General features: G+C 49.2%; 1 long non-coding RNA gene across 1 annotated transcript; it reads right to left on the bottom strand.

The window, feature by feature from the left end:
• Positions 1-33,157: 33,157 nt before the first annotated feature.
• On the bottom strand, positions 33,158-59,315 carry LOC137570305 (uncharacterized). The gene is made up of 2 exons (XR_011030998.1): positions 59,104-59,315; positions 33,158-33,470 (listed from the first exon to the last, which is right to left on the bottom strand). It is a non-coding gene; the product is annotated as an uncharacterized lncRNA (long non-coding RNA).
• Between the last annotated feature and the right edge of the window lie 12,774 nt (positions 59,316-72,089).

Genomic DNA, 72,089 nt, shown 5'->3' with positions numbered 1-72,089 from the left:
GCCTAACACTGCTACTGCCTATAGAGTGCCCCCTAGTGGCTGCAGCTCCGGCCTAACACTGCTACTGCCTATAGAGCGCCCCCTAGTGACTGCAGCTCTGGCCTAACACTGCTACTGCCTATAGAGCACCCCTAGTGGCTGCAGCTCTGGCCTAACACTGCTACTGCCTATAGAGCGCGTCCTAGTGGCTGCAGCTCTGGCCTAACACTGCTACTGCCTACTGAGTGCCCCCTAGTGGCTGCAGCTCTGGTCTAACACTGCTACTGCCTATAGAGCGCCCCCTAGTGGCTGCAGCTCTGGTCTAACACTGCTACTGCCTATAGAGCGCCCCCTAGTGGCTGCAGCTCTGGTCTAACACTGCTACTGCCTATAGAGCATGTATCACCATATGAAACTGCAGTCTTACAAAAGGGCCTTTCTTTCTCTCCAACAAAGACTCTGGACAAATTTGAGTTGGTTAAGGATTTATACCTGTTTTGCAGAAAGCTTTCTTTTAAGAAACATTTTGAATCTACTACACTTATGGAAGAAAATTTGAATGAAATGGATCGTCAGGCACTTAATGACCTCTTGGAACTACTTAACGAGTCAATTGAAGATCAAGATGTGATGAGTCAAAGATCTCGCTTATTTCGAAATCCATCTAAATTCCTGCCTTGTTTTGGCAATTTTCCAGCTATTCAAATATTTTTTGATGTGATGCTCAAGTCTATTACAAAGATGAGTCCTCGACCCCAATATGATGCTAATCTTAATCAGAATGAAATAAGAGCTATTGACAAGTTGAAGTCAAATTCCCAGCTAATTAATAAAGAGGCTGATAAAGGAGGAAATATCGTGATCTGGTCAAGAGAGATGTATTTGAAGGAGGCGTACAGACAACTACAGAACTGTAAAAATTATGTGGTTCTACCGGGTGACCCCACTATGTATTACATGGATCAATTGGAGCTATTGCTACTAGATGCTAAGCAAGGCGGGGTTATTTCCTCCAAAGAATATGAATTTTTATTTCCAAGAACTCCAACAGTGCCCACCTTCTATATGTTACCAAAAGTGCATAAGACCATTCAAAATCCACCAGGGAGGCCTATAGTGGCAGGTATAAATAGCTTAACAGCACTGGCCTGTACTTTTATTGACTTTTTTCTGCAGAAGCACGTTATATCATTAGACTCTTACCTTCGTGACAGTATGGATTTACTCCGGACCCTTGATGAGATCAGATTACCCTCACATGGTTAGTTACTTGTGATGTCGAATCCTTATATACCAATATTTCCCATCAGTGGGCTATGCACTCAGTCAAATATTTCTTAAATATGGAAGATCATACAAATACTGACCTTCATGTGTTTCTGTTACAGCTGCTGAACTTTATTTTGGGCCATAACTGCTTCATCTTTAACGGGAAATTCTACAAGCAGGTATGTGGCGTGGCCATGGGTGCCAAATGTGCACCGGCCATAGCTAACTTATTCCTGGGTTACTGGGAACGCGAGATAGTATTTGGAGATCCCTATGTAGCGTACCATCCCTACATTTTGGCATGGTTTCGCTACATAGATGACCTGCTCATTATGTGGAACGGCCCTGAAGATCTATGTAAACAATTCATTTTAGAGCTTCACAAAAATAATATGAATATTTTCCTCACCATGCAGATGTCCCAACTACAAACAGAGTTTTTAGACGTGACACTGAAAATTGAAGAGAATGGATCTATTACATCAGACCTATATCGTAAGCCTACCGCTGTGAACAGTTTTTTACATTACCAAAGTAGTGTTGGGCGAACAGTGTTCGCCACTGTTCGGGTTCTGCAGAACATCACCCTGTTCGGGTGATGTTCGCGTTCGGCCGAACACCTGGTGGTGTTCGGCCAAACTGTTCGGGTTCGCCCGAACGGCTCATTGCCTGGCCGAACAGGGCCCCTGTTCGGCACGAACAGGGCCCTGTTCGCCCGAATACTGGCCCCCTATGGGGTCGCAGGCATAAGGGGGGAGCATGCCCCGATCGCGGGGGGGGGTCGGAAATTCCCCCCACCCCCTCCGCTAGCGCTCCCCCCTCTGCCCGCTTCCCCATTCAAAAGTTAGGAAGTGAAACTGTACCTGTGCGGCCGGTAGTGGGTGACTGGCAGTGGGCGGCACTATGGAGAGACTGAGGAGGAGGAGGAGTCCGGAGAGTGGTACGGTACTACTGCTGATCCGCCCACTGCCCGGCCTCCCTCAACGCGTTACTCTCCGGACTCCTCCTCCTCCTCAGTCTCTCCATAGTGCCGCCCACTGCCAGTCACCCACTACCGGCCGCACAGGTACAGTTTCACTTCCTAACTTTTGAATGGGGAAGCGGGCAGAGGGGGGAGCGCTAGCGGAGGGGGTGGGGGGAATTTCCGACCCCCCCCCGCGATCGGGGCATGCTCCCCCCTTATGCCTGCGACCCCATAGGGCCCCCAAAAGCGGGATGTTCGGGGAGTTCGGGGTTCGGCCCGAACATGCCGAACATTGCGGCCATGTTCGGCGAACTTTCCCGAACCCGAACATCCAGGTGTTCGCCCAACACTATACCAAAGTGCACATAATCGTTCATTAAAAAACAATATCCCTGTTAGCCAATTTTTGAGATTGCGCAGATTATGTTCTAAGGATGCTAATATTTTTAGACAAGCACAGGACCTACAGAATAGATTCTTGGATCGTGGATATCCAAAAAAAGGCATCAAGAAGGCCTTTCAGACTGCCAGAGCAAAGAATCGAACGGATTTGATTAACAGCAGACCACAACTACAACCTAACCTGGTGAGACTAAGCACAACTTACAATAATGGCTGGCGGGATATTTACCAGGCATTAGAGAATGCATGGCCTATCTTACAAGCAGATCCTGATCTTGTTAAATGTATTACCCCACATCCTTCTATTACTGCCAAGAAATGTCCTACTTTAAAAGATAAATTATATTCTAGCCATTTGAGCACTGCTATAGGCCATACACAGGGGAGTCGTTTCCGTGGCAGTTACCCATGTGGTTCCTGCAACATATGTCCCTTTATGAGTAGACAATCCTCTATTATGGATTCAACACAATCCAGACAGTTTAAAATCAAACAATATGTGAACTGTAAATCTCATGGTGTTATATATGCTTTAATATGCAGCTGTCCCAAGATTTATGTCGGGCAGACGAAGAACGCACTGAAAAAGAGAATTCAACAACATTTTTCTAAGATCAGGTTAGCTGAAAGGGATTTTAGGGAGGGCAAAACTTTGACGTCAGTAGCCTCTCATTTTTTGCATGCTCACATGGGTAGTTATTCGAGTATCCAGATTTATGGACTTGAACAAGTTAAATCTACGGTTAGACGAGGTGATTTGGTTAGGCTTCTACTGCAAAAAGAGTCCAGATGGATCTATATGCTCAATACTAAATCCCCACATGGGCTTAATGAGGAGATTGATTTTACTGGTTTTCTGTAATGAATATATTTCAAGTACATATTGTCTTCTGATGGTTGTTTTGTTTATTCTGCAGATTGAGAATTATGGATTTCTATATACATTCCTGTTTGTTATCATGCTCCTGTTGAAATACTTGTGGTCATGTGAACTTGGACTCTGTTGGACTATTTGTGGACTGAGATCCCTGCCTGGACTTCCTTTAGGCTTGATTTGTGGGTCTCATGAGTTACACATATATGGACATTTGGATCCCCCTGAACTTGTTTTCCGGATATGATGTACTGGGGGTACCCGAATGGTGGCCCCCGATACACATAAATTGTGCTCAGCAATTCTAACAAGACTCATATTGGACTTGATTACTGGAGCCTCTACTAATTATACTGCTGTAATTAATATGTATAAGTTATTGTAATGTGGTGGTCATATTGTAATCCTGTAGGTATATATAACATTGGATGATGCTAATTGAGGTACTTTGGTTATTATTGACAGGTTGATATATTTAGATGTGGTATACTTTATTTTGAAGATACTTACTTCCTGTTTGCGCTCCAGCGTGGCTTTCATGGCCGCTTCCCTCTGCTCCGCCTGTTGTCGCTATGACATATACCCACTTCCTGAATGCGCTCCAGCGTGGCTTCTGCGTCCTCTCCTCTCCATCCTCTCAGCCTCCTGCAGCGCTATTGGTTAGGCGAGGCACGTGATTCGCATGCGTCACGCGATCACGTGATCTCCGCCTCCTCTCACCATAAAACTCGGCGTCTCTCGCCATTACTACACACGAGTCCCCCTTGCTCTTGATAAAGCGGCGTTGCTGCCGCGGAACCGATGGAGACTTCCGCCGGGGGCTCCCTCATTGCTCTGCTGCCCTTCCCATTGCGCTGTCCGGATAAGTATATTGCTAACTTTACTGTGTCCACTCTGGAGTATGCAGTATCATAGTCACTTTATTGAGTGTCACAATTTCACCTCAGGATTTTCTTTCACTAATTTTGATCATATTGCATCATATTGATGGTTGCTCTTTACACTGTGTGTTCACTATATGTATGACAATGTAGTATCACTGTACTGGTTTTGAACTATATACTGAACCCGGGTTCAATCACTGTGAGTAGTTCTGCATTGAGCACTCTACAGTGTTTTTTGCTGATTATAATCAGTCTTATCATTATATATCAGGCGCATAGGAATTATTTAATACAATCATTTATATACAATATTGTATTTGTACCTGCACAATTATTGTTATCATGTTGGGCAGCATGACCGATTTTAAGTGTTTTTATCATGGTTCTTTAGTGAGAAATATTATTGTTATATATAAGTAAACTGATTTATTTAACGATATTATTGTGTGGTGCTGGTTTAAAGGACTAGTTCTCTTTCTTAATTTGCTACTGACTATAGAGCGACCCCTAGGGCTGCAGCACTGGCCTAACACTGCTACTGCCTATAGAGCGTGCCCTAGTGGCTGCAGCTCTGGCCTAACACCGCTACTGCCTATAGAGCGACCCCTAGGGCTGCAGCACTGGCCTAACACTGCTACTGCCTATAGAGCGTGCCCTAGTGGCTGCAGCTCTGGCCTAACACTGCTACTGCCTATAGAGCGCCCCCTAGTGCCTGCAGCTCTGGCCTAACACTGCTACTGCCTATAGAGCGCTCCCTAGTGGCTGCAGCTCTGGCCTAACACTGCTACTGCCTATAGAGCGCCCCCTAGTGGCTGCAGCTCTGGCCTAACACTGCTACTGCCTATAGAGCGCCCCCTAGTGGCTGCAGCTCTGGCCTAACACTGCTACTGCCTATAGAGCGCCCCCTAGTGGCTGCAGCTCTGGCCTAACACTGCTACTGCCTATAGAGCGCCCCCTAGTGGCTGCAGCTCTGGCCTAACACTGCTACTGCCTATAGAGCGCCCCCTAGTGGCTGCAGCTCTGACCTAACACTGCTACTGCCTATAGAGCGCCTCCTAGTGGCTGCAGCTCTGGCCTAACACTGCTACTGCCTATAGAGCGCGTCCTAGTGGCTGCAGCTCTGGTCTAACACTGCTACTGCCTATAGAGCGCCCCCTAGTGGCTGCAGCTCTGGTCTAACACTGCTACTGCCTATACAGCGCCCCTAGTGGCTGCAGCTCTGGCCTAACACTGCTACTGCCTATAGAGCGCCCCCTAGTGGCTGCAGCTCTGGCCTAACACTGCTACTGCCTATAGAGCGCCCCCTAGTGGCTGCAGCTCTGGCCTAGCACTGCTACTGCCTATAGAGCACCCCTAGTGGCTGCAGCTCTGGCCTAACACTGCTACTGCCTATAGAGCACCCCCTAGTGGCTGCAGCTCTGGCCTAACACTGCTACTGCCTATAGAGCGCCCCCTAGTGGCTGCAGCTCTGGCCTAACACTGCTACTGCCTATAGAGCACCTCCTAGTGGCTGCAGCTCTGGCCTAACACTGCTACTGCCTATAGAGCGCCCCCTAGTGGCTGCAGCTCTGGCCTAACACTGCTACTGCCTATAGAGCACCTCCTAGTGGCTGCAGCTCTGGCCTAACACTGCTACTGCCTATAGAGCGCCCCCTAGTGGCTGCAGCTCTGGCCTAACACTGCTACTGCCTATAGAGTGCCCCCTAGTGGCTGCAGCTCTGGCCTAGCACTGCTACTGCCTATAGAGCGCCCCCTAGTGGCTGCAGCTCTGGCCTAACACTGCTACTGCCTATAGAGCGCCCCCTAGTGGCTGCAGCTCTGGCCTAACACTGCTACTGCCTATAGAGCGCATCCTAGTGGCTGCAGCTCTGGCCTAACACTGCTACTGCCTATAGAGTGTTACTGTTACTCTTCCACACTGCCCTCTCCGAGGCTAAACAAAGGTACTTTGCAGCACTGATTGTAACCCAAGCTTCCAACCCTCGACAGCTTTTTGCTACCTTCAATTCCCTCCTCAACCCCACTCCTCCCCCTCCCAGCTCCTCCCTCTCAGCCAATGACCTTGCCAACCACTTCACCACTAAAATTGCAACAATACGCAATGAAATTTCCCTCCTCCATCCCTCCCTTACCAATGCGTCTCAGGTTGTCCCCTTGCCTTCCCTCCCAGCGGCTCCCTTGTCTCATCAACCCCTCGCCTCTTTTGCTCCTGCCACCATTGACGAAGTCAGCCTGCTGCTAGTGGCTTCCCCCCCCCACATCCTCTCCCTGTGATCCGGTACCCGCGAATACTCTTCGTCCCCACTTCTCTGACCTGGCCCCAGTCCTCACCTCCTTGTTCAATCTCTCCCTTTCCACAGGCATCTTCCCCAAAGCATTCAAACAGGCCACTGTGCTTCCCCTGCTAAAAAAACCCTCACTCGACCCATCCCTACCCTCAAACTACCGCCCAATCTCCCTCCTTCCCTATGCTTCTAAACTCCTCGAACGCCTAGTCCACCAGCGCATTACCCAATACATCAACACCAATGCCCTACTTGACCCCCTACAGTCTGGATTCCGACCTGCGCACTCAACTGAAACAGCCCTCGCCAAGGTGGTCAACGACCTTACCCTTGCCAAGGCCAAAGGCAGTTATTCCATCCTGCTCCTCCTTGACCTCTCTGCAGCATTTGACACTGTTGACCACTCCCTCCTCCTCCAATCACTACAGTCCATGGGCATCCATGGGCTTGCCTTGGCCTGGATCTCCTCCTACCTATCCAATCGCTCCTTCACCACTTCCTTCAATGGCTCCTCCTCAACTCCTGCCCCCCTTTCAGTTGGGGTCCCCCAGGGCTCTGTTCTAGGCCCCCTTCTTTTCTCCATATACACTTCCTCAATTGGCAAGCTTATCTCCTCCCTGGGCTTCAATTACCACCTTTATGCAGATGACACTCAGATTTACCTCCATACCCCCGATCTCTCAGCCACCACCATAAACAAGGTCTCCTCGTGTCTCTCAGCAATTTCCTCCTGGATGTCAGCTAGGTTCCTAAAGCTTAACCTAGACAAAACTGAGCTCCTGATCCTTCCACCCCATGCTGCTGCACCTATCCCAGGTTTCCACCTCACAATCGACAACACAACCATTCTCCCTACCTCCCAGGCCCGCTGCCTGGGTGTCACCTTGGACTCTGACCTCTCCTTCATCCCACACATCCAAAACATCACAAGAGCCTGCAATTTCCACCTCCGTAATATCTCCAAGATCCGCCCATTCTTAACCCCGGACACGACCAAACTGCTCATCCATGCCCTCATCATCTCCCGCCTTGATTACTGTAACTCACTCCTTTCTGGCCTCCCCCTGAAACGCACTGCCCCCCTTCAATCAGTGATGAACGCGGCTGCAAGACTCATCCATTCTTCGCACCGCTCTGCATCCACATCTCCCCTTTGTGAATCCCTGCACTGGCTCCCTATCCATCTCAGGATAAGTTTCAAGATTCTATGCCTGGCGTATAAATCTGTGCACAAAACATGCCCTACCTACATCTCGCAGCTTGTTCACAAGTATACACCAGGTCGCCCCCTCCGTTCCTCCAACGACCTTCGCCTCACCACCCCGCGCATTTCACACTCCCATGCCCGCCTCCAGGATTTCTCAAGAGCTGCCCCCACCCTCTGGAATGCCCTTCCACCACCCATCAGACTTGCTCCCTCTTTCAACACATTCAAGCAAGCCCTCAAAACCCACCTCTTTATGATGGCCTACCCACCTCCTACCACACAGTAACTCTCTAAGGAATATTTAACAGCCCCCCCTAGTGTTTCCACCCCTCCCTTTAGATTGTAAGCCTCTGGCAGAGTCCTCCACTCCCTAGTGTAATCTACAGGATCATGTGCTCCTGTCCTATGACAGCCTGTACTTGTATTACTGGGCCTACCTAACCAGCCCATATTGCATGATCATGTATTTTGTACAATTTGTATGTATAACTTTGTTCTATGTGTATAACCCTATGTATGTCATCCTTGTATCATTGTATATATTTATTGTCCAGCGCTGCGTAATATGTTGGCGCTTTATAAATACAATAAATAATAAATAATAATAATAATAGAGTGCCCCCTAGTGGCTGCAGCTCCGGCCTAACACTGCTACTGCCTATAGAGCGCCCCCTAGTGACTGCAGCTCTGGCCTAACACTGCTACTGCCTATAGAGCACCCCTAGTGGCTGCAGCTCTGGCCTAACACTGCTACTGCCTATAGAGCGCGTCCTAGTGGCTGCAGCTCTGGCCTAACACTGCTACTGCCTACTGAGTGCCCCCTAGTGGCTGCAGCTCTGGTCTAACACTGCTACTGCCTATAGAGCGCCCCCTAGTGGCTGCAGCTCTGGTCTAACACTGCTACTGCCTATAGAGCGCCCCCTAGTGGCTGCAGCTCTGGTCTAACACTGCTACTGCCTATAGAGCATGTATCACCATATGAAACTGCAGTCTTACAAAAGGGCCTTTCTTTCTCTCCAACAAAGACTCTGGACAAATTTGAGTTGGTTAAGGATTTATACCTGTTTTGCAGAAAGCTTTCTTTTAAGAAACATTTTGAATCTACTACACTTATGGAAGAAAATTTGAATGAAATGGATCGTCAGGCACTTAATGACCTCTTGGAACTACTTAACGAGTCAATTGAAGATCAAGATGTGATGAGTCAAAGATCTCGCTTATTTCGAAATCCATCTAAATTCCTGCCTTGTTTTGGCAATTTTCCAGCTATTCAAATATTTTTTGATGTGATGCTCAAGTCTATTACAAAGATGAGTCCTCGACCCCAATATGATGCTAATCTTAATCAGAATGAAATAAGAGCTATTGACAAGTTGAAGTCAAATTCCCAGCTAATTAATAAAGAGGCTGATAAAGGAGGAAATATCGTGATCTGGTCAAGAGAGATGTATTTGAAGGAGGCGTACAGACAACTACAGAACTGTAAAAATTATGTGGTTCTACCGGGTGACCCCACTATGTATTACATGGATCAATTGGAGCTATTGCTACTAGATGCTAAGCAAGGCGGGGTTATTTCCTCCAAAGAATATGAATTTTTATTTCCAAGAACTCCAACAGTGCCCACCTTCTATATGTTACCAAAAGTGCATAAGACCATTCAAAATCCACCAGGGAGGCCTATAGTGGCAGGTATAAATAGCTTAACAGCACTGGCCTGTACTTTTATTGACTTTTTTCTGCAGAAGCACGTTATATCATTAGACTCTTACCTTCGTGACAGTATGGATTTACTCCGGACCCTTGATGAGATCAGATTACCCTCACATGGTTAGTTACTTGTGATGTCGAATCCTTATATACCAATATTTCCCATCAGTGGGCTATGCACTCAGTCAAATATTTCTTAAATATGGAAGATCATACAAATACTGACCTTCATGTGTTTCTGTTACAGCTGCTGAACTTTATTTTGGGCCATAACTGCTTCATCTTTAACGGGAAATTCTACAAGCAGGTATGTGGCGTGGCCATGGGTGCCAAATGTGCACCGGCCATAGCTAACTTATTCCTGGGTTACTGGGAACGCGAGATAGTATTTGGAGATCCCTATGTAGCGTACCATCCCTACATTTTGGCATGGTTTCGCTACATAGATGACCTGCTCATTATGTGGAACGGCCCTGAAGATCTATGTAAACAATTCATTTTAGAGCTTCACAAAAATAATATGAATATTTTCCTCACCATGCAGATGTCCCAACTACAAACAGAGTTTTTAGACGTGACACTGAAAATTGAAGAGAATGGATCTATTACATCAGACCTATATCGTAAGCCTACCGCTGTGAACAGTTTTTTACATTACCAAAGTAGTGTTGGGCGAACAGTGTTCGCCACTGTTCGGGTTCTGCAGAACATCACCCTGTTCGGGTGATGTTCGCGTTCGGCCGAACACCTGGTGGTGTTCGGCCAAACTGTTCGGGTTCGCCCGAACGGCTCATTGCCTGGCCGAACAGGGCCCCTGTTCGGCACGAACAGGGCCCTGTTCGCCCGAATACTGGCCCCCTATGGGGTCGCAGGCATAAGGGGGGAGCATGCCCCGATCGCGGGGGGGGTCGGAAATTCCCCCCACCCCCTCCGCTAGCGCTCCCCCCTCTGCCCGCTTCCCCATTCAAAAGTTAGGAAGTGAAACTGTACCTGTGCGGCCGGTAGTGGGTGACTGGCAGTGGGCGGCACTATGGAGAGACTGAGGAGGAGGAGGAGTCCGGAGAGTGGTACGGTACTACTGCTGATCCGCCCACTGCCCGGCCTCCCTCAACGCGTCACTCTCCGGACTCCTCCTCCTCCTCAGTCTCTCCATAGTGCCGCCCACTGCCAGTCACCCACTACCGGCCGCACAGGTACAGTTTCACTTCCTAACTTTTGAATGGGGAAGCGGGCAGAGGGGGGAGCGCTAGCGGAGGGGGTGGGGGGAATTTCCGACCCCCCCCGCGATCGGGGCATGCTCCCCCCTTATGCCTGCGACCCCATAGGGCCCCCAAAAGCGGGATGTTCGGGGAGTTCGGGGTTCGGCCCGAACATGCCGAACATTGCGGCCATGTTCGGCGAACTTTCCCGAACCCGAACATCCAGGTGTTCGCCCAACACTATACCAAAGTGCACATAATCGTTCATTAAAAAACAATATCCCTGTTAGCCAATTTTTGAGATTGCGCAGATTATGTTCTAAGGATGCTGATTTTTTTAGACAAGCACAGGACCTACAGAATAGATTCTTGGATCGTGGATATCCAAAAAAAGGCATCAAGAAGGCCTTTCAGACTGCCAGAGCAAAGAATCGAACGGATTTGATTAACAGCAGACCACAACTACAACCTAACCTGGTGAGACTAAGCACAACTTACAATAATGGCTGGCGGGATATTTACCAGGCATTAGAGAATGCATGGCCTATCTTACAAGCAGATCCTGATCTTGTTAAATGTATTACCCCACATCCTTCTATTACTGCCAAGAAATGTCCTACTTTAAAAGATAAATTATATTCTAGCCATTTGAGCACTGCTATAGGCCATACACAGGGGAGTCGTTTCCGTGGCAGTTACCCATGTGGTTCCTGCAACATATGTCCCTTTATGAGTAGACAATCCTCTATTATGGATTCAACACAATCCAGACAGTTTAAAATCAAACAATATGTGAACTGTAAATCTCATGGTGTTATATATGCTTTAATATGCAGCTGTCCCAAGATTTATGTCGGGCAGACGAAGAACGCACTGAAAAAGAGAATTCAACAACATTTTTCTAAGATCAGGTTAGCTGAAAGGGATTTTAGGGAGGGCAAAACTTTGACGTCAGTAGCCTCTCATTTTTTGCATGCTCACATGGGTAGTTATTCGAGTATCCAGATTTATGGACTTGAACAAGTTAAATCTACGGTTAGACGAGGTGATTTGGTTAGGCTTCTACTGCAAAAAGAGTCCAGATGGATCTATATGCTCAATACTAAATCCCCACATGGGCTTAATGAGGAGATTGATTTTACTGGTTTTCTGTAATGAATATATTTCAAGTACATATTGTCTTCTGATGGTTGTTTTGTTTATTCTGCAGATTGAGAATTATGGATTTCTATATACATTCCTGTTTGTTATCATGCTCCTGTTGAAATACTTGTGGTCATGTGAACTTGGACTCTGTTGGACTATTTGTGGACTGAGATCCCTGCCTGGACTTCCTTTAGGCTTGATTTGTGGGTCTCATGAGTTACACATATATGGACATTTGGATCCCCCTGAACTTGTTTTCCGGATATGATGTACTGGGGGTACCCGAATGGTGGCCCCCGATACACATAAATTGTGCTCAGCAATTCTAACAAGACTCATATTGGACTTGATTACTGGAGCCTCTACTAATTATACTGCTGTAATTAATATGTATAAGTTATTGTAATGTGGTGGTCATATTGTAATCCTGTAGGTATATATAACATTGGATGATGCTAATTGAGGTACTTTGGTTATTATTGACAGGTTGATATATTTAGATGTGGTATACTTTATTTTGAAGATACTTACTTCCTGTTTGCGCTCCAGCGTGGCTTTCATGGCCGCTTCCCTCTGCTCCGCCTGTTGTCGCTATGACATATACCCACTTCCTGAATGCGCTCCAGCGTGGCTTCTGCGTCCTCTCCTCTCCATCCTCTCAGCCTCCTGCAGCGCTATTGGTTAGGCGAGGCACGTGATTCGCATGCGTCACGCGATCACGTGATCTCCGCCTCCTCTCACCATAAAACTCGGCGTCTCTCGCCATTACTACACACGAGTCCCCCTTGCTCTTGATAAAGCGGCGTTGCTGCCGCGGAACCGATGGAGACTTCCGCCGGGGGCTCCCTCATTGCTCTGCTGCCCTTCCCATTGCGCTGTCCGGATAAGTATATTGCTAAGTTTACTGTGTCCACTCTGGAGTATGCAGTATCATAGTCACTTTATTGAGTGTCACAATTTCACCTCAGGATTTTCTTTCACTAATTTTGATCATATTGCATCATATTGATGGTTGCTCTTTACACTGTGTGTTCACTATATGTATGACAATGTAGTATCACTGTACTGGTTTTGAACTATATACTGAACCCGGGTTCAATCACTGTGAGTAGTTCTGCATTGAGCACTCTACAGTGTTTTTTGCTGATTATAATCAGTCTTATCATTATATATCAGGCGCATAGGAATTATTTAATACAATCATTTATATACAATATTGTATTTGTACCTGCACAATTATTGTTATCATGTTGGGCAGCATGACCGATTTTAAGTGTTTTTATCATGGTTCTTTAGTGAGAAATATTATTGTTATATATAAATAAACTGATTTATTTAACGATATTATTGTGTGGTGCTGGTTTAAAGGACTAGTTCTCTTTCTTAATTTGCTACTGACTATAGAGCGACCCCTAGGGCTGCAGCACTGGCCTAACACTGCTACTGCCTATAGAGCGTGCCCTAGTGGCTGCAGCTCTGGCCTAACACCGCTACTGCCTATAGAGCGACCCCTAGGGCTGCAGCACTGGCCTAACACTGCTACTGCCTATAGAGCGTGCCCTAGTGGCTGCAGCTCTGGCCTAACACTGCTACTGCCTATAGAGCGCCCCCTAGTGCCTGCAGCTCTGGCCTAACACTGCTACTGCCAATAGAGCATCCCCTAGTGGCTGCAGCTCTGGCCTAATACTGCTACTGCCTATAGAGCGACCCCTAGTGGCTGCAGCTCTGGCCTAACACTGCTACTGCCTATAGAGCGTCCCCTAGTGGCTGCAGCTCTGGCCTAACACTGCTACTGCCTATAGAGTGCCCCCTAGTGGCTGCAGCACTGGCCTAACACTGCTACTGCCTAAAGAGAGCCCCCTAGTGGCTGCAGCTCTGGCCTAACACTGTATTGCCTATAGAGCGCTCCCTAGTGGCTGCAGCTCTGGCCTAACACTGCTACTGCCTATAGAGCGCCCCCTAGTGGCTGCAGCTATGGCCTAACACTGCTACTGCCTATAGAGCACCCCCTAGTGGCTGCAGCTCTGGCCTAACACTGCTACTGCCTATAGAGCGCCCCCTAGTGGCTTCAGCTCTGGCCTAACACTGCTACTGCCTATAGAGCGCCCCCTAGTGGCTGCAGCTCTGGCCTAACACTGCTACTGCCTATAGAGTGCCCCCTAGTGGCTGCAGCTCTGGTCTAACACTGCTACTGCCTATAGAGCGCCCCCTAGTGGCTGCAGCTCTGGCCTAACACTGCTACTGCCTATAGAGCGCCCCCTAGTGGCTGCAGCTCTGGCCTAACACTGCTACTGCCTATAGAGCACCCCTAGTGGCTGCAGCTCTGGCCTAACACTGCTACTGCCTATAGAGCGCCCCCTAGTGGCTGCAGCTCTGGCCTAACACTGCTACTGCCTATAGAGCGCCCCCTAGTGGCTGCAGCTCTGGCCTAACACTGCTACTGCCTATAGAGCTCCCCCTAGTGGCTGCAGCTCTTTCCTAACACTGCTACTGCCTATAGAGCGCCCTCTAGTGGCTGCAGCTCTGGCCTAACACTGCTACTGCCTATAGAGCGCCCCCTAGTGGCTGCAGCTCTGGCCTAACACTGCTACTGCCTATAGAGCGCTCCCTAGTGGCTGCAGCTCTTTCCTAACACTGCTACTGCCTATAGAGCGCCCCCTAGTGGCTGCAGCTCTGGCCTAACACTGCTACTGCCTATAGAGCGCCCCTAGTGGCTGCAGCTCTGGCCTAACACTGCTACTGCATATAGAGCCCCCTAGTGGCTGCAGCTCTGGCCTAACACTACTACTGCCTATAGAGCGCCCCCTAGTGGCTGCAGCTCTGGCCTAACACTGCTACTGCCTATAGAGCGCCCCCTAGTGGCTGCAGCTCTGGCCTAACACTGCTACTGCCAATAGAGCGCTCCCTAGTGGCTGCAGCTCTGGCCTAACACTGCTACTGCCTATAGAGCGCCCCCTAGTGGCTGCAGCTCTGGCCTAACACTGCTACTGCCTATAGAGTGCCCCCTAGTGGCTGCAGCTCTGGCCTAACACTGCTACAGCCTATAGAGCACTCCCTAGTGGCTGCAGCTCTGGCCTAACACTGCTACTGCCTATAGAGCGCCCACTAGTGGCTGCAGCTCTGGCCTAACACTGCTACTGCCAATAGAGCGCCCCCTAGTGGCTGCAGCTCTGGCCTAACACTGCTACTGCCTATAGAGCACCCCCTAGTGGCTGCAGCTCTGGCCTAACACTGCCACTGCCAATAGAGCTCCCGCTAGTGGCTGCAGCTCTAGCCTAACACTGCTACTGCCTATAGAGCACCCCCTAGTGGCTGCAGCTCTGGCCTAACACTGCTACTGCCTATAGCGCGCGCCCTAGTGGCTGCAGCTCTGGCCTAACACTGCTACTGCCTATAGAGTGCCCCATAGTGGCTGCAGCTCTGGCCTAACACTGCTACTGCCTATAGAGCGCCCCCTAGTGGCTGCAGCTCTGGCCTAACACTGCTACTACCTATAGAGCGCCCCCTAGTGGCTGCAGCTCTGGCCTAACACTGCTACTGCCTATAGAGTGTCCCCTAGTGGCTGCAGCTCTGGCCTAACACTGCTACTGCCTATAGAGCACCTCCTAGTGGCTGCAGCTCTGGCCTAACACTGCTACTGCCTATAGAGCACCCCCTAGTGGCTGCAGCTCTGGCCTAACACTGCCACTGCCTATAGAGTGCCCCCAGTGGCTGCAGCTCTGGCCTAACACTGCTACTGCCTATAGAGCCTCCCTAGTGGCTGCAGCTCTGGCCTAACACTGCTACTGCCTATAGAGCGCCCCCTAGTGGCTGCAGCTCTGGCCTAACACTGCTACTGCCTATAGAGCGCCTCCTAGTGGCTGCAGCTCTGGTCTAACACTGCTACTGCCTATAGAGCGTGCCCTAGTGGCTGCAGCTCTGGCCTAACACTGCTACTGCCTATAGAGCTCCCCCTAGTGGCTGCAGCACTGGCCTAACACTGCTACTGCCTATAGAGCGCCCCCTAGTGGCTGCAGCACTGGTCTAACACTGCTACTGCCTATAGAGCGCCCCCTAGTGGCTGCAGCTCTGGCCTAACACTGCTACCTCTTATAGAGCGCCCCCTAGTGGCTGCAGCTCTGGCCTAACACTGCCATATCTCCCAATTTTTTGAGATGAAAAAATGGGACACTTAAGCCACGCCCCTTCCACGCCCCCGTCACACTCCTAGTCACGCATACCATAAAGATTTCATAAGCCAAAAAATGATTTTAAACGGCAGCCGCGCAATGCAAAATGCTGGCCGGGTAATTCCTGCCTCTGGAAGGGACCTCCCAGGCCATTGCCCCCTTCGGATTTGCTACCAGAGTGTGCGCAGCGGAGCGGGCAGTTATCTCTTAGCTCTTGCCTAACACTGCTACTGCCTATACAGCGCCCCTAGTGGCTGCTGCTCCGGCCTAACACTGCTACTGCCTATAGAGCACCCCCTAATGGCTGCAGCTCTGGCCTAACACTGCTACTGCCTATAGAGCGCTCCCTAGTGGCTCCAGCTCTGGCCTAACACTGCTACTGCCTATAGAGCGCCCCCTAGTGGCTCCAGCTCTGGCCTAACACTGCTACTGCCTATAGAGCGCCCCCTAGTGGCTGCAGCTCTGGCCTAACACTGCTACTGCCTATAGAGCTCCCCCTAGTGGCTGCAGCTCTGGCCTAACACTGCTACTGCCTATAGAGCTCCCCCTAGTGGCTGCAGCTCTGGCCTAACACTGCTACCGCCTATAGAGCTCCCCCTAGTGGCTGCAGCTCTGGCCTAACACTGCTACTGCCTATAGAGTGTCCCCTAGTGGCTGCAGCTCTGGCCTAACACTGCTACGGCCTATAGAGCACCTCCTAGTGGCTGCAGCTCTGGCCTAACACTGCTACTGCCTATAGAGCGCCCCCTAGTGGCTGCAGCTCTGGCCTAACACTGCTACTACCTATAGAGCGCCCCCTAGTGGCTGCAGCTCTGGCCTAACACTGCTACTGCCTATAGAGCGCCCCCTAGTGGCTGCAGCTCAGACCTAACACTGCTACTGCCTATAGAGCACCTTCTAGTGGCTGCAGCTCTGGCCTAACACTGCTACTGCCTATAGAGTGCCCCCTAGTGGCTGCAGCTCAGGCTTAACACTGCTACTGCCTATAGAGCGCCCCCTAGTGGCTTCATCTCTGGTCTAACACTGCTATTGCCTATAGAGCGCCCCCTAGTGACTGCAGCTCTGGCCTAACACTACTACTGCCTATAGAGCGCCCCCTAGTGGCTGCAGCTCTGGCCTAACACTGCTACTGCCTATAGAACGCCCCCTAGTGGCTACAGCACTGGCCCAACACTGCTACTGCCTATAGAGCACCCCTAGTGGCTGCAGCTCTGGCCTAACACTGCTACTGCCTATAGAGCGCCCCCTAGTGGCTGCAGCTCTGGCCTAACACTGCTACTGCCTATAGAGCGCCCCCTAGTGGCTGCAGCTCTGGCCTAACACTGCTACTACCTATAGAGCGCCCCCTAGTGGCTGCAGCTCTGGCCTAACACTGCTACTGCCTATAGAGTGTCCCCTAGTGGCTGCAGCTCTGGCCTAACACTGCTACTGCCTATAGAGCACCTCCTAGTGGCTGCAGCTCTGGCCTAACACTGCTACTGCCTATAGAGCTCCCCCTAGTGGCTGCAGCTCTTTCCTAACACTGCTACTGCCTATAGAGCTCCCCTAGTGGCTGCAGCTCTGGCCTAACACTGCTACTGCCTATAGAGCTCCCCCTAGTGGCTGCAGCTCCGGCCTAACACTGCTACTGCCTATAGAGCGCCCCCTAGTGGCTGCAGCTCTGGCCTAACACTGCTACTGCCTATAGAGCGCTCCCTAGTGGCTGCAGCTCTGGCCTAACACTGCTACTGCCTATAGAGCGCCCCCTAGTGGCTGCAGCTCTGGCCTAACACTGCTACTCCCTATAGAGCGCCCCCCAGGGGCTGCAGCTCTGGCCTAACACTGCTACTGCCTATAGAGCACCCCCTAGTGGCTGCAGCTCTGGCCTAACACTGCTACTGCCTATAGAGAGCCCCCTAGTGGCTGCAGCTCTGGCCTAACACTGCTCCTGCCTATAGAGAGCCCCCTAGTGGCTGCAGCTCTGGTCTAACACTGCTACTGCCTATAGAGCGCTCCCTAGTGGCTGCAGCTCTGGCCTAACACTACTACTGCCTATAGAGCGCCCTCTAGTGGCTGCAGCTCTGGCCTAACACTGCTACTGCCTATAGAGTGCTGCCTAGTGGCTGCAGTACTGGCCTAACACTGCTACTGCCTATAGATCGCCCCCTAGTGGCTGCAGCTCTGGCCTAACACTGCTACTGCCTATAGAGCGCATCCTAGTGGCTGCAGCTCTGGTCTAGCACTGCTACTGCCTATAGATTGCCCCCTAGTGGCTGCAGCTCTGGCCTAACACTGCTACTGCCTATAGAGCGCATCCTAGTGGCTGCAGCTCTGGTCTAGCACTGCTACTGCCTATAGATTGCCCCCTAGTGGCTGCAGCTCTAGTCTAACACTGCTACTGCCTATAGAGCGCTCCCTAGTGGCTGCAGATCTGGCCTAACACTGCTACTGCCTATAGAGCGCCCCCTAGTGGCTGCAGCTCTGGCCTAACACTGCTACTGCCTATAGAGCGCCCCCTAGATGCTGCAGCTCTGGCCTAACACTGCTACTGCCTATAGAGTGCCCCCTAGTGGCTGCAGCTCTGGCCTAACACTAATACTGCCTATAGAGAGCCCCCTAGTGGCTGCAGCTCTGACCTAACACTGCTACTGCCTATAGAGCACCCCTGCCTAGTGGCTGCAGCTCTGGCCTAACACTGCCACTGCCTATAGAGCGCCCCCTAGTGGCTGCAGCTCTGGCCTAACACTGCTACTGCCTATAGAGCACCCCCTAGTGGCTGCAGCTCTGGCCTAACACTGCTACTGCCTATAGAGCGCCCCCCAGTGGCTGCAGCTCTGGCCTAACACTGCTACTGCCTATAGAGCGCCCCCTAGTGGCTGCAGCTCTGGCCTAACACTGCTACTGCCTATAGAGCGCCCCCTAGTGGCTGCAGCTCTGGCCTAACACTGCTACTGCCTATAGAGTGCCCCCTAGTGGCTGCAGCTCTGGCCTAACACTGCCACTGCCTATAGAGCGCCCCCTAGTGGCTGCAGCTCTGGCCTAACACTGCTACTGCCTAAAGAGCACCCCCTAGTGGCTGCAGCTCTGGCCTAACACTGCGACTGCCTATAGAGCGCCCCCCAGTGGCTGCAGCTCTTTCCTAACACTGCTACTGCCTATAGAGCGCTCCCTAGTGGCTGCAGCTCTGGCCTAACACTGCTACTGCCTATAGAGCGCCCCCTAGTGGCTGCAGCTCTGGCCTAACACTGCTACTGCCTATAGAGTGCCCCCTAGTGGCTGCAGCTCTGGCCTAACACTGCTACTGCCTATAGAGCTCCCCATAGTGGCTGCAGCTCTGGCCTAACACTGCTACTGCCAATAGAGCGCTCCCTAGTGGCTGCAGCTCTGGCCTAACACTGCTACTGCCTATAGAGCGCCCCCTAGTGGCTGCAGCTCTGGCCTAACACTGCTACTGCCTATAGAGTGCCCCCTAGTGGCTGCAGCTCTGGCCTAACACTGCTACTGCCTATAGAGCGCCCCCTAGTGGCTGCAGCTCTGGCCTAACACTGCTACTGCCAATAGAGCGCCCCCTAGTGGCTGCAGCTCTGGCCTAACACTGCTACTGCCTATAGAGCACCCCCTAGTGGCTGCAGCTCTGGCCTAACACTGCCACTGCCAATAGAGCTCCAGCTAGTGGCTGCAGCTCTAGCCTAACACTGCTACTGCCTATAGAGCACCCCCTAGTGGCTGCAGCTCTGGCCTAACACTGCTACTGCCTATAGAGCGCCCCCTAGTGGCTGCAGCTCTGGCCTAACACTGCTACTGCCTATAGAGCCTCCCTAGTGGCTGCAGCTCTGGCCTAACACTGCTACTGCCTATAGAGCGCCTCCTAGTGGCTGCAGCTCTGGTCTAACACTGCTACTGCCTATAGAGCGCTCCCTAGTGGCTGCAGCTCTGGCCTAACACTGCTACTGCCTATAGAGCGCCCCCTAGTGGCTGCAGCTCTGGTCTAACACTGCTACTGCCTATAGAGCTCCCCCTAGTGGCTGCAGCCCTGGCCTAACACTGCTACTGCCTATAGAGCGCCTCCTAGTGGCTGCAGCTCTGGTCTAACACTGCTACTGCCTATAGAGCGTGCCCTAGTGGCTGCAGCTCTGGCCTAACACTGCTACTGCCTATAGAGCTCCCCCTAGTGGCTGCAGCACTGGCCTAACACTGCTACTGCCTATAGAGCGCCCCCTAGTGGCTGCAGCACTGGTCTAACACTGCTCCTGCCTATAGAGCGCCCCCTAGTGGCTGCAGCTCTGGCCTAGCACTGCTACCTCTTATAGAGCGCCCCCTAGTGGCTGCAGCTCTGGCCTAACACTGCCATATCTCCCAATTTTTTGAGATGAAAAAATGGGACACTTAAGCCACGCCCCTTCCACGCCCCCATCACACTCCTAGTCACGCATACCATAAAGATTTCATAAGCCAAAAAATGATTTTAAACGGCAGCCGCGCAATGCAAAATGCTGGCCGGGTAATTCCTGCCTCTGGAAGGGACCTCCCAGGCCATTGTCCCCTTCGGATTTGCTACCAGAGTGTGCGCAGCGGAGCGGGCAGTTATCTCTTAGCTCTTGCCTAACACTGCTACTGCCTATACAGCGCCCCTAGTGGCTGCTGCTCTGGCCTAACACTGCTACTGCCTATAGAGCGCCCCCTAGTGGCTGCAGCTCAGACCTAACACTGCTACTGCCTATAGAGCACCTTCTAGTGGCTGCAGCTCTGGCCTAACACTGCTACTGCCTATAGAGTGCCCCCTAGTGGCTGCAGCTCAGGCTTAACACTGCTACTGCCTATAGAGCGCCCCCTAGTGGCTGCATCTCTGGTCTAACACTGCTATTGCCTATAGAGCGCCCCCTAGTGACTGCAGTTCTGGCCTAACACTACTACTGCCTATAGAGCGCCCCCTAGTGGCTGCAGCTCTGGCCTAACACTGCTACTGCCTATAGAACGCCCCCTAGTGGCTGCAGCACTGGCCCAACACTGCTACTGCCTATAGAGCACCCCTATTGGCTGCAGCTCTGGCCTAACACTGCTACTGCCTATAGAGCGCCCCCTAGTGGCTGCAGCTCTGGCCTAACACTGCTACTGCCTATAGAGCGCCCCCTAGTGGCTGCAGCTCTGGCCTAACACTGCTACTACCTATAGAGCGCCCCCTAGTGGCTGCAGCTCTGGCCTAACACTGCTACTGCCTATAGAGCGCCCCCTAGTGGCTGCAGCTCAGACCTAACACTGCTACTGCCTATAGAGCACCTTCTAGTGGCTGCAGCTCTGGCCTAACACTGCTACTGCCTATAGAGTGCCCCCTAGTGGCTGCAGCTCAGGCTTAACACTGCTACTGCCTATAGAGCGCCCCCTAGTGGCTGCATCTCTGGTCTAACACTGCTATTGCCTATAGAGCGCCCCCTAGTGACTGCAGTTCTGGCCTAACACTACTACTGCCTATAGAGCGCCCCCTAGTGGCTGCAGCTCTGGCCTAACACTGCTACTGCCTATAGAACGCCCCCTAGTGGCTGCAGCACTGGCCCAACACTGCTACTGCCTATAGAGCACCCCTATTGGCTGCAGCTCTGGCCTAACACTGCTACTGCCTATAGAGCGCCCCCTAGTGGCTGCAGCTCTGGCCTAACACTGCTACTGCCTATAGAGCGCCCCCTAGTGGCTGCAGCTCTGGCCTAACACTGCTACTACCTATAGAGCGCCCCCTAGTGGCTGCAGCTCTGGCCTAACACTGCTACTGCCTATAGAGCGCCCCCTAGTGGCTGCAGCTCTGGCCTAACACTGCTATTGCCTATAGAGCGCCCCCTAGTGGCTGCATCTCTGGCCTAACACTGCTAATGCCTATAGAGCACCCCCTAGTGGCTGCAGCTCTGGCCTAACACTGCTACTGCCTATAGAGCGCCCCCTAGTGGCTGCAGCTCTGGCCTAACACTGCTACTGCCTATAGAGCACCTCCTAGTGGCTGCAGCTCTGGCCTAACACTGCTACTGCCTATAGAGCGCCCCCTAGTGGCTGCAGCTCTGGCCTAACACTGCTATTGCCTATAGAGCGTCCCCTAGTGGCTGCAGCTCTGGCCTAACACTGCTACTGCCTATAGAGCGCCCCCTAGTGGCTGCATCTCTGGCCTAACACTGCTACTGCCTATAGAGCGCCCCCTAGTGGCTGCAGCTCTGGCCTAACACTGCTACTGCCTATAGAGCGCCCCCTAGTGGCTGCAGCTCTGGCCTAACACTGCTACTGCCTATAGAGCTCCCCCTAGTGGCTGCACCTTTTCCTAACACTGCTACTGCCTATAGAGCTCCCCTAGTGGCTGCAGCTCTGGCCTAACACTGCTACTGCCTATAGAGCTCCCCCTAGTGGCTGCAGCTCCGGCCTAACACTGCTACTGCCTATAGAGCGCCCCCTAGTGGCTGCAGCTCTGGCCTAACACTGCTACTGCCTATAGAGCGCTCCCTAGTGGCTGCAGCTCTGGCCTAACACTGCTACTGCCTATAGAGCGCCCCCTAGTGGCTGCAGCTCTGGCCTAACACTGCTACTCCCTATAGAGCGCCCCCCAGGGGCTGCAGCACTGGCCTAACACTGCTACTGCCTATAGAGCACCCCCTAGTGGCTGCAGCTCTGGCCTAACACTGCTACTGCCTATAGAGAGCCCCCTAGTGGCTGCAGCTCTGGCCTAACACTGCTACTGCCTATAGAGAGCCCCCTAGTGGCTGCAGCTCTGGTCTAACACTGCTACTGCCTATAGAGCGCTCCCTAGTGGCTGCAGCTCTGGCCTAACACTACTACTGCCTATAGAGTGCTGCCTAGTGGCTGCAGTACTGGCCTAACACTGCTACTGCCTATAGATCGCCCCCTAGTGGCTGCAGCTCTGGCCTAACACTGCTACTGCCTATAGAGCGCATCCTAGTGGCTGCAGCTCTGGTCTAACACTGCTACTGCCTATAGAGCGCCTCCTAGTGGCTGCAGCTCTGGTCTAACACTGCTACTGCCTATAGAGCGTGCCCTAGTGGCTGCAGCTCTGGCCTAACACTGCTACTGCCTATAGAGCTCCCCCTAGTGGCTGCAGCACTGGCCTAACACTGCTACTGCCTATAGAGCGCCCCCTAGTGGCTGCAGCACTGGTCTAACACTGCTCCTGCCTATAGAGCGCCCCCTAGTGGCTGCAGCTCTGGCCTAGCACTGCTACCTCTTATAGAGCGCCCCCTAGTGGCTGCAGCTCTGGCCTAACACTGCCATATCTCCCAATTTTTTGAGATGAAAAAATGGGACACTTAAGCCACGCCCCTTCCACGCCCCCATCACACTCCTAGTCACGCATACCATAAAGATTTCATAAGCCAAAAAATGATTTTAAACGGCAGCCGCGCAATGCAAAATGCTGGCCGGGTAATTCCTGCCTCTGGAAGGGACCTCCCAGGCCATTGTCCCCTTCGGATTTGCTACCAGAGTGTGCGCAGCGGAGCGGGCAGTTATCTCTTAGCTCTTGCCTAACACTGCTACTGCCTATACAGCGCCCCTAGTGGCTGCTGCTCTGGCCTAACACTGCTACTGCCTATAGAGCGCCCCCTAGTGGCTGCAGCTCAGACCTAACACTGCTACTGCCTATAGAGCACCTTCTAGTGGCTGCAGCTCTGGCCTAACACTGCTACTGCCTATAGAGTGCCCCCTAGTGGCTGCAGCTCAGGCTTAACACTGCTACTGCCTATAGAGCGCCCCCTAGTGGCTGCATCTCTGGTCTAACACTGCTATTGCCTATAGAGCGCCCCCTAGTGACTGCAGTTCTGGCCTAACACTACTACTGCCTATAGAGCGCCCCCTAGTGGCTGCAGCTCTGGCCTAACACTGCTACTGCCTATAGAACGCCCCCTAGTGGCTGCAGCACTGGCCCAACACTGCTACTGCCTATAGAGCACCCCTATTGGCTGCAGCTCTGGCCTAACACTGCTACTGCCTATAGAGCGCCCCCTAGTGGCTGCAGCTCTGGCCTAACACTGCTACTGCCTATAGAGCGCCCCCTAGTGGCTGCAGCTCTGGCCTAACACTGCTACTACCTATAGAGCGCCCCCTAGTGGCTGCAGCTCTGGCCTAACACTGCTACTGCCTATAGAGCGCCCCCTAGTGGCTGCAGCTCAGACCTAACACTGCTACTGCCTATAGAGCACCTTCTAGTGGCTGCAGCTCTGGCCTAACACTGCTACTGCCTATAGAGTGCCCCCTAGTGGCTGCAGCTCAGGCTTAACACTGCTACTGCCTATAGAGCGCCCCCTAGTGGCTGCATCTCTGGTCTAACACTGCTATTGCCTATAGAGCGCCCCCTAGTGACTGCAGTTCTGGCCTAACACTACTACTGCCTATAGAGCGCCCCCTAGTGGCTGCAGCTCTGGCCTAACACTGCTACTGCCTATAGAACGCCCCCTAGTGGCTGCAGCACTGGCCCAACACTGCTACTGCCTATAGAGCACCCCTATTGGCTGCAGCTCTGGCCTAACACTGCTACTGCCTATAGAGCGCCCCCTAGTGGCTGCAGCTCTGGCCTAACACTGCTACTACCTATAGAGCGCCCCCTAGTGGCTGCAGCTCTGGCCTAACACTGCTACTACCTATAGAGCGCCCCCTAGTGGCTGCAGCTCTGGCCTAACACTGCTACTGCCTATAGAGCGCCCCCTAGTGGCTGCAGCTCTGGCCTAACACTGCTATTGCCTATAGAGCGCCCCCTAGTGGCTGCATCTCTGGCCTAACACTGCTAATGCCTATAGAGCACCCCCTAGTGGCTGCAGCTCTGGCCTAACACTGCTACTGCCTATAGAGCGCCCCCTAGTGGCTGCAGCTCTGGCCTAACACTGCTACTGCCTATAGAGCACCTCCTAGTGGCTGCAGCTCTGGCCTAACACTGCTACTGCCTATAGAGCGCCCCCTAGTGGCTGCAGCTCTGGCCTAACACTGCTATTGCCTATAGAGCGTCCCCTAGTGGCTGCAGCTCTGGCCTAACACTGCTACTGCCTATAGAGCGCCCCCTAGTGGCTGCAGCTCTGGCCTAACACTGCTACTGCCTATAGAGCGCCCCCTAGTGGCTGCAGCTCTGGCCTAACACTGCTACTGCCTATAGAGCGCCCCCTAGTGGCTGCAGCTCTGGCCTAACACTGCTACTGCCTATAGAGCTCCCCCTAGTGGCTGCACCTTTTCCTAACACTGCTACTGCCTATAGAGCTCCCCTAGTGGCTGCAGCTCTGGCCTAACACTGCTACTGCCTATAGAGCTCCCCCTAGTGGCTGCAGCTCCGGCCTAACACTGCTACTGCCTATAGAGCGCCCCCTAGTGGCTGCAGCTCTGGCCTAACACTGCTACTGCCTATAGAGCGCTCCCTAGTGGCTGCAGCTCTGGCCTAACACTGCTACTGCCTATAGAGCGCCCCCTAGTGGCTGCAGCTCTGGCCTAACACTGCTACTCCCTATAGAGCGCCCCCCAGGGGCTGCAGCTCTGGCCTAACACTGCTACTGCCTATAGAGCACCCCCTAGTGGCTGCAGCTCTGGCCTAACACTGCTACTGCCTATAGAGAGCCCCCTAGTGGCTGCAGCTCTGGCCTAACACTGCTACTGCCTATAGAGAGCCCCCTAGTGGCTGCAGCTCTGGTCTAACACTGCTACTGCCTATAGAGCGCTCCCTAGTGGCTGCAGCTCTGGCCTAACACTACTACTGCCTATAGAGTGCTGCCTAGTGGCTGCAGTACTGGCCTAACACTGCTACTGCCTATAGATCGCCCCCTAGTGGCTGCAGCTCTGGCCTAACACTGCTACTGCCTATAGAGCGCATCCTAGTGGCTGCAGCTCTGGTCTAGCACTGCTACTGCCTATAGAGCGCTCCCTAGTGGCTGCAGCTCTGGCCTAACACTGCTACTGCCTATAGAGTGCCCCCTAGTGGCTGCAGCTCTGACCTAACAATGCTACTGCCTATAGAGAGCCCCCTAGTGGCTGCAGCTCTAGTCTAACACTGCTACTTCCTATAGAGCGCTCCCTAGTGGCTGCAGATCTGGCCTAACACTGCTACTGCCTATAGAGCGCCCCCTAGTGGCTGCAGCTCTGGCCTAACACTGCTACTGCCTATAGAGCGCCCCCTAGTGGCTGCAGCTCTGGCCTAACACTTTTACTGCCTATAGAGCGACCCCTAGTGGCTGCAGCTCTGGCCTAACACTAATACTGCCTATAGAGCGCCCCCTAGTGGCTGCAGCTCTGGCCTAACACTGCTACTGCCTATAGAGCGCCCCCTAGTGGCTGCAGCTCTGGCCTAACACTGCTACTGCATATAGAGTGCCCCCTAGTGGCTGCAGCTCTGGCCTAACACTAATACTGCCTATAGAGAGCCCCCTAGTGGCTGCAGCTCTGACCTAACACTGCTACTGCCTATAGAGCACCCCTGCCTAGTGGCTGCAGCTCTGGCCTAACACTGCCACTGCCTATAGAGCGCCCCCTAGTGGCTGCAGCTCTGGCCTAACACTGCTACTGCCTATAGAGCGCTCCCTAGTGGCTGCAGCTCTGGCCTAACACTGCTACTGCCTATAGAGCGCCCCCTAGTGTCTGCAGCTCTGGCCTAACACTGCTACTGCCTATAGAGCGCTCCCTAGTGGCTGCAGCTCTGGCCTAACACTGCTACTGCCTATAGAGCGCCCCCTAGTGGCTGCAGCTCTGGCCTAACACTGCTACTCCCTATAGAGCGCCCCCTAATGGCTGCAGCTCTGGCCTAACACTGCTACTGCCTATAGAGCGCCCCCTAGTGGCTGCAGCTCTGGCCTAACACTGCTACTGCCTATAGAGAGCCCCCTAGTGGCTGCAGCTCTGGCCTAACACTGCTACCGCCTATAGAGCTCCCCTAGTGGCTGCAGCTCTGGCCTAACACTACTACTGCCTATAGAGCGCCCTCTAGTGGCTGCAGCTCTGGCCTAACACTGCTACTGCCTATAGAGTGCTGCCTAGTGGCTGCAGTACTGGCCTAACACTGCTACTGCCTATAGATCGCCCCCTAGTGGCTGCAGCTCTGGTCTAGCACTGTTACTGCCTATAGATTGCCCCCTAGTGGCTGCAGCTCTAGTCTAACACTGCTACTGCCTATAGAGCGCTCCCTAGTGGCTGCAGCTCTGGCCTAACACTGCTACTGCCTATAGAGTGCCCCCTAGTGGCTGCAGCTCTGGCCTAACACTGCTACTGCCTATAGAGCGCCCCCTAGTGGCTGCAGCTCTGGCCTAACACTGCTACTGCCTATAGAGTGCCGCCTAGTGGCTGCAGCTCTGGTCTAACACTGCCTATAGAGTGCCCCCTAGTGGCTGCAGCTCTGGCCTAACACTGCTACTGCCTATACAGCGCTCCCTAGTGACTGCAGCTCTGGCCTAACACTGCTACTGCCTATAGAGCGCTCCCTAGTGGCTGCAGCTCTGGCCTAACACTACTACTGCCTATAGAGCGCCCTCTAGTGGCTGCTGCTCTTCCCTAACACTGCTCCTGCCTATAGATTGCCCCCTAGTGGCTGCAGCTCTTGCGCTTTGAGTCCACCAGGAACAAAGTACAATATAAATGTTATTTGTCTGGTCTCAGTCTCACTGTGTCACAGTACAAACATACATTATAGAAGGCCTGTAATAAAGACTCTCTTGTGTCTGATGGAAGCTGTTCCAAGTCGGTGAAGCAGCTATTCAGTGAGTGAGGAATGAGCGGGACAGCGGCCGCCTCCATCAGACATACATTCACCTTCAGCAGACTGTGAAATTAATGAACATAGAAACAGAGCAGCAGCCTGGCTCATCTCAGTGCATCAGCACAGCTGCCACATCAGACGTGTAACAGCTCTCCTGACTAATCTGCTGGTGTGTGGCTGAGGTTACTCCGATCTGTCACTTACCAGCAGGAGTCCGATTAGGTTTGGCGGGGTCAGCAGCATTCGCAGCCGCGCAGCACAGGAGGAGCAGCAGGAGAGCGCTGGTGGATGGAGACGACATGGTGGCTGTCCGGAGGGTGATGTGGGGTCACCCCGGCTGTTATATACAGCTCTGGAGGTGGGCGGGGCCGAGACACAACATAACAGGACAGATAATTATATATAAAACCAGTCGCACTGCTTTCTAATAATTACACACTTGCTGTTATAAAGCTGACTTTATTCTGCCGATTCGTCTCGATTTCCTCAGGTGTTATATAAAAGGCAGTCCTGAGCAGTGGTGCTCATCCTCATGATCACCAGCGGTTTTTTGCGATCATGAGTTTGTGATCGTCCCTAGTGATTGGCTCTCGATTACGAATGCCAATCATGAAACCACTTGTGATCCCGCTCATCACCAGTTACTCGGGATCACAAGTCGGTATTCGTGATTAAAAACCCACTGACTTTAGCGGTTAATAGCAAAGCCCCTTTACATACTAGAAACACCAAATTTGGAGGATATGTTAAGTAGAACAGTGGGAAAAAGGCTCCCCTTTGGTCTATATATAGACCAATGGGGAGCCTTGGAGCCAAATTCAAAGATGCATTTGGCTCTAGCTATACTAAGTATAGCTAGAGCTGCACGGGGACCGGCGATGTGTGGCGGCGGTTGCGCGGGTCTTCGGAGATCTTTAATCAAGGTCGCAAGATAGAGGATATTGGCGTGGGACCTTTTCCAAGGATATTGCCATTTATGTTAATTGAGAACAATAAAGGACTTTTCTCTTGTAGTTGTGTTTTTATTTCATTTAACCCTTTATAGAAATGATTAAGGGGTACTTTGTAACTCTATACTCATTTCTCCTGGTAGGGGGGCGGGCATCTGGACACTCAGATACCACCATGAACCCCCCCCCCCCGGGATCCATGAGGCATCATGGATTGGACAAGGGCTTCGTGGGGGGGGGGGGAGGTAAGGGAAAGGCTTGGCCACCCCTTTCCACCGGAGCCCTCCCATACCGTGGACCATGCGGGGCAAAGGTCCAGGTACAAGTGAGTAATTTTATAGGTACATTTACTGGGTGTGAACCTACATAGTCCAGCAGACAGCGGGGCAATTCCCAGCCACAGCGTGCATAATTATATTCTACGTGGTCATCAAGGACAGTAAAATAAACAACAGGGTTCTCCGATGTCTTTGCTGGACCAGTTCTCCAGCTAGGAGTCTGGAGAGGTTCTGGCTTGTTGTACTTTGCTGGTGAGTCAGATTAAAACGAACCTCCAGACTAAAAATCGACTTACCATAAATTTGAAGAAAAAATAGCACAGTACCTGGCACCAAAATGCAGCAGGGCAGACACACCGGACACAGGACCAAGGAGCGTGCACATCCACAAATAGGTTGTATCCAGTAGAGTTGAAGACAAGAGAAGGGGCACCGCTTCTTTAAAATTCCTTTATTCCGGTGGGGGAAATAGCAGGTACACAGCAGTGGGGGTGGAAAGAGCCTGACAGCTGTTTCGATGGTTTAAACCAGCTTCTTCAGAGGCAGAGTCTGAAGAAGCTGGTTTAAACCAGCGGAACAGCTGTCAGGCTCTTTCCACCCCCACTGCTGTGTACCTGCTATTTCCCCCACCGGAATAAAGGAATTTTAAAGAAGCGGTGCCCCTTCTCTTGTCTTCAACTCTACTAAAAATCGACTCAGCAGCACTGAAAAGGCTTGGTATTTCTTTAACAATTTCACAGCATCAGAACTTTGTTTTTCTTACCTAAGCCTCATTTTTAGCTGCACAGAAGAAAACTGCCCGGGCATTTTTCCCCTGATGCTGTGCAAAGCATGATTAGATTTCTGATGTTGTTCTCCTTCTGCTGTTTTGGTGCAATTTTTTTTATTTTGAATTTGAGATTTGAAGCCTGGCGTGTGCAGCTAGGAGGGGTTATCAGGACACGGGACAGTTGTGTCTCATACGTAGAGAGCGCACTTCTCTTGCGCAGGCTGGCCCTGACTGGCTGAAGTTACGGGACCTGGTACCGGCGATACAGAAGGCTGAGGAAGGCTGAAGACGCACCTAGGTTTAGAGGGCAAACACCAGGGAAATAAAAAATATACTAAACCTGGTGCGTCCATTGAGCAGGGGCATCTTGTGGATCTTCACTCCTACACCCAGGGCTGGGCCAAGGCAGAGGCGAGAGAGGCTCCAGCCTCAGTGCGCAGTGTAGGAGGGGGCACACAACCAGGGCGGGGCTGGGGCAGAGGCGAGAGAGGCTCCAGCCTCAGTGCGCAGTGTAGGAGGGGGCATGGCTACACCCCCCATTGTTTTTTCCCCTTGTGCCTCTTGTGTCCTTCCCTGTCACTCCTTTGTCCTCCTTTACCCCCTTGTGACCTAAAGTGTCCTTTAGCAGTGGGTTGGAAGGTATATAAAGGGGACTGATTGCACATAATCTTGCTTTTGGACTGTTTTGCATAAATTGGGATGGAACGGTATATGAATATCCTGTGTGGGTGTGCAATTAAACTATGGTAGATTGTATCAGATTTGTGAAGAGTGGCCAAACCCAGTGAGAGCGCACCCAAATAACTTAACATACAAGCAAATACTGAAAGGAGTTCTCTGGACTGTTTAAATAAACACAAGCCGATACTTACCTGGGGCTTCTATCAGCCCCCTGCAGTGGTCATATCCCGCGCTGTCCTCCTACGAGCCTCCGTTCCGCGCCGCCGGTCCCGGTCTAATCAGCCATCTGATTAGACTGCGGCTACGCATCCGTGGCGGTGCGTGGGAGCGAGCATTATTCGTGTTGTTAGATGAATATTACACCAGGACCGGCGTCTGGAAACGGAGGATCGTAGGAGGACTGTAACAACCCCTGGAGAAGCAGCTGCGGGCAGTCTGGATGCCTCCGCCGCTGCTTCGGTTTCCCTGTCAGGCATGTCTCCCGTCCCTCCGGCGTCTAGCACGCCAAGGAGGGGACTGTCAGTGGCTCACAGAGTAGCTTTGTCGAGTCCTTTATGCGGGAAGGAGAAGCGTCAGCTGACCGGCCGGTCGGCTGACGTCAGTGGAGACTCTCGGCGTCTCCGATTGGCTGATGAGCGGAGGCGTGGCCCAGGGGTCTCCTCTGCTTCTTAACCACTTGCCGACCGCACGCTTATACCGTGCGTCGGCAAAGTGGCAGCTGCAGGACCAGAAACGCAGTTCTGCGTCGCCGGCTGCAGGCTAATTAATCAGGAAGCAGCCGCTCGCGCGAGCGGCTGCTTCCTGTCAATTCACGGCGGGGGGCTCTGTGAATAGCCTGCGGGCCGCCGATCGCGGCTCGCAGGCTAAATGTAAACACAAGCGGAAATAATCCGCTTTGTTTACATTGTACGGCGCTGCTGCGCAGCAGCGCTGTAAGGCAGATCGGCGATCCCCGGCCAATCAGCGGCCGGGGATCGCCGCCATGTGACAGAGGACAGCCTGTCACTGGCTGCACAGGACGGATAGCGTCCTGTGCAGCGCGGATCACCGGGGGTGGACAGGTAGGAGAGGGAGGGGAGGAATCTCGCCGCGGAGGGGGGCTTTGAGGTGCCCCCCCCCCCGCAACACCCAGCAGGCAGGAGCGATCAGACCCCCCCAGCACATCATCCCCCTAATGGGGAAAAAAGGGGGGCGATCTGGTCGCTCTGCCTGCACCCTGATCTGTGCTGGGGGCTGCACAGCCCACCCAGCACAGATCAGCTAAAACAGAGCTGGTCCTTAAGGGGGGGTAAAGGGTGGGTCCTCAAGTGGTTAAGCAGCTTGGAGTCATTTGCAATGTGTCTGCTGTTGCGAATGCTACAAGTTAGCACTCAGACCTTAGATAGTTACGGTGTGCTTTGATCCGGGAGGAAACCGGGGATTTCACACAAGACTAGGATTTATTACTATTTGATATATATTGCTTGATATTCTGTGTATGACTCTGGCTCTCTTCTGACTTTGCTCTCGCCTTACGATTCTGTACTTTAGCCCATCTGATCCTGTTGCTAACCCTGCCTGATATTCTCATCCTTTTGCCTGCCGATTTTGTACTGTATCCTCCTGTCTGTTGCCAATCCGATCTGTCTGACCACTCTACTCACCAGTGAGCCCTCGTCACTGGTGAGGCTCATTACAGATAGTACCCATCAGCTCCTCTGGTGAGGTTCTGCCAAACTTACCAGTATTACTGTTACACCAAGCACGTTACACTTGTTACACCTTTTGTATTTGTTGTCACGGCAGCTTCTGATATACCAGCATTTTAGGTGATTCTGCAGATCACCTTATAATCAGGTATAACATCTGTATTATTGGTGATACTGCAGATCACCTAATAATCAGAAATCTGCCTCTTGCTGACACAAATCGTTACAAGGACGGTGCGGGACATGACCGCTGCAGGGGGCTGATAGAAGCCCCAGGTAAGTGTCGGTTTGTGTTTATTTAAACAGTCCAGAGAACTCCTTTAATGCAAGCGCTTTTTTATTCTGTAAACCTGTACTCCCATACCTGACATGTTACTTTGATTTTCGGTGGTAACTCTTTGTCTGTTTTTGGACCTTGCTTTTTTATGCTGATGTTGTGCTTTATTACTGGCTACCTTATGCTAGAGGTACACACGATATCCAACCTTTCCAAACTGATTTCGATCGATTTTTTGATCGATTTTCCATTCACTTCTGTGCAAAATTGATCGAAGAATCGATCAAAATCAGATTGGACAGGTTGGATATAATCGATCTGGCAGGAAATCTACCATAAAACCTGATTGTGTGTACCTAGCATTAGTCCTGAGCCAGCATGCTTGGCATGGTTTGCTGCTTCCTGTCTGTGCTGCATGCTCGGCTGTATTCAGGTGTTTGTATCGTGTGCTCACCTGGTCATGAGGTATATTCTACATACACATCTCACTCAAATAAATGTTATTGATGTATTTATTTGAATAGCTGTCTATTACCCGTGTCTGCTGTAGTTTAGACACAGGAATAGCAGAAGCATGGAGGAAGCCCCGCTCTCCTGGCAGAGGATGGAGGAAGCCCCGCTCTCCTGGAAGGAGCTGAAGGTAGCAGGGACATATACAGGTAGTCCTGAAAAGACCTCAAGGGCCCAGGCCTTGGGCAGCTGCTCAATAATTCAGGAGGAAAATAGTCAAATAATTACACTTTTTAGTAGATACATATCTTTATTTATAAAGGTCTGTGCATCAGGCCCAAAAGAGGAAAACTGAAGAGGGAAAGGAACAGGAGGCCCAGTTTCAGAATAGGGATTCTAAGCTGAAAGTCGTGTAACGTTAGAAGGTGTCCCCTCTGGTGACTCGGATGATCCTCACTCGGGTGGCCTCGGGTCATCCAAGGACAGGTCTGCAGCACAGTCCATTGCGACAGTTTCCACTTGGCCGTAGGTAGCGGCCACATTGTTCCCGACACATTCCTCCCGTCCTCCGACAGTGATTGTCCATCTCCTCACCAGTATCATCTAGAAACAAAGAGCAGCAATCAACACATACCAACCCCGGGGGAACAGACTGTGCCAGCACTGTGACCAGGGGACACTGGAGGATGACGCTCACTTCCTGCTGCACCGCCCCAAACATACCGCAACTAGTGTTGGGCGAACACCTAGATGTTCGGGTTCGCGAACGTTCGCCGAACATGGCCGCGATGTTCGGGTGTTCGACCCGAACTCCGAACATAATGGAAGTCAATGGGGACCCGAACTTTCGTGCTTTGTAAAGCCTCCTTACATGCTACATACCCCAAATTTACAGGGTATGTGCACCTTGGGAGTGGGTACAAGAGGAAAAAAAATTAGCAAAAAGAGCTTATAGTTTTTGAGAAAATCGATTTTAAAGTTTCAAAGGGAAAACTGTCTTCTAAATGCGTGAAATGTCTGTTTTCTTTGCACAGGTAACATGCTTTTTGTCGGCATGCAGTCATAAATGTAATACATATAAGAGGTTCCAGGAAAAGTGACCGGTAACGCTAACCCAGCAGCAGCACACGTGATGGAACAGGAGGAGGGTGGCGCAGGAGGAGAAGGCCACGCTTTGTGAGACACAACAACCCAGGCCTTGCATGAGGACAAGAAGCGTGCGGATAGCAATTTGCGTTTTGTCGCCATGCAGTCATAAATGTAATACAGATGAGAGGTTCAATAAACAGGGACCGGAAACGCTAACCCATCACAGATGTTCATTGTTCATGTTACTTGGTTGGGGTCCGGGAGTGTTGCGTAGTCGTTTCCAATCCAGGATTGATTCATTTTAATTTGAGTCAGACGGTCTTCATTTTCTGTGGAGAGGCGGATACGCCGATCTGTGACGATGCCTCCGGCAGCACTAAAACAGCGTTCCGACATAACGCTGGCTGCCGGGCAAGCCAGCACCTCTATTGCGTACATTGCCAGTTTGTGCCAGGTGTCTAGCTTCGATACCCAACAGTTGAAGGGTGCAGATGGATTGTTCAACACAGCTATGCCATCTGACATGTAGTCCTTGACCATCTTCTCCAGGCGATCGGTGTTGGAGGTGGATCTGCACGCTTGCTGTTCTGTGTGCTGCTGCATGGGTGTCAGAAAATTTTCCCACTCCAAGGACACTGCCGATACCATTCCCTTTTGGGCACTAGCTGCGGCTTGTGTTGTTTGCTGCCCTCCTGGTCGTCCTGGGTTTGCGGAAGTCAGTCTGTCGGCGTACAACTGGCTAGAGGAGGGGGAGGATGTCAATCTCCTCTTTAAAGTCTCCACAAGGGCCTGCTGGTATTCTTCCATTTTGACCTGTCGGACTCTTTCTTCAAGCAGTTTTGGAACATTGTGTTTGTACCGTGGATCCAGAAGGGTATAAACCCAGTAATTGGTGTTGTCCAGAATGCGCACAATGCGTGGGTCACGTTCAATGCAGTCCTAGGCCGAAGAGGTCATAGCCTAGGGTCACAAAAACCTGTTTATTTGGGCTATTTCAATGGTAGTGATGGTGACGTACATAAATCTCAGCCATGGCCGTTAGCAACGTCTGAATTTCACGAAATGTCTCATGCAGGTAGAAGACATATTGTTAGACTTGGATTCCAAAGATGGGGTCCCTACATCTCTGCAAACCAGAGTTACAGGGGTCCAAAATTGGTAAAATCCCCCATAGACTTTCATTGCCTCCCTATTTCACTTTCCAAAATCTCACATCTTTTCAAAGGGCAATGGCTCAGCAGTACCAAATTTTCTAGCATTGTAGGGACCCTTAGGGGGAACATGGCTGGTGAGTTTCGGGCCCCTAGGCCAAAGAGGTCATAGCCTAGGGTCACAAAAACCTGTTTATTTGGGCTATTTCAATAGTAGTGATGGTGACGTACATAAATCTCAGCTATGGCCGTTAGCAACGTCTGAATTTCACGAAATGTCTCATGCAGGTAGAAGACATATTGTTAGACTTGGATTCCAAAGATGGGGTCCCTACATCTCTGCAAACCATAGTTACAGGGGTCCAAAATTGGTAAAATCCCCCATAGGCTTTCATTGGGCCTACTATTTACCGTTCCAAAATCTCACACCATTTCAAAGGGCAATGGCTCAGCAGTGGCAAAACTCACCAGTCATGATCCCCTAAGGGTCCCTACAATGCTAGAAAATTTGGTACTGCTGAGCCATTGCCCTTTGAAAAGATGTGAGATTTTGGAAAGTGAAATAGGGAGGCAATTAAAGTCTATGGGGGATTTTACCAATTTTGGACCCCTGTAACTCTGGTTTGCAGAGATGTAGGGACCCCATCTTTGGAATCCAAGTCTAACAATATGTCTTCTACCTGCATGAGACATTTCGTGAAATTCAGACGTTGCTAACGGCCATAGCTGAGATTTATGTACGTCACCATCACTACCATTGAAATAGCCCAAATAAACAGGTTTTTGTGACCCTAGGCTATGACCTCTTTGGCCTAGGGGCCCGAAACTCACCAGTCATGTTCCCCCTAAGGGTCCCTACAATGCTAGAAAATTTGGTACTGCTGAGCCATTGCCCTTTGAAAAGATGTGAGATTTTGGAAAGTGAAATAGGGAGGCAATGAAAGTCTATGGGGGATTTTACCAATTTTGGACCCCTGTAACTCTGGTTTGCAGAGATGTAGGGACCCCATCTTTGGAATCCAAGTCTAACAATATGTCTTCTACCTGCATGAGACATTTCGTGAAATTCAGACGTTGCTAACGGCCATAACTGAGATTTATGTACGTCACCATCACTACCATTGAAATAGCCCAAATAAACAGGTTTTTGTGACCCTAGGCTATGACCTCTTTGGCCTAGGGGCCCGAAACTCACCAGTCATGTTCCCCCTAAGGGTCCCTACAATGCTAGAAAATTTGGTACTGCTGAGCCATTGCCCTTTGAAAAGATGTGAGATTTTGGAAAGTGAAATAGGGAGGCAATGAAAGTCTATGGGGGATTTTACCAATTTTGGACCCCTGTAACTCTGGTTTGCAGAGATGTAGGGACCCCATCTTTAGAATCCAAGTCTAACAATATGTCTTCTAACTGCATGAGACATTTCGTGAAATTCAGACGTTGCTAACGGCCATAGCTGAGATTTATGTACGTCACCATCACTACCATTGAAATAGCCCAAATAAACAGGTTTTTGTGACCCTAGGCTATAACCTCTTTGGCCTAGGGGCCCGAAACTCACCAGTCATGTTCCCCCTAAGAGTCCCTACAATGCTAGAAAATTTGGTACTGCTGAGCCATTGCCCTTTGAAAAGATGTGAGATTTTGGAAAGTGAAATAGGGAGGCAATGAAAGTCTATGGGGGATTTTACCAATTTTGGACCCCTGTAACTCTGGTTTGCAGAGATGTAGGGACCCCATCTGTGGAATCCAAGTCTAACAATATGTCTTCTACCTGCATGAGACATTTCGTGAAATTCAGACGTTGCTAACGGCCATAGCTGAGATTTATGTACGTCACCATCACTACCATTGAAATAGCCCAAATAAACAGGTTTTTGTGACCCTAGGCTATGACCTCTTTGGCCTAAGGGCCCGAAACTCACCAGTCATGTTCCCCCTAAGGGTCCCTACAATGCTAGAAAATTTGGTACCGCTGAGCCATTGCCCTTTGAAAAGATGTGAGATTTTGGAAAGTGAAATAGGGAGGCAATGAAAGCCTATGGGGGATTTTACCAATTTTGGACCCCTGTAACTCTGTTTGCAGAGATGTAGGGACCCCATCTTTGGAATCCAAGTCTAACAATATGTCTTCTACCTGCATGAGACATTTCGTGAAATTCAGACGTTGCTAACGGCCATGGCTGAGATTTATGTACGTCACCATCACTACCATTGAAATAGCCCAAATAAACAGGTTTTTGTGACCCTAGGCTATGACCTCTTCGGCCTAGGACTGCATTGAACGCGACCCACGCATTGTGCGCATTCTGGACAACACCAATTACTGGGTTTATACCCTTCTGGATCCACGGTACAAACACAATGTTCCAAAACTGCTTGAAGAAAGAGTCCGACAGGTCAAAATGGAAGAATACCAGCAGGCCCTTGCGGAGACTTTAAAGAGGAGATTGCCATCCTCCCCCTCCTCTAGCCAGTTGTTCGCCGACAGACTGACTTCCGCAAACCCAGGACGACCAGGAGGGCAGCAAACAACACAAGCCGCAGCTAGTGCCCAAAAGGGAATGGTATCGGCAGTGTCCTTGGAGTGGGAAAATTTTCTGACACCCATGCAGCAGCACACAGAACAGCAAGCGTGCAGATCCACCTCCAACACCGATCGCCTGGAGAAGATGGTGAAGGACTACATGTCAGATGGCATAGCTGTGTTGAACAATCCATCTGGACCCTTCAACTATTGGGTATCGAAGCTAGACACCTGGCACAAACTGGCAATGTACGCAATAGAGGTGCTGGCTTGCCCGGCAGCCAGCGTTATGTCGGAACGCTGTTTCAGTGCTGCCGGAGGCATTGTCACAGATCGGCGTATCCGCCTCTCCACAGATAATGCAGACCGTCTGACTCAAATTAAAATGAATCAATCCTGGATTGGAAACGACTACGCAACACTCCCGGACCCCAACCAAGTAACATGAACAATGAACATCTGTGATGGGTTAGCGTTTCCGGTCCCTGTTTATTGAACCTCTCATCTGTATTACATTTATGACTGCATGGCGACAAAACGCAAATTGCTATCCGCACGCTTCTTGTCCTCATGCAAGGCCTGGGTTGTTGTGTCTCAAAGCGTGGCCTTCTCCTCCTGCGCCACCCTCCTCCTGTTCCATCACGTGTGCTGCTGCTGGGTTAGCGTTACCGGTCCCTTTTCCTGGAACCTGTTATATGTATTACATTTATGACTGCATGCCGACAAAAAACATGTTACCTGTGCAAAGAAAACAGACATTTCCCGCATTTAGAAGACAGTTTTCCCTTTGAAACTTTAAAATCGATTTTCTCAAAAACTATAAGCTCTTTTTGCTAAAAAAAATTTCCTCTTGTACCCACTGTCAAGGTGCATATACCCTGTAAATTTGGGGTATGTAGCATATAAGGAGGCTTTACAAAGCACGAAAGTTCGGGTCCCCATTGACTTCCATTATGTTCGGAGTTCGGCTCGAACACCCGAACATCGCGGCCATGTTCGGCCCGAACATCTAGATGTTCGCCCAACACTACACGTGACCCGTTCGGCCAATCACAGTGCTAGCCGAACGTTCGGGTAACGTTCGGCCATGCGCTCTTAGTTCGGCCGTACGGCCGAACAGTTTGGCCGAACACCATCAGGTGTTCGGCCAAACTCGAACATCACCCGAACAGGGTGATGTTCTGCAGAACCCGAACAGTGGCGAACACTGTTCGCCCAACACTGACTGCAACCAGGGTGCTCTGCTTCAGCTGAGGTTCAATATATAACACTGTAATGCCGTTGTTATGTCTCTTGCATTTGTTCAGTTAAAGGGTACCTGAAATCAAGAAAAAGGGTATAGTTATACTTACCCAGGGCTTACTCCGTCCCCATGAGGTCCATGGTTTCCTCGCAGGCTGCTCCATTGTCTTCTAATCAGCCTTGGTAATCCAACCAGTTGTTGGCCCCACTCCTGTGCTCAGGAGCGTTCTGTGCCTGGGAAGTACTGCGGGAGCGCAGAGGCGGGTGCGTGTGCGGCTGATCTGCCAATGCACAGAGCAGCATGGCTGGCTCAATTACCTGGGCTAATTAAAAGATAACGGTGCGGCCGGAGAGAATGTCAAGGAAGCCCACGGACCTCATGAAGCCCCAGGTAAGTATAATTACCTTGTATACTCATGTATAAGCCTAATTTTTCAACATAAAAAAAATGTACTGAAAAGTTACCCCCTCGGCTTATATGCGAGTCAGTGGAGCAGAACGGATGGTGGAGCAGGTTTTTTTTTACTGGCAGAGGAGTGTAAGGATTGTGTACTATTGATCCTGCTCTTACCATCTTGCACATCTTGCACCCTGCTGTGTCTGTGCCCCCCAAGTCTACCTGTGTCCCTGGCTTGTGGAGCGGAGCATGCAGCAACGTGTCAGCGGTGCAATGATTGGGGATTCTTCCTGTGTGGCAATCGCTGTGTCTCGTATCTATGACGCCATCTAGTGGCTTCTTGAGACACAGTTGTATGATCCTGGGGCACATTTGGCTATGGGGAGGGGTCTGACTTGTACTGGGGCCACATCTGACTACTGTGGAGGGGGCTATACTGGGGAGGGGGCTTATATGTGAGTCAATCACGTTATCCTGGTTTATGAGGGAAATGGGGGCACCTCGGCTTATATGCGAGTATAAATACTTTTTTGTAATGCCTTTGTTTCCGTTATGTAAATGTTTCTCAGCCTACTTCCTGTTGACTGTTATTCTCCGCAGGGCATTTTGGGAAAGATATCTGAGGTAGAGTTGGGCCGAACGGTTCGCCTGCGAACGGTTCCAGGCGAACTTTGGGGGTTCGCGTTCGCCTGCATCAGGCGAACTTTTGCGGAAGTTCGATTCACCCCATAATGCTGTATTGAGCAACATTTTTAGCCTCCATTTCACTGTCAGCAGACATGTTATTGTCAAACACACTGCTTTCAGTGCTAGAGAACCCGCCCACCCTCCCTTCAAGCTAGGTCCTTTATACCATTTGACTCAGTTGTCTGCCTACACTAATTAACCACCCTGGCGTTCTATTAAGATCGCCAGGGCGGCTGCGGGAGGGTTTTTTTTAAATTAAAAAAAAACTATTTCATGCAGCCAACTGAAAGTTGGCTGCATGAAAGCCCACTAGAGGGCGCTCCGGAGGCGTTCTTCCGATCGCCTCCGGCGCCCAGAATAAACAAGGAAGGCCGCAATGAGCGGCCTTCCTTGTTTTGTTTAGATCGTCGCCATAGCGACGAGCGGAGTGACGTCATGGACGTCAGCCGACGTCCTGACGTCAGCCGCCTCCGATCCAGCCCTTAGCGCTGGCCGGAACTTTTTGTTCCGGCTACGCTGGGCTCAGGCGGCTGGGGGGACCCTCTTTCGCCGCTGCTCGCGGCGAATCGCCGCAGAGCGGCGGCGATCGGGCAGCACACGCGGCTGGCAAAGTGCCGGCTGCGTGTGCTGCTCTTTATTTGAACAAAATCGGCCCAGCAGGGCCTGAGCGGCAGCCATCGGCGGTGATGGACGAGCTGAGCTCGTCCATACCGCTAAGATGGTTAATTATGGGACAGCTGCTACACACTCTGCTAGGGAGATTTTAATTCCTTCCTCCCCTTCTACCCTTCTACCCTTTCTGCCAGGGAATTATACTATTTTAAAAACCAGTATACATCATACCATAGCTGGTACATCATACCATAGCTGGGAATACATACATGAGTATACATCATACCATAGCTGGGAATCGAACCCAGATCTCACTGTGTGGTGGACACATCACCCTAAGCACTGTACCACTACAGAAGTAAGTTAAACTAGCCTAAAATTTAACATTTATGCTCAATGCAATAGAACCATTAGGTTGCTTAAAGGAGAACTGTAGTGAGAGGTATATGGAGGCTGCCATATTGATTTCCTTTTAAGCTATACCAGTTGCCTGGCAGCCCTGCTGATCTATTTGGCTGCAGTAGTGTGAATCACACCAGAAACAAGCATACAGCTAATCTTGTCAGATCTTACAAAAATGTCAAACACCAGATCATACCATAGCTGGGAATCAAACCCAGATCTCACTGTGTGGTGGGCACGTCACCCTAAGCACTGTACCACTACAGAAGTAAGTGAAGCTAGCCTAAAATTTAACATTTATGCTCAATGCAATAGAACCATTAGGTTGCTTAAAGAAGAACTGTAGTGAGAGGTATATGGAGGCTGCCATATTGATTTCCTTTTAAGCTATACCAGTTGCCTGGCAGCCCTGCTGATCTATTTGGCTGCAGTAGTGTGAATCACACCAGAAACAAGCATGCAGCTAATCTTGTCAGATCTTACAAAAATGTCAAACACCAGATCTGCTGCATGCTTGTTCAGGGTCTAGGGCTAAAAGTATTGGAGGCAGAGGATCTGCAGGATAGCCAGGTAACTGGTATTGCTTAAAAGGAAATCAATATGGTAGCCTCCATATACCTTTCACTACAGTTCTCCTTTAAAGTGAACCTTAACTGAGAGTGATATGGCTGTTTCCTGTAAACAATACCAGTTGCCTGGCAGTCCAGCTGATCTTTGTGACTGCAATAGTGGCTGAATCACACCCTGAAACAAGCATGCAGCTAATCCAGTCTGACTTCAGTCAGAGCACCTGATCTGCATGCTTGTTCAGGGGCTGTGGCTAAAAGTATTAGAGACACAGGATCAGCAGGCAATTCAGGCAACTGGTATTAATTTAAAAGGAAAAATTAGCTGCATGCTTGTTTCTGGTGTGATTCACACTACTGCAGCCAAATAGATCAGCAGGGCTGCCAGGCAACTGGTATAGCTTAAAAGGAAATCAATATGGCAGCCTCCATATACCTCTCACTACAGTTCTCCTTTAAGCAACCTAATGGTTCTATTGCATTGAGCATAAATGTTAAATTTTAGGCTAGCTTCACTTACTTCTGTAGTGGTACAGTGCTTAGGGTGACGTGTCTGTGGAGATATATTGAGGTGCTGATAATATTAAGGATAACAGGAACATATTTCCTTCATTTTTTGACTGTAACATATGGGATTGTCTGTTAGCCAGTCTTCCTGGAATTCCGTATAAAGTGTAAATTACCTATCATTGTCTGCTTCTAATGAGGAAACCCTTAATTAGACAGTTGCTGTGAAGCCTATACAGGTGGTCAGACCATGTTGTCTGAATAATGCCTCAGATGTGTATTGGGCTTGGGAGTAATTGGTCACCTGGCCAGAGTAAACTGAAGTCTGTCTAATGTAATTCTGTATGTAGATGTCCATTACCTCTGCCCCATTGTCCAGCAGGGGAAACTGTGTCTACTGCTAATTACCTGCCAATTGAGGAAGAATAGGCTGGTCGGCATGGCTTTTGAGTCTGGTGTCAGCCATTGGGACAAGGCAAGCCTGCTAGAGTCTTGGGGGCAGGGGGAAGCTGACACCTGAATGTTTGAAATGTATTTGACAGCCTACTGGAAATTATTGAAGAGGTGAAGTCCTTTTGATACCATTTTCTACCTGTGGAAATTGAATTATTGGTGGAGTTGAAAAGCCTCATTTAACAATCTCTTGATGTAAAGACATTGTAACCTGGGGAAATTGGGCTAAGGAAGTCTTTTGTTGGGTGTGTGGACTATAGTGGATGTTGGATCTCTGGAAATCCAATTATGACTGAGGATGTAATTAAATCCAGCTTCCCCCCCGTCCACACAGGCTTACAGCCTCGAGGCGAATATTTCATTATAAAAACCAGGGGACAGCTACCTCAAAGCAGTTCTCTTCTGACGGTAGTGGCAGCCGGTCTCCTGGCCCAAGCTAGTGAACTCCTGGTCTAGCCAGACTGTGTCCGTCCACACCAAAGTCCACGATTCTTCTATCGGGATCCCTTTATTTTGGTAAGCAAAATCGCTTTGTGTGTTATCTTTGTACATTTTATCTTGTAACTATTTTTACTTGTTTTTTTTGTAATCTCTTTGTATATCTTCAGTTTTGCACTGTTCTATGTTTTTCTAGAATATTAAATTATTATTTAATAAGTTTGACTTCTGCCGTACTAAACTAACCCTCATAGCCTAGAAGAGACTGAAGTGTAACCGTGTATAAGTTCATGCCTAATTGTACGCTTGAGCAACACTACCGTAGGAAATTGTAATTGCATTGTGTGTGGGGGCGTTTGTCATACGTTGGCCTAAGCGCGCAGCTGACCCAACGTACGAACAACGCCAGTGCGAGTAGCTAACAGTATCGTTCGGAACGACTGTTAGTGGGTCTTTGCTTCACGACAGTGTAAGATTGCAACTGTGTGTGTGTGTGGGTGCGTGGCGTTCCCGTATTTGGCCTAAGCGCAAAGCTGACCCAAATACGAAAACGCGGAGTGCGCGCTGAGGACTCGACAGCAGAGTGGAAGTGTCTAGCAACGCTAGTGGTGGCAGTGAGAGGTGTTTTGAGGGGTTCCAGCCTTGTTTGTAGCTTAAATAAGGCTGTTCCCCGCTTAATCTGGTCAAACCCGCAGTCGGGAACCGTATACGCAGGCGTGCCGCGGGCCGGTTCCTGACAGTGTCCACCACACAGTGAGATCTGGGTTCGATTCCCAGCTATGGTATGATGTATACTCATGTATGTATTCCCAGCTATGGTATGATGTATACTGGTTTTTAAAATAGTATAATTCCCTGGCAGAAGAGACCCTCCTCCCTCTGGGAGGAGGGAACGGGTAGGAGGGAGGAGGGAGGTATTAAAATCTCCTTAGCAGAGAGTGTAGCAGCTGTCCCATAACTAATTAGTGTAGGTAGGCAAATGGTATAAAGGACCTTGCTTGGAGGAGAGAGAGAGGGTGGGCGGGTCCTCCAGCAGTGATGTGTATTTCACTCAATTAGGTGTGGCTCCAGGTATTAGAGCTTTTGAAACATGTTTTCTATCATTTTTCCAGTTGATAGAATTTTTTAAAACTTTGAAAGTTCGCCTCCCCATTGAAGTCTATGGCAGGGTTCGCGAACCTAAAATCGGAGGTTCGGCCCAACTCTAATCTGAGGTAGCTCTTTTGCAGAGGTCTTTTTTTTGACCTTCACCAATGTATGTATCTCCAAGCGTCACATCTGTATTGTTGCTCTAATAAAAGAGGATGTGATAATCAAGATACAGACGTCTGGCATGGTTCTGCTATACGCCTGAAGTGACCATATCAGTGAATCTCCGCTGTCCATGAGGTGTCATAACCAACCCCGGGGAGGAGGTTACCAAATGGAGAACTGAAGTCAGAATACCGGGAAACCCACTTCAACAAATTGTTGGACCTTATCCCAGATTTTAGCTCCATGTACGGTGAGAGGAAACTCTATTTTACTGGGAGAAGAAGAAACCATGTGACAATTGCTGCACAGTATGTCACGGTATGCCATAGACTGAGAGGAGGAAACCACAGTGACAATTGCTGCACAGTATGTCACGATATTCCACAGACTGAGAGGAGGAAACCACAGTGACAATTGCTGCACAGTATGTCACGATATTCCACAGACTGAGAGGAGGAAACCACAGTGACAATTGCTGCACAGTATGTCACGGTATGCCACAGACTGAGAGGAGAAAACCACAGTGACAATTGCTGCACAGTATGTCACGGTATGCCACTAGGGATGAGCGTAATGACCTAATTACGAATTTCCGAAATTTCGCGAAATTACTACAATTACGATTTTAGCAGTAATCGAAATTTCGTAATTTTCGCAAATTACGCAAATTTTCGTAATTACGATTACGAAATTTAGTATTTTAAAGTTTGCAAAGGTTTCTATCCCTCTAGATGCCTTCGTAATCGAAATTTCACTCCCGTAATGACGAATTTCGTGTCTCCAACCGAAATTTTACTGTTTCAGGTTTGTAAGGGTTTCTATCCCTCTAGATGCCTAAAATGAATAGCACAGCCAGCCAGCCAGTCCTCCTCCTCCTCCTCCTCCCTCTCTCCCTCTCTCCCTCTCTCCCTCTCTCTCTCTCTCTCTCCCCAGAGATCTGTAGTATTTCAAAACCATACTCACATTCATGACATGTCCAGGGATCAAACCCAGGCCAACCACATGGAAGACAGCTATGCTCACCACCATACCACCAAACACACACTAAATAGACTGCTAACCTAAATCTTACTTGTAGACAGTCATATGAGACACATGCTGGGTGCAGGGCTTTGTGATTGGACCATGGACCATGCGATAGAGTGAGGTGCAAAAATGAAATCATGCCTAGCAGAGGATGGTTTCACAATGCTAAATGCTAGGCTGGCTGTGGTGCAATTGGTTAGTGCGTCTGGCTGGTAACAGCAAGGTTACAGGTTCGATTCCATCCAGGCATGTCTTTTCCTTTTGCGTTCAACAGTTGTCCAAACAGAGCCAATTGCTGCACAGTATGTCACAGTATTCCATAGACTGAGAGGAGGAAACCACAGTGACAATTGCTGCACAGTATGTCACGGTATGCCATAGACTGAGAGGAGGAAACCACAGTGACAATTGCTGCACAGTATGTCACGGTATTCCATAGACTGAGAGGAGGAAACCACAGTGACAATTGCTGCACAGTATGTCACGGTATTCCATAGACTGAGAGGAGGAAACCACAGTGACAATTGCTGCACAGTATGTCACGGTATTTCATAGACTGAGAGGAGAAAACCACAGTGACAATTGCTGCACAGTATGTCACGGTATTCCATAGACTGAGAGGAGGAAACCACAGTGACAATTGCTGCACAGTATGTCACGGTATTCCACAGACTGAGAGGAGAAAACCACAGTGACAATTGCTGCACAGTATGTCACGGTATTCCATAGACTGAGAGGAGGAAACCACAGTGACAATTGCTGCACAGTATGTCACGGTATGCCATAGACTGAGAGGAGGAAACCACAGTGACAATTGCTGCACAGTATGTCACGGTATTCCATAGACTGAGAGGAAGAAACCACAGTGACAATTGCTGCACAGTATGTCACGGTATGCCATAGACTGAGAGGAGGAAACCACAGTGACAATTGCTGCACAGTATGTCACGGTATTCCATAGACTGAGAGGAGGAAACCACAGTGACAATTGCTGCACAGTATGTCACGGTATTCCATAGACTGAGAGGAGGAAACCACAGTGACAATTGCTGCACAGTATGTCACAGTATTCCATAGACTGAGAGGAGGAAACCACAGTGACAATTGCTGCACAGTATGTCACGGTATTCCACAGACTGAGAGGAGAAAACTACAGTGACAATTGCTGCACAGTATGTCACGGTATTCCATAGACTGAGAGGAGAAAACCACAGTGACAATTGCTGCACAGTATGTCACGGTATGCCATAGACTGAGAGGAGGACACCACAGTGACAATTGCTGCACAATATGTCACGGTATTCCATAGACTGAGAGGAGGAAACCACAGTGACAATTGCTGCACAGTATGTCACGGTATTCCATAGACTGAGAGGAGGAAACCACAGTGACAATTGCTGTACAGTATGTCACGGTATGCCATAGACTGAGAGGAGGAAACCACAGTGACAATTGCTGCACAGTATGTCACGGTATGCCATAGACTGAGAGGAGGAAACCACAGTGACAATTGCTGCACAGTATGTCACGGTATGCCATAGACTGAGAGGAGGAAACCACAGTGACAATTGCTGCACAGTATGTCACGATATTCCACAGACTGAGAGGAGGAAACCACAGTGACAATTGCTGCACAGTATGTCACGATATTCCACAGACTGAGAGGAGGAAACCACAGTGACAATTGCTGCACAGTATGTCACGGTATGCCACAGACTGAGAGGAGAAAACCACAGTGACAATTGCTGCACAGTATGTCACGGTATGCCACAGACTGAGAGGAGGAAACCACAGTGACAATTGCTGCACAGTATGTCACGGTATGCCACAGACTGAGAGGAGAAAACCACAGTGACAATTGCTGCACAGTATGTCACGGTATTCCATAGACTGAGAGGAGGAAACCACAGTGACAATTGCTGCACAGTATGTCACGGTATGCCATAGACTGAGAGGAGGAAACCACAGTGACAATTGCTGCACAGTATGTCACGGTATGCCACAGACTGAGAGGAGGAAACCACAGTGACAATTGCTGCACAGTATGTCACGGTATGCCATAGACTGAGAGGAGGAAACCACAGTGACAATTGCTGCACAGTATGTCACGATATTCCACAGACTGAGAGGAGGAAACCACAGTGACAATTGCTGCACAGTATGTCACGATATTCCACAGACTGAGAGGAGGAAACCACAGTGACAATTGCTGCACAGTATGTCACGATATGCCACAGACTGAGAGGAGAAAACCACAGTGACAATTGCTGCACAGTATGTCACGATATTCCACAGACTGAGAGGAGAAAACCACAGTGACAATTGCTGCACAGTATGTCACGGTATTCCATAGACTGAGAGGAGGAAACCACAGTGACAATTGCTGCACAGTATGTCACAGTATTCCATAGACTGAGAGGAGGAAACCACAGTGACAATTGCTGCACAGTATGTCACGGTATGCCATAGACTGAGAGGAGGAAACCACAGTGACAATTGATGCACAGTATGTCACGGTATGCCATAGACTGAGAGGAGGAAACCACAGTGACAATTGCTGCACAGTATGTCACGGTATTCCATAGACTGAGAGGAGGAAACCACAGTGACAATTGCTGCACAGTATGTCACGGTATTCCATAGACTGAGAGGAGGAAACCACAGTGACAATTGCTGCACAGTATGTCACGGTATTCCACAGACTGAGAGGAGAAAACCACAGTGACAATTGCTGCACAGTATGTCACGGTATGCCATAGACTGAGAGGAGGAAACCACAGTGACAATTGCTGCACAGTATGTCACGGTATTCCATAGACTGAGAGGAGAAAACCACAGTGACAATTGCTGCACAGTATGTCACGGTATTCCATAGACTGAGAGGAGGAAACCACAGTGACAATTGCTGCACAGTATGTCACGGTATTTCATAGACTGAGAGGAGAAAACCACAGTGACAATTGCTGCACAGTATGTCACGGTATTCCATAGACTGAGAGGAGGAAACCACAGTGACAATTGCTGCACAGTATGTCACGGTATTCCACAGACTGAGAGGAGAAAACCACAGTGACAATTGCTGCACAGTATGTCACGGTATTCCATAGACTGAGAGGAGGAAACCACAGTGACAATTGCTGCACAGTATGTCACGGTATGCCATAGACTGAGAGGAGGAAACCACAGTGACAATTGCTGCACAGTATGTCACGGTATTCCATAGACTGAGAGGAAGAAACCACAGTGACAATTGCTGCACAGTATGTCACGGTATGCCATAGACTGAGAGGAGGAAACCACAGTGACAATTGCTGCACAGTATGTCACGGTATTCCATAGACTGAGAGGAGGAAACCACAGTGACAATTGCTGCACAGTATGTCACGGTATGCCATAGACTGAGAGGAGGAAACCACAGTGACAATTGCTGCACAGTATGTCACAGTATTCCATAGACTGAGAGGAGGAAACCACAGTGACAATTGCTGCACAGTATGTCACGGTATTCCATAGACTGAGAGGAGGAAACCACAGTGACAATTGCTGCACAGTATGTCACGGTATTCCATAGACTGAGAGGAGGAAACCACAGTGACAATTTCTGCACAGTATGTCACGGTATGCCATAGACTGAGAGGAGGAAACCACAGTGACAATTGCTGCACAGTATGTCACGGTATGCCACAGACTGAGAGGAGGAAACCACAGTGACAATTGCTGCACAGTATGTCACGGTATGCCACAGACTGAGAGGAGGAAACCACAGTGACAATTGCTGCACAGTATGTCACGGTATGCCATAGACTGAGAGGAGGAAACCACAGTGACAATTGCTGCACAGTATGTCACGGTATGCCATAGACTGAGAGGAGGAAACCACAGTGACAATTGCTGCACAGTATGTCACGGTATGCCACAGACTGAGAGGAGGAAACCACAGTGACAATTGCTGCACAGTATGTCACGGTATTCCATAGACTGAGAGGAGGAAACCACAGTGACAATTGCTGCACAGTATGTCACCGTATGCCATAGACTGAGAGGAGGAAACCACAGTGACAATTGCTGCACAGTATGTCACCGTATGCCATAGACTGAGAGGAGGAAACCACAGTGACAATTGCTGCACAGTATGTCACGGTATTCCATAGACTGAGAGGAGGAAACCACAGTGACAATTGCTGCACAGTATGTCACGGTATGCCACAGACTGAGAGGAGGAAACCACAGTGACAATTGCTGCACAGTATGTCACGATATTCCACAGACTGAGAGGAGGAAACCACAGTGACAATTGCTGCACAGTATGTCACGATATTCCACAGACTGAGAGGAGGAAACCACAGTGACAATTGCTGCACAGTATGTCACGGTATGCCACAGACTGAGAGGAGAAAACCACAGTGACAATTGCTGCACAGTATGTCACGGTATGCCACAGTAGACTGAGAGGAGGAAACCACAGTGACAATTGCTGCACAGTATGTCACGGTATGCCACAGACTGAGAGGAGGAAACCACAGTGACAATTGCTGCACAGTATGTCACGGTATGCCATAGACTGAGAGGAGGAAACCACAGTGACAATTGCTGCACAGTATGTCACGGTATGCCACAGACTGAGAGGAGGAAACCACAGTGACAATTGCTGCACAGTATGTCACGGTATGCCATAGACTGAGAGGAGGAAACCACAGTGACAATTGCTGCACAGTATGTCACGGTATGCCATAGACTGAGAGGAGGAAACCACAGTGACAATTGCTGCACAGTATGTCACGGTATGCCATAGACTGAGAGGAGGAAACCACAGTGACAATTGCTGCACAGTATGTCACGGTATGCCATAGACTGAGAGGAGGAAACCACAGTGACAATTGCTGCACAGTATGTCACGGTATTCCATAGACTGAGAGGAGGAAACCACAGTGACAATTGCTGCACAGTATGTCACGGTATGCCAAAGACTGAGAGGAGGAAACCACAGTGACAATTGCTGCACAGTATGTCACGGTATGCCATAGACTGAGAGGAGGAAACCACAGTGACAATTGCTGCACAGTATGTCACGGTATTCCATAGACTGAGAGGAGGAAACCACAGTGACATTTGCTGCACAGTATGTCACGGTATGCCATAGACTGAGAGGAGGAAACCACAGTGACAATTGCTGCACAGTATGTCACGGTATTCCATAGACTGAGAGGAGGAAACCACAGTGACAATTGCTGCACAGTATGTCACGGTATTCCATAGACTGAGAGGAGGAAACCACAGTGACAATTGCTGCACAGTATGTCACGGTATTCCATAGACTGAGAGGAGAAAACCACAGTGACAATTGCTGCACAGTATGTCACGGTATGCCAAAGACTGAGAGGAGGAAACCACAGTGACAATTGCTGCACAGTATGTCACGGTATTCCATAGACTGAGAGGAGAAAACCACAGTGACAATTGCTGCACAGTATGTCACGGTATGCCACAGACTGAGAGGAGGAAACCACAGTGACAATTGCTGCACAGTATGTCACGGTATGCCAAAGACTGAGAGGAGGAAACCACAGTGACAATTGCTGCACAGTATGTCACAGTATGCCATAGACTGAGAGGAGAAAACCACAGTGACAATTGCTGCACAGTATGTCACGGTATTCCATAGACTGAGAGGAGGAAACCACAGTGACAATTGCTGCACAGTATGTCACGGTATGCCACAGACTGAGAGGAGAAAACCACAGTGACAATTGCTGCACAGTATGTCACGGTATGCCATAGACTGAGAGGAGGAAACCACAGTGACAATTGCTGCACAGTATGTCACGGGATGCCATAGACTGAGAGGAGGAAACCACAGTGACAATTGCTGCACAGTATGTCACGGTATGCCATAGACTGAGAGGAGGAAACCACAGTGACAATTGCTGCACAGTATGTCACGGTATTCCATAGACTGAGAGGAGGAAACCACAGTGACAATTGCTGCACAGTATGTCACGGTATGCCATAGACTGAGAGGAGGAAACCACAGTGACAATTGCTGCACAGTATGTCACGGTATGCCATAGACTGAGAGGAGGAAACCACAGTGACAATTGCTGCACAGTATGTCACGGTATGCCATAGACTGAGAGGAGGAAACCACAGTGACAATTGCTGCACAGTATGTCACGGTATTCCATAGACTGAGAGGAGGAAACCACAGTGACAATTGCTGCACAGTATGTCACGGTATGCCATAGACTGAGAGGAGGAAACCACAGTGACAATTGCTGCACAGTATGTCACGGTATGCCATAGACTGAGAGGAGGAAACCACAGTGACAATTGCTGCACAGTATGTCACGGTATTCCATAGACTGAGAGGAGGAAACCACAGTGACAATTGCTGCACAGTATGTCACCGTATGCCATAGACTGAGAGGAGGAAACCACAGTGACAATTGCTGCACAGTATGTCACGGTATTCTATAGACTGAGAGGAGGAAACCACAGTGACAATTGCTGCACAGTATGTCACGGTATTCCATAGACTGAGAGGAGGAAACCACAGTGACAATTGCTGCACAGTATGTCACGGTATTCCATAGACTGAGAGGAGGAAACCACAGTGACAATTGCTGCACAGTATGTCACGGTATGCCATAGACTGAGAGGAGGAAACCACAGTGACAATTGCTGCACAGTATGTCACAGTATTCCATAGACTGAGAGGAGGAAACCACAGTGACAATTGCTGCACAGTATGTCACGGTATTCCATAGACTGAGAGGAGGAAACCACAGTGACAATTGCTGCACAGTATGTCACGGTATTCCACAGACTGAGAGGAGGAAACCACAGTGACAATTGCTGCACAGTATGTCACGGTATTCCATAGACTGAGAGGAGGAAACCACAGTGACAATTGCTGCACAGTATGTCATGGTATTCTATAGACTGAGAGGAGGAAACCACAGTGACAATTGCTGCACAGTATGTCACGGTATTCCATAGACTGAGAGGAGGAAACCACAGTGACAATTGCTGCACAGTATGTCACGGTATTCCATAGACTGAGAGGAGAAAACCACAGTGACAATTGCTGCACAGTATGTCACGGTATTCCATAGACTGAGAGGAGGAAACCACAGTGACAATTGCGGTACAGTATGTCACGGTATGCCATAGACTGAGAGGAGGAAACCACAGTGACAATTGCTGCACAGTATGTCACGGTATTCCATAGACTGAGAGGAGGAAACCACAGTGACAATTGCTGCACAGTATGTCACGGTATGCCATAGACTGAGAGGAGAAAACCACAGTGACAATTGCTGCACAGTATGTCACGGTATGCCACAGACTGAGAGGAGAAAACCACAGTGACAATTGCTGCACAGTATGTCACGATATTCCACAGACTGAGAGGAGGAAACCACAGTGACAATTGCTGCACAGTATGTCACGGTATTCCATAGACTGAGAGGAGGAAACCACAGTGACAATTGCTGCACAGTATGTCACGGTATGCCATAGACTGAGAGGAGGACACCACAGTGACAATTGCTGCACAATATGTCACGGTATTCCATAGACTGAGAGGAGGAAACCACAGTGACAATTGCTGCACAGTATGTCACGGTATTCCATAGACTGAGAGGAGGAAACCACAGTGACAATTGCTGCACAGTATGTCATGGTATGCCATAGACTGAGAGGAGAAAACCACAGTGACAATTGCTGCACAGTATGTCACGGTATGCCACAGACTGAGAGGAGAAAACCACAGTGACAATTGCTGCACAGTATGTCACGGTATGCCATAGACTGAGAGGAGGAAACCACAGTGACAATTGCTGCACAGTATGTCACGGTATGCCACAGACTGAGAGGAGGAAACCACAGTGACAATTGCTGCACAATATGTCACGGTATTCCATAGACTGAGAGGAGGAAACCACAGTGACAATTGCTGCACAGTATGTCACGGTATTCCATAGACTGAGAGGAGGAAACCACAGTGACAATTGCTGCACAGTATGTCACGGTATTCTATAGACTGAGAGGAGGAAACCACAGTGACAATTGCTGCACAGTATGTCACGGTATGCCATAGACTGAGAGGAGGAAACCACAGTGACAATTGCTGCACAGTATGTCACGGTATGCCATAGACTGAGAGGAGGAAACCACAGTGACAATTGCTGCACAGTATGTCACGGTATTCCATAGACTGAGAGGAGGAAACCACAGTGACAATTGCTGCACAGTATGTCACGGTATTCCATAGACTGAGAGGAGGAAACCACAGTGACAATTGCTGCACAGTATGTCACGGTATTCCATAGACTGAGAGGAGGAAACCACAGTGACAATTGCTGCACAGTATGTCACGGTATGCCATAGACTGAGAGGAGGAAACCACAGTGACAATTACTGCACAGTATGTCACGGTATGCCACAGACTGAGAGGAGGAAACCACAGTGACAATTGCTGCACAGTATGTCACGGTATGCCATAGACTGAGAGGAGGAAACCACAGTGACAATTGCTGCACAGTATGTCACGGTATTCCATAGACTGAGAGGAGGAAACCACAGTGACAATTGCTGCACAGTATGTCACAGTATTCCATAGACTGAGAGGAGGAAACCACAGTGACAATTGCTGCACAGTATGTCACGGTATTCCATAGACTGAGAGGAGGAAACCACAGTGACAATTGCTGCACAGTATGTCACGGTATGCCATAGACTGAGAGGAGGAAACCACAGTGACAATTGCTGCACAGTATGTCACGGTATGCCATAGACTGAGAGGAGGAAACCACAGTGACAATTGCTGCACAGTATGTCACGGTATTCCATAGACTGAGAGGAGGAAACCACAGTGACAATTGCTGCACAGTATGTCACGGTATGCCATAGACTGAGAGGAGGAAACCACAGTGACAATTGCTGCACAGTATGTCACGGTATTCCATAGACTGAGAGGAGGAAACCACAGTGACAATTGCTGCACAGTATGTCACGGTATTCCATAGACTGAGAGGAGGAAACCACAGTGACAATTGCTGCACAGTATGTCACGGTATTCCATAGACTGAGAGGAGGAAACCACAGTGACAATTGCTGCACAGTATGTCACGGTATGCCATAGACTGAGAGGAGGAAACCACAGTGACAATTGCTGCACAGTATGTCACGGTATGCCATAGACTGAGAGGAGGAAACCACAGTGACAATTGCTGCACAGTATGTCACGGTATGCCATAGACTGAGAGGAGGAAACCACAGTGACAATTGCTGCACAGTATGTCACGGTATTCCATAGACTGAGAGGAGGAAACCACAGTGACAATTGCTGCACAGTATGTCACGGTATGCCATAGACTGAGAGGAGGAAACCACAGTGACAATTGCTGCACAGTATGTCACGGTATGCCACAGACTGAGAGGAGGAAACCACAGTGACAATTGCTGCACAGTATGTCACGGTATGCCATAGACTGAGAGGAGGAAACCACAGTGACAATTGCTGCACAGTATGTCACGGTATGCCACAGACTGAGAGGAGGAAACCACAGTGACAATTGCTGCACAGTATGTCACGGTATTCCATAGACTGAGAGGAGGAAACCACAGTGACAATTGCTGCACAGTATGTCACGGTATTCCATAGACTGAGAGGAGGAAACCACAGTGACAATTGCTGCACAGTATGTCACGGTATTCCATAGACTGAGAGGAAGAAACCACAGTGACAATTGCTGCACAGTATGTCACGGTATGCCATAGACTGAGAGGAGGAAACCACAGTGACAATTGCTGCACAGTACGTCACGGTATGCCACAGACTGAGAGGAGGAAACCACAGTGACAATTGCTGCACAGTATGTCACGGTATGCCATAGACTGAGAGGAGGAAACCACAGTGACAATTGATGCACAGTATGTCACGGTATGCCATAGACTGAGAGGAGGAAACCACAGTGACAATTGCTGCACAGTATGTCACGGTATTCCATAGACTGAGAGGAGGAAACCACAGTGACAATTGCTGCACAGTATGTCACGGTATTCCATAGACTGAGAGGAGGAAACCACAGTGACAATTGCTGCACAGTATGTCACGGTATTCCATAGACTGAGAGGAGGAAACCACAGTGACAATTGCTGCACAGTATGTCACGGTATGCCATAGACTGAGAGGAGGAAACCACAGTGACAATTGCTGCACAGTATGTCACGGTATTCCATAGACTGAGAGGAGGAAACCACAGTGACAATTGCTGCACAGTATGTCATGGTATTCTATAGACTGAGAGGAGGAAACCACAGTGACAATTGCTGCACAGTATGTCACGGTATTCTATAGACTGAGAGGAGGAAACCACAGTGACAATTGCTGCACAGTATGTCACGGTATTCTATAGACTGAGAGGAGGAAACCACAGTGACAATTGCTGCACAGTATGTCACGGTATGCCATAGACTGAGAGGAGAAAACCACAGTGACAATTGCTGCACAGTATGTCACGGTATGCCATAGACTGAGAGGAGGAAACCACAGTGACAATTGCTGCACAGTATGTCACGGTATTCCATAGACTGAGAGGAGGAAACCACAGTGACAATTGCTGCACAGTATGTCACGGTATTCCATAGACTGAGAGGAGGAAACCACAGTGACAATTGCTGCACAGTATGTCACGGTATTCCATAGACTGAGAGGAGGAAACCACAGTGACAATTGCTGCACAGTATGTCACGGTATGCCATAGACTGAGAGGAGGAAACCACAGTGACAATTGCTGCACAGTACGTCACGGTATGCCACAGACTGAGAGGAGGAAACCACAGTGACAATTGCTGCACAGTATGTCACGGTATGCCATAGACTGAGAGGAGGAAACCACAGTGACAATTGCTGCACAGTATGTCGCGGTATTCCATAGACTGAGAGGAGAAAACCACAGTGACAATTGCTGCACAGTATGTCACGGTATTCCATAGACTGAGAGGAGTTAACCACAGTGACAATTGCTGCACAGTATGTCACGGTATGCCATAGACTGAGAGGAGGAAACCACAGTGACAATTGCTGCACAGTATGTCACGGTATGCCATAGACTGAGAGGAGGAAACCACAGTGACAATTGCTGCACAGTATGTCACGGTATTCCATAGACTGAGAGGAGGAAACCACAGTGACAATTGCTGCACAGTATGTCACGGTATTCCATAGACTGAGAGGAGGAAACCACAGTGACAATTGCTGCACAGTATGTCACGGTATTCCATAGACTGAGAGGAGGAAACCACAGTGACAATTGCTGCACAGTATGTCACGGTATGCCATAGACTGAGAGGAGGAAACCACAGTGACAATTGCTGCACAGTACGTCACGGTATGCCACAGACTGAGAGGAGGAAACCACAGTGACAATTGCTGCACAGTATGTCACGGTATGCCATAGACTGAGAGGAGGAAACCACAGTGACAATTGCTGCACAGTATGTCACGGTATTCCATAGACTGAGAGGAGAAAACCACAGTGACAATTGCTGCACAGTATGTCACGGTATTCCATAGACTGAGAGGAGTTAACCACAGTGACAATTGCTGCACAGTATGTCACGGTATGCCATAGACTGAGAGGAGGAAACCACAGTGACAATTGCTGCACAGTATGTCACGGTATTCCATAGACTGAGGAGGAAACCACAGTGACAATTGCTGCACAGTATGTCACGGTATGCCATAGACTGAGAGGAGGAAACCACAGTGACAATTGCTGCACAGTATGTCACGGTATGCCATAGACTGAGAGGAGGAAACCACAGTGACAATTGCTGTACAGTATGTCACGGTATGCCACAGACTGAGAGGAGGAAACCACAGTGACAATTGCTGCACAGTATGTCATGGTATGCCACAGACTGAGAGGAGGAAACCACAGTGACAATTGCTGCACAGTATGTCACGGTATGCCATAGACTGAGAGGAGGAAACCACAGTGACAATTGCTGCACAGTATGTCACGGTATGCCACAGTAGACTGAGAGGAGGAAACCATAGTGACAATTGCTGCACACTATGCTGCACACTAATAACAGACCAATGGGAATCCCCATGGGTCTGTTAATAGACCTACGTGGAGCCGTAGAACCATATTTAAAGATGTTTTTGCTTGGTCAATTAAGAATAATAAAGGGCTTTTTTTGTTGTCGTGTTTTTATTTCACCTAACTCTTTGTGGAAATGCATAAAGGGTACTATGTCCCCCTATAGTCATTTCGCCTGGGGAGGGGAGCTGGTGTCTGGCGGTCCCCTTTTTAAATGGGGACTCCCAGATGCCCCCATGAATCCCCTTGTCTATGGATTGGACAAGGGCTCCGGTGGGAGGGGAAGGAGTGGCCACCCCTCTCCCCCAGGGGCCCCCATACCATGGACCATGGGGGCTGGTATAGCTCAGGGTGCGGAGCCCCGCGCGGCCGTGGCTCCAAATTCTGGCTATCCCAGCCTGCATGGAGGACAAGGGGTTACAGAGGCTCGGGAGGGCCCATGTCTTTTTTTTTTTTTCATTTCCCACACTCTGAACAGATATAAAAAAACGAATACATTTATATACATGTTGATACATTATCTGTCATTTTACTGCATTTAAATATAGACTTTTTCCCTCTAACTTTAACATCAATTTCCTCAAAAACTACAGGGACTTTTTGAATTGTATTTTTCCTCTTGTTCACTTCCCACCTAACCTGACAACTTGGTGTCTCTAGCTCATATGGGAGCTCGGCTATTCACCACTAATTATGTATATAATGACAGTCATAATTACGACTTCATGTAATTTTGAATACAGCGCATATTTTTGACTCGTAATCCAAATTCAAATTGAAAATATGTTTCCAGTCGTAATTCCAATTACGATCAAATTGAAATTGCATGAGGTCATAACTGAAACCACTCGAAGTCGAAGCGCGTCACTTACGGGCATCAGGAGGTGGAGCTTGTTGTACTGTGTCTCCCAGCCTAATGCATCAGGCGTGTCAATGTGTGTATAATGCAGCTGTATCCAGAGCTGATGATATCAGCTGACGCTTCCTCCAGAGTCCTGCCTGACTGCTGACGCTGGGAATGTGAGAAGAGACGCCAAGACCACCAAGATCATATCCCCACCACTGAGACCACCACCGAGATCATATTCCACCACTGAGGTCACCACCAAGATCATATCCCCACCACTGAGGTCACCAAGATCATATCCCCACCACTGAGACCACCACCGAGATCATATTCCCACTACTAAGGTCACTGACACAGAGAGAGATGGATGGATGGATGGATGGATGGATGGATGGATACAGGGATAGATAGATAGATAGATAGATAGATAGATAGATAGATAGATAGATAGATAGATAGATAGATAGATAGATAGATAGATAGATAGATAGATAGATAGATAGATAGATAGATAGATAGATATATGGATGGATGAATGGATGGATGGATGGATGGATGGATGGATGGATGGATGGATGGATGGATGGATGGAGGGAGGGAGGGAGGGAGGGAGGGAGGGATGGATGGATGGATGGATGGATAGATAGATAGATAGATAGATAGATAGATAGATAGATAGATAGATAGATAAGATAGATAATGGATACAAAGATAGAGAGATACTAGATGGGTGTATATATATATATATAGAGAGAGAGAGAGACTGAGTGGAGAGAGAGAGAGAGAGAGAGACAGAGAGATAAATAGACAGGTAGAGAGAGAGGAGGAGAAGGTGTCAGATTAGGAGAGATGCCTAATTGTAAGAGTGACAGACATGTAGAGATGGATGGACAGAGAGAGAGAGAGAGTGACAAGATCAGCATTGCTTACCTGTGGACTCCCCTCCGTCTGCCCTGGCTGTACACAGCAGAACCAGCAGCAGCGCAGCGCACACAGCTGCAGACATCTTACATTCCAGCAGCAAAACAAACTGAGGAATATCCAGAAATTCTTTTTCAGTAACCAAATGACAAGATACCTCCCTGCCTGGGGATTAACCCCATCTTCCTGATTACCGAGTCATAGCATATAAACCCCATAACTGCCTGATCACTGAGTAATAACCCCATCACTGCCTGATCACTGTGTCATAGACTAATAACCCCATCACTGCCTGATCACTGAGCCATGGAAAAAACACCCCATCACTGCCTGACCACTGAGCCATAAAATAATAATCCCATCACTGCCTGATCACTGAGCCATGGAATAATAACTGGATCACTGCCTGATCACTGAGGCATAGAATAATAACTGGATCACTGCCTGATCACTGAGCCATGGAAAAATAACCCCATCACTACCTGATCACTGAACCATGGAATAATAACCACATCACTGCCTGATCACTAAGCCATGGAATAATAACTGGATCACTGCCTGATCACTGAGCCATGGAATAATAACTGGATCACTGCCTGATCACTGAGCCATGAAATAACCCATCACTACCTGATCACTGAGCCATGGAATAATAACTGGATCACTGCCTGATCACTAAGCCATGGAATAATAACTGGATCACTGCCTGATCACTGAACCATGGAATAACCCATCACTACCTGATCACCGAGTCATAGAATAATAACCCCATCACTACCTGATCACTGAGCCAGGAAATAACCCATCACTGCCTGATCACTGAGCCATGGAATAATAATTCCATCACTGCCTGATCACTGAGCCATGGAGTAACCCCTTCACTGCCTGATCACTGAGCCATAGAATAATAACCCCATTACTGCCTGATCACTGAGCCATGAAATTACCCCTTCACTGCCTGATCACTGAGCCATAGAATAATAACCCTATCACTGCCTGATCACTGAGCCATGGAATTACCCCATCACTGCCTGATCACTGAGTCATGGAATAACCCAATCACTGCCTGATCAATTGAATAATAACTCAATCACTGCTTAATCACTGAGTCATGGAATAATAACCCCATCACTGCCTAATCACTGAGCCATGGAGTAACCCATTACTGCCTGATCACTGAGCCATAGAATAATAACCCCATCACTGCCTGATCACTGAGCCATGGAATAATAACTCCATCACTGCTTAATCACTTAGTCCTGGAATAATAACCCCATCACTGCCTGATCACTGAGCCATGGAATAATAACCCCATCACTGCCTGATCACTGAGCCATGGAGTAACCCCATCACTGCCTGATCACTGAGCAACAAAATAATAACTACATCACTGCCTGATCACTAAGCCATAAAATAATAACCCCATCACTGCCTGATCATCACTGAGTCATGGAATAATAACCCCATCACTGCCTGATCACTGAGCCATGGAGTAATCCCATCACTGCCTGATCACTGTGCCATGGAATAATAGCCCCATCACTGCCTGATCACTGAGTCATGGAATAATAACATCATCACTGCCCGATGACTGAGCCATGGAGTAACCCCATCACTGCCTGATCACTGAGCCATAGAATCATAACTCTATCACTGCCTGATCACTGAGCCATAGAATAACAACCCCATCACTACCTGATCACTGAGCCATGGAGTAATAACATCATCACTGCCCGATCACTGAGCCATGGAGTAATAACATCATCACTGCCCGATCACTGAGCCATGGAGTAACCCCATCACTGCCTGATCACTGAGCCATAGAATCATAACTCTATCACTGCCTGATCACTGAGCCATAGAATAACAACCCCATCACTACCTGATCACTGAGCCATGGAGTAACCCCATCACTGCCTGATCACTGTACCATGGAATAATAACCCCATCACTGGCTTATCACTGAGCCATGGAGTAACCCCATCACTGCCTGATCACTGAGCCATGGAGTAACCCCATCAATGCCTGATCACTGAGCCATGGAGTACCCCATCACTGCCTGATCACTGAGCCATGGAGTAACCCCATCACTGCCTGATCACTGAACCATGGAGTAACCCCATCACTGCCTGATCACTGAACCATGGAGTAACCCCATCACTGGCTTATCACTGAGCCATTGAGTAACCCCATCAATGCCTGATCACTGAGCCATGGAGTAACCCCATCAATGCCTGATCACTGAGCCATGGAGTACCCCATCACTGCCTGATCACTGAGCCATGGAGTAACCCCATCACTGCCTGATCACTGAACCATGGAGTAACCCCATCACTGCCTGATCACTGAACCATGGAGTAACCCCATCACTGGCTTATCACTGAGCCATGGAGTAACCCCATCAATGCCTGATCACTGAGCCATGGAGTAACTCCATCACTGTATGATCATTGAGCCATGAAGTAACCCCATCACTGCCTGATCACTGAACCATGGAGTAACCCCATCACTGGCTTATCACTGAGCCATGGAGTAACCCCATCACTGCCTGATCACTGAGCCATGGAGTAACTCCATCACTGTATGATCATTGAGCCATGGAGTAACCCCATCACTGCCTGATCACTGTACCATGGAGTAACCCCATCACTGGCTTATCACTGAGCCATGGAGTAACCCCATCACTGCCTGATCACTGAGCCATGGAGTAACCCCACCACCGAGGAAGTCAACCACCTACTGCAGATTTCCCGCACCACTACCTCCCCCCTTGACCCTATCCCTTCTGATCTACTTCAGCCTCACTTCACGGAATTGGCCCTTTAGACTTCAAGCAGGCCACTGTACTACCCCTGCTCAAGAAACCCTCCCTCGACCCCTCGCTACCCTCCAACTACCGCCCTATCTCCCTCCTCCCCTTCACCTCAAAACTCCTTGAGCATCTGGTTCACAAATGCCTGACCCAGTACCTCAATGCCAACTCACTGCTAGACCCACTGCAATCTGGATTTCGTCCTGCCCACTCAACCAAAACTGCTCTCACCAAAGTGTCATTGACCTTGCCTTAGGTAAAGCTGAAGGTAAATACTCCATTCTCCTCCTCCTTGACCTTTCAGCAGCTTTTGACACCGTAGATCATCCCCTACGCCTCCAGTCCCTCCAGTCCATGGGCATTCACAATCTCGCCCTGACCTGGCTTTCATCCTACCTCTCCAACCGCTCCTTCACGACCTCCTTCAATGAGTCCTTGTCCACCCCCAACGACCTCTCGGTGGGAGTCCCCCAAGGCTCGGTCCTTGGCCCCCTACTGTTCACCCTATACACATCCTCCATTGGCAAGGTTATCTCCCCAATGGGTTTTAACTATCATCTGTATGCAGATGACACCCAAATCTATCTCCACACCCCTGACATATCCACCACTACCATGGACAAGGTCTCTTCCTGTCTATCAGCCATCTCCTCCTGGATGTCATTAGGTTCCTGAAACTAAATCTAGACAAAACGAAATTAATGATCTTCCCACCTTGGCCATCCATGAACCTCCCAGATGTGCATGTCACTGTTAACCACACTACCATTCGCCCTACCTCTCAAGCCCGCTGTCTGGGTGTCACCCTGGACTCCGCACTCTCCTTCACTTCCCACATCCAAAACCTCACAAAGTCCTGCAACTTCCACCTTCGTAACATCTGTAAGATTCGCCCTTTCCTGACCTCTGCCACCACCAAACTCCTCATCCATGCCCTCATAATTTCCTGCCTTGGCTACTGCAATGCCCTTCTGTCTGGTCTCCCTATGACCTGAATAGCACCACTGCAGTCCATCATAAATGCGGCAGCCAGAATTATCCACTCCTCCCATCACTCCACCAGGGCGGCTCCCCTCCGTGAATCCCTCCACTGGCTTCCTATCCAGTCCAGAATCAGATTCAAGATACTGTGTCTGACCTACAAATCTGTCCACAAAACCTGTCCAACCTACATTTACGATCTTACTCAGAGATACACACCTAGCCGCTCACTCTGCTCTTCCAATGAACTTCGTCTAACCACCCCCGCATCACCCAGTCCCATGCATCCCTCCAGGACTTCTCAAGAGCTGCTCCAACACTATGGAACTCCCTACCTCCACCCATTAGGGTAGCCCCTCCTTCAACAAAGCCCTCAAGACTCACCTTTTCACTCTGGCCTACTACCCTTCACAAGTGCTCTAAACCCACAGCTGAACTCTGGTCCCCTACCTTTCATGTCCTTACCTCTCCCTCTAGATTGTAAGCCTTTGGGTAGGGTCCTCCTCCTTTTGTGTCCTACCTGATCATGCACCTCCATTATTGTGAACCCATGCTATGCATCTGAGTGAACCTCCATGTTCCCCTCCACTGACTAAGCATTACCTTGTACTCATACTGTGCTGTGTGATCTCCATGCTCCCATCCAGTGACTAAGCATTACCTTGTACTCATACTGTGCTGTGTGATCTCCATGCTCCATCCAGTGACTAAGCATTACCTTGTACTCATACTGTGCTGTGTGATCTCCATGCTCCCATCCAGTGACTAAGCATTACCTTGTACGCATACTGTGCTGTGTGATCTCCATGCTCCATCCAGTGACTAAGCATTACCTTGTACTCATACTGTGCTGTGTGATCTCCATGCTCCCATCCAGTGACTAAGCATTACCTTGTACTCATACTGTGCTGTGTGATCTCCATGCTCCATCCAGTGACTAAGCATTACCTTGTACTCATACTGTGCTGTGTGATCTCCATGCTCCCCTCCAGTGACTAAGCATTACCTTGTACTCATACTGTGCTGTGTGATCTCCATGCTCCCCTCCAGTGACTAAGCATTACCTTGTACTCATACTGTGCTGTGTGATCTCCATGCTCCCTCCAGTGACTAAGCATTACCTTGTACTCATACTGTGCTGTGTGATCTCCATGCTCCATCCAGTGACTAAGCATTACCTTGTACTCATACTGTGCTGTGTGATCTCCATGCTCCCATCCAGTGACTAAGCATTACCTTGTACTCATACTGTGCTGCGTGATCTGGTCTTTCTTGTATTCAGGTATTATTATTATTATTATTTATATAGCGCCAACATATTACGCAGCGCTGTACAGTGTATATATATATATCATGTCAATAACTGTCCCTCAAAGGAGCTCACAATCTAATCCCTACCATTGCCATATGTCAATATTATGTAGTGTAAGTACTGTAGTCTAGGGCCAATTTTTAGGGGGAGCCAATTAACTTATCTGTATGTTTTTGGAATGTGGGAGGAAACCGGAGTGCCCGGAGGAAACCCACGCAGACACGGAGAGAACATACAAACTCTTTGCAGATAGTGCCCTGGCTGGGATTCGAACCAGGGACCCAGCGCTGCAAGGCGAGAGAGCTAACCACTACGCCACCGTGCTGCCCAGGTAATGTCATTTTGCTGTATGTCACCCCTAAATATTGTCTGTAACCTAAACTAATTTCCAGCGCTGCGTAATATGTTGGCACTTTATAAATACAATAAATAAATCACTGCCTGATCACTGAGCCGTGAAATACTAACTCCATCACTAGCTGATCACTGAACCATGGAGTAACCCATCACTGCCTGATCACTTAGCCATAGAATAATAACTCCATCACTGCCAGATCACTGAGCCATAGAATAGTAACCCCATCACTGCCTGATCACTGAGACATGGAATAATAACGCCATCACTGACTGATCACTGAGCCATGGAATAATAACCCCATCACTGCCTGATCACTAAGTCATACAATAATAACTCCATAACTGCATGATCACTGAGACATGGAGTAGCCCCATCACTGCCTGATCACTGAGCCATGGAATAATAACCCCATCACTGCCTGATCACTGAGTCATGGAATAATAACTCCATCACTACCTGATCACTGAACCATGGAGTAACCCCATCACTGCCTGATCACTGAGCCATGGAATAATAATAACTCCATCACTGCCTTTGGTGGTTGTGGCTCTAGGAAAATTATTGTAGTACTGTAACGGTTGGGTGTTGCAACTCAGATGTCTGATTATGTGGTGATCTGCAGAATCACCAATAATGCAGACACTATACCTGATTATGTGGTGATCTGCAGAATCACCAATAATACTGGTATAGTAACCAAGAGAGTGTGAGAATAGTGGTTGGTGCAACCGTAACTTTAATAGTTTTGCGAGACCTTACCATAGGAGCTGGTAAGGTACGATCAGTACACTAACTGTATAATAGCGTACAAGCCCCAGCAAGCTAGAGATACTGATACTGAAGAGATAGAATCTCCCGAGGAGCGGGTGATTCAGACTGTACTGCAGCCTAGTGATCACCTGAGGAGCAGGTGAATAAGACGGTACTGCAGGCTAGTGAATACCTGCGGAGCAGGAGTTACCAATAGTACTGAAACTAATGATCACCTGAGGAGCAGGTGATTCTATACTAGAAATCCTTCCCCAGAGGCTAGGCCCACTGGTGAGGACAGAGTGGTCAGACAGGCTAAGTTCGGCAACAGAGAGGTTATTATCGGTACAGAATCATGAGGCAATAGGATAACGGGAAAACAGGCAGAGGTTCAGCAACAAGTCAGATAGGCAAAAGTACAGAAGCAGTGAGCAGAAGCGAGGTCAGAGTTTAGCCAGAATCATACACAGATAATCAATAACAATAAGCAATATCCTAGTCTAGGTGTGAAGTCCTTGGTTTCAACACCTGCGATCTAGTCTAAGGTCTGAGAGCTAACACTAAAGTATTCACGACAGCAGACAGTTTCCAAATGAAGCCCGGAGGCTTAAGAAGCAGAGGAGATCTCACTGGCACGCCCCCTGCAATCAGCCAATCCGGGGCACCATGAGTCTCCTCTGACGTCAGCCGACCAGCAGGTCAGCTGACGCCTCTCCTCCTAGCATAAAGGTCCTGTCTGTGCACGCGCCCGCACAAGACAGCGACCTTATGGGCAAAAGAAAGCCCCGTCCTTGGCGTCCTAGACGCCGGAGAGACGGGCAAGAGAACGGGGGCAGCTGCGGCAGCGGTGCCATTCGCCGCAGCTGTCGCCCCCCAGGCTACCTCCGTCCTCGGCGACCCAGATGCCGGGGGGATGGGCGGAGACATGGAGGCAGCTGCGGTGGCGGTGCTGTTCGCCGCAGCTGCCGCTATATTCGTTACAAGTACTTTATGAAAGATCATAAGTTTACAACAAAACGCTTTATAAGGTAACTGACTAAGTAACAAAGTGGTAAGAGGCGCCCAAAAATAGCCTTCTGTCTGAGTGATTAGCCTCACTATAACTACAACAGCCTTTCTAGCCGGTACCTGTAGGTGGCGCCAACAGGCCACACACTTCCCATGCGTCAGCAGCATTACCAATGCATAGTAGAGAAACATAAGCACAATGGCGTCAATTCACCAAAGGCTGTTCGATAAGAAAAAAATAGATGGGGAATACCACATTCGGTATTTTAGACTTTTGTGTGCTAATTCACCAATACTATAAATGCGAAAGTTTGGACGTTTGGATGATTGTTACTCGATCACGCAGCAACGGCTGAACGGATGTGAATGGAATTTGGCACACACATAGTACATTACCTGGAATAACATATAGGATACTTTTTATTCCCATAACCAAAAAGGGGGCGGAGACAAATACAAATTTCACTGGAAGATGTAAACAGCAGCCATTCTTACACTGTTAATGGTAGGGTTCTCAAACTTTGCACAGTTGGCCGTTGGGTGACTGGGATTAATATTCAGAAAGGTGGGTGGAGTCTATAAAAGCCAATCTAAATTAACCTATTGATTTTTAAGGAGAATATTTACATTGCTGCCATTCTTGCACTGTTAATGGCACAAGCCTCAAACCTGGTACAGTTAGTCATTGGGTGACTGTGGTTCAATTTCAGAAAAGGGGGTGGTGCCACAAACAGCCAATCAGATTTGTTTCATTTCAATGCAAATTATTGATGCCAAAGACCGCAAAGCTCGCAAACTAGGTGTCACAGGGCCCCTAGTGGCCGGACCGCATAATGCCTTCCAATCGGTTTCAGCACACAGACCATGCAAGCTGTGGTCGCAATCGGTGTGCAGAAACCGCTGGGATTTTGGCAGCAGACCGACTAGAAGGGAGCCTGTGTGTTACGGTAATACAAATTACACACTATTTCAGGGTATAACTGCCACCACCTCTGTTACCATGGGACAGAGGAGCCCACTGACTGGCTGACTCTAGACCTGCAAATAGAAAACGATTAAACACACTCTATTCTGTCTAGCTATCAACAATAGTAGCGACTCTTCAGAAGCCAGGGTTCAGTTTGTGCGGCTGAATAGCAGGGTAGCTGAACAAATAAATGACATTAGCGTTATTAAAAATGCAACATAAATAATTAATATATGCAGAAAATCATTAAAATCAACAATTATAGAAACATTAGTAGCCAGTATGAAAATAAAAATAGAGAAAATACTTAAGTTCATGGAAATATGTCCTTTCTGGGAAAACTCGTAAAGTTCCTTTGTTTCAGAATCATGAGAAAAGTTCAGACAAGATGGCTGCTAACCACATGCCGGCAATGTGCTTTTGATGAAGCTGGTTTGGGGGTGTGGCAACACCTGCCCCCTCTGAATTACAAACCAATAACAGTTCATTCCCTCTCAGAGAGATTTAGGTTTAAACTTATAAAACGCTGTAATTCAAAACCGATAAATGCCACATTTGCGCTGATAACAGATTAATATTCCTCAGATTATGACAATTCCTATGACATCAGACTTGATTAGGGTAGAGGGTCCAGTTCCTGAGAAGTTTAATAACTTGGTTGTAGAGTACCCCTTGCCCCTCAAGACTGGTATCAAAAGATGCAGCAAGACCCTACAAACCCTATGATACAACTCTCATAATTATCCTAGATGCTATATTCCATAAAGAGGCAAAAAAAAAAATCATATACAGCATTCACTCACTCTCTGCTTCTGATGGAGTCAGACAGTCTGGGCTTGTGCTGAGCCTATCCTGTTTCTTCAACAGGCAGTAACACTTGTCATTGGGAGGCTTACTGCTGGAGCTAGCTTCCTTGCTACCCTTTCATTGCAGGGCAACCATATGCAGAAGCAATTGACACATATCTGAGGGTCTGCCAGAGAGCAGAACCTTTGTTCTCAGGTAATTAACCACTTCACAACTGAGGGGTTTTCCCCTTAAAAATCAGAGCATTTTTCACATTTTGCACTCCTCCCATCCAGGCAGTCTTCATTTATTTATTTATTAGGCAGTATGACTGGGGTCCCCAAAACCAATCATTAGACTGTGGAGCTGGTGTGCACGCGTGCGGCGCGGGGGCACACGATCACCGCGGGAGCGTGCGCTGCATCTTTGTTTACGTCTGTTGTTATGAATGAAGACTGCCTCAAGCAGAGGCAGTCTCCATTCATTTATATGTCATGTGGTATGATTGGTTATTGGGGACTGGGGTCCCCAAAACCAATCATTGGACTGCAAGGGCTGTGCGGGTGGGTGGGTGCACGCGCAATCGCGCGATCGCGTGCACACGGACACAACAACAATGTGCCTGCGGTTTGAAGCAGCCTTCATTTATCAATCGAGGACTCTTATTGGATTTAGGAACACTTGTTCCTAATGTCCATTTAGTCAACTGCTGTGCAGGGTGGCTAGAGTGTGCACGCGTGTTCCCCCGCCCACTCCCAGCATGTAAATAAACAGATACGCCTTTCTCCGTCCCATGTGGTGAAACGGTGTGCAGAGGGACGGAGATAATTAACACTGCAGGGGTTAAAAAAAGTGGTTAAAAATAAACACTAGCCTCTTGGACATAAGAGTTTGTTCCTAGTTAATTACCAAATCAACAGACTCATCCTGCACTTTAGGTAATGAGCTATTCCCAGACCCCAGGTTGGCTACAGGTAGCCCCTACCCAACCAATCCAGATTCTATCGTTAACCGCAATCGGTGCAGAAATTCGATTGCGATCGCATTTTTTCACGGGCGGTTCAAGGACGCCGTCTGCGGCAGCGAAACCGTCTGTGACACTAGACCATTGAGTAATTGTGTGTTAGGGTTAGAATAGTGGGCAGAGCCAACAGCATCCAAATACATACCCGGTGTCAGGCATAGACTCACCCCCTCGGCGGCTGGCAGTATGGACGCCGCTCTCGGCTCTGACGTCACCGGATCCCCGAACTTCCGGGCTGCGTCAGCTGGCAGCGCCGGCGGCCGTTCCAGCCGCATGTCGTCATTGCAGGGCAGGGCAACGCGCTCACGCACGGAGCGTCAGACCCTTTATGCCCTGAGGAGGAGGCTGCCTTGATCCGCCCTGCTGAGGCACTCCCCACCCCTTGCTGACCTCATCCGGGGGGTGGGGGTTCCTGGACTGACAGTCTGCATTTAAGCAGCAGACTGTCAGTACTCCTTGTCCGCTGTAGCGATCACACCTGTGTTAGCTCTCGGATCCACAGTATACTTATATATTGGTTACGCCAATATATAAGTACTGGAAGAAACATACCATTGTATTTACCTGTGCCTTTGATCTTTTAAAAGATTAAAATATGCGCTCGCTCTATGTAGTGATAAGTGGAGAAAACCCCGACAGACTTAATCCACTAAAATGTCTCTTTAAATCAATACTGTCTTATGCAGCAACACAGTCTCTGGGTTGTACCAGTTGTTCATGAAGTAAAAAAGTCTATTAGTTGCGCTCATGACATGTAAAACTTGCTGCAAACAATCCCCCCTTTCAGGGGTCACTCACCAGATGCTGCGGTCTATACAGACCAGTATGCGCCTCCGGGGTGTATGGCCCCCCGTCACCTCACGATCTCAACGCCTGCTGGATAGTCCAGTGGAGGGCGGATCCCGGGTCCTCTCCGTGTTGGGGATAGATGGCTTGCAACAAAAAAACACACAGGAAGACCAGCTTCCAATAGTGTGATACTGCGTTTATTTAAAAAAGGTTAAAAACAAGCAAAGTCTATGCGCTGAGCATATATGGACTTGTTATGCACATAGGATGTGGGTGAAGTTACATCCCGTATGGCCGCCAAGACCCACTATAATCCTGTGCAAACACCGTCCGCTCTGCGGAGGATTCAGACCCCGCTATGCTGCTCGCCGTGTGCGGCTAGCGTCAGCGCGTCCAACGTGATTACGTCACTCCGTTAGCTCCGCCCTACGCGTTTCGTTGCGTAGCAACTCATCAGGGGCTTGTACGGAGTGACGTCTTTACCCAAATTTATTGCCTATTGGGCTGCCAACGGGGAGGTAACTCCTCCTTTACATAAGGACATAAGAACATATATTCCCGAGAGAATATTAGAGGGAGCAAGGACATAAGTTACATTGTTATTAATAAAAAGTATCTCGTCATAAGACATCAGCACTTCTTATATTAAATGATCACCAATCGCAAGCATTAATTATTAGGTCAGAAAGAAGCATACAAAATATGTGCAATGTGTGGAAATATAAAAAATAAAGAATAATTCATAACTAATCGTTCACATTGTTGCATCGTTTTGTGCAAGGCACGTCCACCAATGCCCATACATCATGTATCATACACCGAAGGAGGCCGATGTATGCAGATTGTGTCAGGCTACGCTGTAGGAGCGTGCGCATGGGTCACTGAGCAAGAGGAGGAACATGAGCTCAAGAATGTCATACACTCAAGCAGCGTAGTCCAGACTACACTCCACCTATTTGCAAAATCATGAGTTATTCAGAAAACAGTGTAAATCAATATCTATGTTCAAGCCTACTGGTTCAAGGGTATCCAATTCATATATATTTTTGGTCTCCAGTTTGGATAGTTCCCGAATCTTATTACTACCTCGCCAAGAGGGCTGCAATCTTTCAAGGCCAACCATTTTCATATTATTTAATCTGCATGAAGGATTGCGTGTAAAATGTCTGGGGACACTATGATTGGTGTGGCCTTTTTCAATCTTATAAAAATGTTCCCCCAATCTTTCCTTAAGCTCTCTGGTGGTTCTACCTATATATTGTTTGCCACACCCACAAGTTAAACAATAGACTACATATTTAGTAGTACAGGTAATAAACCCTCTGATTTTTTTCTCACGACCATTAGCAGTGGATGTTACAGAGAAAGCCTTCTTTGTTAGCCCAGCCTGACATAACCTGCAAGTCCTACAGGGGTAAAAACCATCCTGCTGCCAAGGGTTATTCTGTCTCTTAGGTGGGTTCACGCAGCTCGGTGCCAGTATTGACTTCAGATTATTGGCCCTCCTATAAATAAAATGCGGTCGATCAGGGAGTATGGAGCCCAGTTGCGCATCCGCCTTCAATATGTTCCAATGTCGCCTGACAATGGCTTCCATTTCCCGATATTGCTGACTGAACCCAGTCACAAAAGGTATGTTATCGGGATCTCTTACCCTACTACTCTTGACAAATGTTTGTTCCCGGTTCATAGTGGCCACCTGCCCAATCTGCTCATCAATATAGGCCGGATTGTATCCCTTCTGGACAAAACGTTCTCTCAGGATTTCAGATTGCTCAAGAAAATCATGCTGATGTGAACAGTTTCTCCTGAGTCTCAAAAATTGTCCCTTAGGGACCGATTTAACCCAATTAGGGTGGTGACAACTGCCCACCCCGATGTAACCGTTACGGTCCGTCGTTTTAAAAAACGTACGTGTCCAAATATGGGATACCCCTTTGTGCACCTCTAAATCGAGAAAATGCACTTTAGTGTCACTGGCCTCCATGGTGAGCTGTATGTTCAGGTTATTTGTATTCAGGGTATTCATAAATTCCTGCAATTCCTTTTCAGTGCCATTCCATACCACTATCAGGTCATCTATATACCTGGCCCACATTATAACTTCCCTAGCACATGGATGAAGTAACACCTCCTCCTCCCACACTGCCATGAACAGGTTCGCGAAACTTGGGGGCGAACCCCGCCCCCATAGCACAACCTCTGATT

This window comes from Hyperolius riggenbachi, chromosome 4 (genome assembly GCF_040937935.1).
Source record: "Hyperolius riggenbachi isolate aHypRig1 chromosome 4, aHypRig1.pri, whole genome shotgun sequence".
NCBI lineage: Eukaryota > Metazoa > Chordata > Amphibia > Anura > Hyperoliidae > Hyperolius > Hyperolius riggenbachi.
Note: the sequence above shows the minus strand (reverse complement) of the source record. Positions and strands in the feature narration are given on the sequence as shown.